This window comes from Ctenocephalides felis, unplaced genomic scaffold (assembly GCF_003426905.1).
Source record: "Ctenocephalides felis isolate EL2017-DRISC unplaced genomic scaffold, ASM342690v1 CF-g0.4_SCAFFOLD_01170, whole genome shotgun sequence".
NCBI classification, from domain to species: domain Eukaryota; kingdom Metazoa; phylum Arthropoda; class Insecta; order Siphonaptera; family Pulicidae; genus Ctenocephalides; species Ctenocephalides felis.
In genome coordinates, this window is record NW_020537324.1 from 2232250 (window position 1) to 2304338 (window position 72089).

At 30.8% G+C, this 72089-nt stretch overlaps 6 protein-coding genes and 1 pseudogene across 6 annotated transcripts in view; 1 reads left to right on the plus strand and 6 right to left on the minus strand.

Annotated features, from left to right (window-relative positions):
- Positions 1-7354: 7354 nt before the first annotated feature.
- LOC113365859 (histone acetyltransferase KAT7) lies at positions 7355-28733 on the minus strand. The gene is made up of 11 exons (XM_026607402.1): positions 28592-28733; positions 27720-28481; positions 27288-27636; positions 26992-27210; positions 26725-26915; positions 26455-26639; positions 26194-26371; positions 25928-26122; positions 19163-19256; positions 8532-8785; positions 7355-7752 (listed from the first exon to the last, which is right to left on the minus strand). Exons 1-11 carry the CDS (start codon positions 28607-28609, stop codon positions 7540-7542), a joined length of 2658 nt encoding a protein of 885 aa, XP_026463187.1. The 5' UTR covers positions 28610-28733; the 3' UTR covers positions 7355-7539.
- A 217-nt stretch (positions 28734-28950) lies between these two features.
- LOC113365933 (transmembrane protein 136-like) lies at positions 28951-29788 on the plus strand. The gene is made up of 2 exons (XM_026607478.1): positions 28951-29260; positions 29559-29788. Exons 1-2 carry the CDS (start codon positions 28951-28953, stop codon positions 29786-29788), a joined length of 540 nt encoding a protein of 179 aa, XP_026463263.1.
- A 792-nt stretch (positions 29789-30580) lies between these two features.
- On the minus strand, positions 30581-31689 carry LOC113366641 (RNA-binding protein 7). Its single transcript, XM_026608277.1, has 2 exons — positions 31532-31689; positions 30581-31463 (listed from the first exon to the last, which is right to left on the minus strand). Exons 1-2 carry the CDS (start codon positions 31616-31618, stop codon positions 30813-30815), a joined length of 738 nt encoding a protein of 245 aa, XP_026464062.1. The 5' UTR covers positions 31619-31689; the 3' UTR covers positions 30581-30812.
- A 437-nt stretch (positions 31690-32126) lies between these two features.
- Positions 32127-35737, minus strand: LOC113365937. Its single transcript, XM_026607481.1, has 10 exons — positions 35515-35737; positions 35175-35352; positions 34727-34899; positions 34160-34375; positions 33938-34042; positions 33656-33853; positions 33210-33553; positions 32765-33142; positions 32387-32703; positions 32127-32307 (listed from the first exon to the last, which is right to left on the minus strand). The coding sequence occupies exons 1-10, from the start codon at positions 35735-35737 to the stop codon at positions 32127-32129; spliced, it is 2313 nt and encodes a 770-aa protein (XP_026463266.1).
- A 26083-nt stretch (positions 35738-61820) lies between these two features.
- On the minus strand, positions 61821-63210 carry LOC113365940 (annotated as a pseudogene).
- A 2488-nt stretch (positions 63211-65698) lies between these two features.
- LOC113365942 (syntaxin-5-like) lies at positions 65699-66991 on the minus strand. The gene is given in 4 exon segments (XM_026607486.1): positions 65699-66102; positions 66169-66379; positions 66462-66583; positions 66586-66991. Coding segments are annotated over 4 exon segments (1131 nt in total). The 5' UTR covers positions 66980-66991.
- A 1888-nt stretch (positions 66992-68879) lies between these two features.
- Positions 68880-72089, minus strand: part of LOC113365943 (flocculation protein FLO11) — an 18107-nt gene continuing 14897 nt past the window's right edge. Inside the window, exons 4-8 of the mRNA XM_026607487.1 lie at positions 71122-72089; positions 70702-71078; positions 70208-70626; positions 69015-69119; positions 68880-68942 (exon numbers count right to left, since the gene is read on the minus strand). The exon at positions 71122-72089 is cut by the window's right edge and continues 84 nt beyond it. Coding sequence (XP_026463272.1) covers positions 68880-68942; positions 69015-69119; positions 70208-70626; positions 70702-71078; positions 71122-72089 — 1932 coding nt within the window. The remainder of the gene's footprint in view (positions 68943-69014; positions 69120-70207; positions 70627-70701; positions 71079-71121) is intronic.

Genomic DNA, 72089 nt, shown 5'->3' on the forward strand with positions numbered 1-72089 from the left:
TAATTAGCAAAACGATGTAGGCAAAATTAAATTATTCACGGCTATCGATTTATCGCATCTGCAATTGTTATTGCAAAATATATCGATACGGGAATTTGTAAACTATATTAATTATGTGCATTTTTGTTTGATCGCCGGGTAATAGACGGAAATTGGAAAATTACTGGTGTTTGTTTGTATAATTTGTAGATAACATGGTACTTATTATTAATTCTTTACATGTTCACTCATTATTTGTTTATTCAATCGAATAGTGAATTTTTTATTTGTTTTGAATTATAGAATTATATTTTGATTTGAATTATATATGGCGATTTGGCATTCATAAATTGTCAGTCATCCAAATAATTTTATTATTTAACTTTAAATATTTTAACTATTTAATTTTTTTATGAAACAATGTTTTTATAAAAATTGTGTGGTGTTTTTTTCCCCTGGCTTGGTATGTTTTGATATATTTAATTGTTATATCTTGTAGACTAAAAGTTTTAGTAACCTTGTAATTTTTTTTCAAACTATATAAAATATTTTTTACAATTTGTTAAACGTGCTGAAAGATGACACACATATAACGTCAAAACGTTCGACACAGTGTCGAAGTTTTTCACACTTAAAAGCTAAAAATATTTAGAAGTGTAAATTTTTTCTTAAATTTTGGAATTCGGCAGTCTATAAGGAGCGTTTGACGTTAAAAAATTAATTTAATATCAATTTATAATATTTCTAGACTATATATATGATGAAATACTAATTATAAGTACAAAATCAAATATATTTCTTGTGAAAACCTATTTGTGCTATAATAGACGTACTAAATTTTTACAAGTATGTTAAGCTTTATAAACAGTCTGTTATAAATAATAATAAAAGATTGAATTATATTCGCACATTACACTTAAAATCATGGAATTTTTATGAAACTAGATTTTTTCATATTTGGTCATTTTACAACGTTGAAAACCAATTTTACAATCAATGAAAAAAAATTGAACAATAACGTTTTAATCATTTTTCAGATATATAAATTTAGATTTTCACGAAAATGTCTATTAAAGCAAAGCGAATGATGACAAAATTTTCATAAAAAATAAAAACATGTGTTTTTTACTCAATGTCAAAATTCCATAAGTGAGTCTAAAACACATCTTTTTTACTTCTGAAATTTTATTTTAGAATATTTGCTCTGCTTTCATAGGCTTTTTATAAATTCTAAAATGTACAAAAATCGATTTGAAGCTAATATTTATTTACTGAAATTCCAAGATCTAATTTAAAATAGCTCTATAAAACATTCTTTGCATTACAAACGTCGACATCGAGCGATAACTAGTGAATCATTTCGCATTTAGCATGATTATTAGGAGATAGATGATTCACACAGATCGTGGTCAAAGATTAGTCACATATAAAATGATGAAGAATGCTTCTAATTTCAGTGTTTGATTTTCGTTTTATCTCGAACGTTTATTTTTAGCGCATCTGATTCACATAATTAAAAGTTGCAAAACGTCGAAGTTCATAAAACGAGCTCGAAAGATTTAATGCCGGATCAAGGCAGAAGTAGTTTTTTCTCGTTTTTGCGACGCTCTATATGGTCGTTGGGATGATTGTCGATATTTTTTGGAACAGATTTGTGGATAAATATGCTAAATAAAATTTAACATTTCATGCTTAGATTTATTACTTGGCAGCTGTTATGAATTGAAAGTTATCACAATCGTTCCGTTATAACAATTGTATATTGTCATTCCCATTGAGCAATATTATACGAGCAATTAAATTTATGTATGTTAATAATCGTAAGTAATGCACAATGTATTTATTAATAAGCAACGTATTAAACAATCTCTTAATTACCACTCCCAAAGCTTTAAAGAGTTATACAAATTTCTTTGCGTTAGTCATATTATTAATATCAGTGCTCGGTGGGCGTCGGATATAAATGATTTTCTTACAAAGTCGTTAACTTTTGTAGCAGAAGCTTAAATTTTTAGTAATATTATGATATTTAAATTTTAAAACTTAACTGTTTGATATTATTTGTGTTTTGTTCTGCACATCAATTTGGATTACAGTCTTCGCACAATGATGAAATCTCAAGCTTTTTCCAATTGGTTTTCTTAAACGATGCCATAGCTATAAAATCATAATAAATGCCAAGTTTTATTTTACTGCAGTCAATAAATCCACAAAATCCTTGTTGAATGTGTGGTCGAAGAACCATGACGAGAATTATTCACACAAACTTGAAATAAGAACAAAAATAAAAAAATTGAACAATGGATTATAAGAAGAAGCATTAGATATATGTTAGAGAACATGTTTATCTGTGTTAGATAAATGGTCTTATTATTAATGAATGAATTGGTACATCTATAATATAATTTCTCCAACTGCTTTTCTGTGTCATGGAATTAGTCATGAAGTATTTTAGGCCAGACTTCGTGGGCGTTTGTTTTGATTTGATGGCTTCCTTTTGTTTGCCTTCATTTGAAGCGAGCAATTTTTATGATATAAAACGCGTTACAGTTTAACAGCATTCATTTTGAACGCCTTATTCTTGTTGTAGAGATCAATGTGCATTTTTAAACCATAGTGCCAAATTTGAAATATAAGTGAAAAAAAAACTAGTGGGGTGTATGGCATCGTGCCTTAAGACAATTGCTGGAACTTCCCGTACCGTAACGAAATGTTCGAGGAATACTGAATGTTTCAAATAGATTATTATTAATATTCTAACATTGTCTAATATTTATAAGAATTATATAAACTGAATTGCAAAGTTGAAATTATTTGTTTAAAGTATATTAGAACTATAGTCAGAATTAAATATAAAATCTGAATTATTTTCGATATACAAAAAAATTTTTTTTTGAAAAAAAAAAAAATTGGAACAAATTTGTTTTTCCAAAATCAATTATTTTGTTAAGACAAGCAGAAAGTTCTTTGAATCATTAAATCAGACGCTTAGTTCTATCAAAAACTGCCATTTTTTACATATTTAGCTCCATATCTTCGAAATGGCTGGGCCTGCCTTTGCCAAAAACTAATAAACACTTCTCCCAATCGTTACTAATTGAATGTTTTTAGATCATTCAAATTGGATACTCCGTTCTATCGAAAAGTCGATTTCTATTTTTTGCACTCTTTGCACGTATCTCCGAAACGGCTGGACCTGCCTTTGCCAAAAACTAATCAGCTCTTCTCCCTAGCAATAGCAATCTAATGTTTTTTGAACCATTCAAATCGGTTGATCCGTGCGCCAGAAAACGTGACTGGAAATTTGTATTCATACATACATACATACACACACACATCCATTTTTTCTGAGGTACGCCAAAATGTTCAGAAACCTTCAAAACGTCGAGAAATGTAAAAATTTTCAATTTCGATTTTCGACCCATTACAATAACTTACCCCTACGGGAAGTTAATTACAACCATTCTTACAATCTTGATAGCAATTATTTCAAAATTTTGCACTACAAGAAGCATAAATTTGAAAGATAGTTATTTTTCTTCCAAAAGCGATCAGAACTTAAAAATCATATAAGCTGGTAAGAAATTTTTTCTTAACTACGTGTTGACTTTCAATATGATGCTGGAGGGGGGGGGGAGAAGGCTTTTAAAAACATATTGCCATCTACATTTTGAAGTAAAAACCGATGTCACAACTACTTGACATCAGGCTGCCCGAGGCTGGTATCGAACCTGGAATTTCTGATTGGCGTCTCAAAGCTATAACCACTAAAGCCACTGAAAAGCTCTAGTTGCAGTCTTTAAATCGATAAAATGATGCATGCTCCTTTGAAGTAAATAGATGATTTTATTCTGTGTCTACATCCACCCGTTTGCCACAACTGATAGTCCAGATTGCAATGATTTTAACAGTGTTGCGCCGGTTGGCAACAATTTTAACAGTATCTACTATCTGGTCTTTTTCGGCGTTTCGTTTGTTGGTCCCCGTTAAACGCGCTTTACCGGGAATCGAGTCCGTTGCGACCGCCTCTCGAGCCTTCCGAGCCTTCCGAGCCTTCCGAGCCTCTCGCCAACGGAGACAAAAAGAGGAGACAAAGAGAATAGCGCGGCGATCGACTCGTACAGTCGTACGGTCGTACGCCGTCCCGTCTCACTGCGGAGGTCGACGCACCCGCGCCAACCTTGAATGTATCTGCTGCTCGTTCGACTTGTCTCTTTTATCTCCCGTACAACTGTACATATGTGATACTGTACTAGTGTTGTTGTTACCGAGATCTAAATATCAATGTTGCGAATGCGAATGCGAATTTTCAATTTTGACCCTCTGGATTCATAATACTATCCCGTAAGTAAGATAGATTCGTATATCGGCCTTTGCTTTCAATGTCAATGACAAAAAATGTTTGACAAGGTTCATGGCATTTTAAAGCATTTTTCAACAATGTAGTACACGATCAGGAAATATTTTTCAAAAAGCGCAACATTGAAGTTGTCGTATGAAAAACTAGTGAATCCTGGCATCGCGCCTTAAGGCAAATTGCTGAAACTTTCCGTATCTTAAGAGGCACAACTAGTGTGAAATTTTGAAAAAAATGATTTTTCATATTTCGGTAGATTACAGCTTTAAAAATAACATATTAAAATTTCAAATCGATATCTCAAATAGATTTTGAGTTACAACCATTTAAAAAGCATGCATATAGTATATAGTACAACGATCATTTTATCTTTAAACGCGTTTTTCTCGAAACAGCATTTTCCGAATTTGCTACAGTGATTACTCAAAAACGAATGATCCGATCACTATCATTTTTTTTTACATGTTTTGTATATAGTTCTCCGTAAAATGAACTATCGATTTTTTGATCGGATCAAAAATCGAAATTTGGCAGTCGAAAAACGACCAAAATTTTGGGTAAAATTCGACTTTTTTTTTGAAAAACGCCGCCATTTTGTCAATTTTTGATTTATTTTTTTTATCGTAGTTCATTTTACAGAAAATATTATCTAGTTTAACGAGATTTTTTTTTTATTTCATCCACGTAGAAGGCCGGAATCACTGCAGCAGTTAAGGGCCTTTTTTTTGTCGCGCCGTTGGAGATCGACGATAACTTAAAAACTATTTAATTTTTTTCTTCAAAAATTTTACTATGTATTCTTAAAACATGTATAAATATATTTCTTAAATTTTGTAATGATTGATGAAGTAGTTTTTTTAATATGAATTCCCAAAAATCACCTTTTTTCTAGGCGGATACACTAGTTGTGCCCCTTAATTTAAAATTATTAGAAGATTTACATTTCTTTAAAACTGAAAAAATTAAATTTTTGAGCAGCTTAATATTTTTTAACCAATTTTTGTGAAATTTTTGAAACTTATTCAAGTCGGTCGAACCATACTGTCAAATTATTGTACTTATTATTAAAATTCCTGTAAAATATTTGTTAATTTGATGTGTATATGTCTAATGATTATTTTTGGCTATTTTTTAAAACTTTATTTCCCAGATCTCCGAAACCTTTCCCAAAATTTAATCAATTATTCATTCCATCAATACAAATGAAATGTTTTTTTGAATCATTCAAATCGGAAGTTCGGTTTTTTCAAAAACTGAATAGCCATTTTTTGCACTTTTCGTCTATTATCATGCCCATATCTTAGAAGTGGCCAGGCCTTTGTCAAAAAATAATTAGCACGTCTCCCCATCAATAAAAATCGAATGTTCTTTCAATCATTCAAATCTGTTGATCCGTGCTCTCGAAATCGTTGATGAAAATTTGTGCCCGCACATAAATTTATATATAAAAAAACATCAATTTCGTTAAGGACCCCATAGTGATTATGCAAGAAAGCGTTCAATGTCCAAAGCTAATTTTGATTGGCACATCAAACGTAAATCCTAAATTCTTCATTCTGCTAATTTGTTGTTATGTTAAGAATATAGTTTTATTCAAAATTGTTGGTACTATCTTTTATAAGAATTATTTGAAGTTGATCTATCTGAGTGCAGCACTTCTAAACGACTATCACTTATAATGACTGTGATGCTCGCGAAACGCTTGCCACTGTTATTATCGACGCTTCTATTCTTCATCTGGCGGTCTAGATACCAGGTCAGCGACGGCGGACAACGACAGTTGCATCGGCCGATTCGCAAAAAATGTTAAAAATAAATAAAATTTAATCAAATCTATAAAAGAAAATCTATTGAATCAAATCTATCCAACTTATACGTCAATGCCACTCATACAGCAAGAGAGAAAGAGTAAGACGTTCATATTCACCATCATGTGAAATGAAAAATTATGTAATAAATATTTACTTTTACGATTTGTCTCAATTAATTGAATTGAGAAGCGGAATTGAATTACTTTTTCAAACGAAGCTCATTCGTCTCGCCCTTGTGACCATCGCTCTTTCGGTTAGGATAATATATGTGTAACATGCATTTAAAGTATATTTTCATGGATCGTTGGTATTTTGTCGACGACTGGTAGATTTTGATTTTAGATTAGAGTATTTCATATTTGTACTCTTTTTATTTTAAAAATTATTTGTTACAAAAACTTATAAATATGTAAAGCAATCTGCAACAACATTGTTAAGTGAAGAAGTTAAAAAAAAGCTCGGTGGTTTATAATTTCTTAAACGTTTGACTTTGCAAAAGTAATTAACCTCTGTTCATTTCACGTGGGGCATCTTTCATTTGTGTCGATGACGTTAATTATTTATAAACAACGCAAATTAATTTTATTTTTTAAACTTTTATGTTAATTCTTTATATATAATAAAACATGATTTAAAATTCATATTTACAATTTATTGAATCATTATTAATATAATAACAACTCGTTTACTTATTATATATCAATCCTTTTAAAATACATTTTAAAAATTATTTATAAATATCCTAAACGACTTTGTATTAGGTTAAAACACTAACTAATATTAATTTAAAATTTTTACAATTCAGCTTAAGTTTAATAATACACGATAAAATAATTTTAGTAAAACTTATTTAGAATTTGTACAATTTACTAGACTATCGATGGTTAAAACATATATAAAACAATTAAAATGTTGCTTTAGACACTAATAAAATGGAATAAATAAATCGCCGAACAATATTAAAACTACATGAGATGATCTATAAAAATTTACCATATTGCACAATTATTGACGCAATTATCAATAAATTCGCGAACCCAATTAAAAATTAATAGTGTATGATTCGTCATATATTTAAACCCAACTTAAAATAATTTAAAATGTTGCTTTAGATACTAATCAAATAAAATGGAATAAATAATTACCAAACGATATTAAAATTACATATGATAGAAGTTTTCTATATTGCACAATCATCCACGCGTTTCTTTATGAAATTTTTCGCAATTAAAAATTAATAGTAAATAATAAATAATATACATAAAACCCATATAAAATAATTTAAAATAATAAAATTACTCACCCAAGGCGCGCTATATTCAAATCTTACCGCCGATAATATACGCCCGCGCCATCCATCGATATTTCACAACCGTTGAGATCGTCGCAGCGCTAGGAATTACCGCCGCCGCCTCCGGAGTTACCGCTTGAACCGCCAGTCGAACCGCCGCCAGAGTTTCCATTGTTACCTGAGTTACCATTATTACCAGAGTTACCAGACGGATTCGCTGGTGGCACGAAAGGTGACCATCGTAGGCAAGATGGATCAATCTCTCGTACAGATCCGCGTCGTTTGACACGTTCTGCATATTCTTCGAGCACATCCTGAAAAAAGGTTACAGACTCATTAATATAAAAAAACTGAATAATAATATGCCATGTATTAACTTATAGCAAGATATCATTGAATAATTATTTCATGTATAAATTCGACCGCTTTAGGAGGACCGTGTTATAAACCGTGCTACAATTTTAAGCCTGTCTAGTATGGAAACCGCGTTCTAATAGTACAACGTTATCGGAGGGTTGACTGTATACACACAAGCTATACAGTAGTTCTATAATTCCAGAAGTCAAATTAAGTCAGTCAGGGGCAAATATGCGATGAATCTCATGTGCGAGAAATTGCTCGACGTCAAGTCAGCGAAATGATGTATATTAACAGGAAGCGCGAAAATTGATGACGTCAGAAAGCAAAATAACTTATGATGTGATCCTGTTGCTACTAAAACAAGTATTCATAACATATTCTAAACATACGTCGACATATGCCGTCAAACGTGTCACAATATTATCTTGTTACGCGTTGAGATATAGATCACGAAATTGTAGGATATTTACTGAGATGGTTCAGGTTCTATTTATTTATTCACTTGTGTCAAATATAAATATTCTACATCTCTCAGATAACTTCTATCAATGAAAAATTAATAAGTGTTTCTTTAATCTTACAAACTCTTCGACACTTTTATAAATAATAATAAATCTTATAATTTAACAACTGTTCATAGAAATTACTTCACAATCCCTGAAGTATAATAAATCCATTCTCATTGTTAGCTATTTTTATACCGAATCAATTTCTGAAAAAAATATATACTTACCAATTTTTTCAGAATTATATGTTTTCCTTTCCAATATTTCATCATTCCTAAAGCTTGTAGGGTACTGACAATATCATAACTATTGATGGCCATCTCTTGAGAAACATCTTTGACCGATAGAGTAGTTCCATCCCTCGAGCACAGATAAGCCAGAAGAACGTCTTTCCAATAAGACCGGTAAGATATCAATCCCAAATCTGATAGAGGCTTTTCAGGAGAACCAATTTTACCTTCCGTACGGGTAAGGAGGTAACCTGGAAGTATGATAAGATATTTGTTAGAGAAATGTATTAAAAGGATAAGCTCGGGATGCTTTCTCATCCTAAAACTAGTATCTACTTTTTTTCACTAATGCATACTTGTTTTTTTAGTTTAAACTAGCAAACCCGACGAACTCCGTTTCGCCACCAGATGGTTTCGTGAGAAAGATGAAGAAATTTTTTGTTTGTTTTATATTGGAAAAGGAAAAATTTGATTTTATTGCACAACAGTAATGAATTTATTTCGATTACAAAAATGAAGTGTTTTTTAGTTGAACTTCTCTAAGTAAATGAAAGTGAATCCGCATATTATCCGTTTCATGGAAGTGATCTTTGGTAAACCACATTTTTTGTTTTTTGGTCTGACGTTAACACAAACAAAGCGGATGGTTTTCCAACTCGTGAATAGGCAACGTATAACTGCCTATGTGAAAAATAATGATTTTCTAAATAATCTATTTGAAATTTATCCCGCAAACACTAAGCGATTGGCCTTGAGACTTGTTATTGCGAACGCAAGGCAAACTGGAAATTGCAATCGTTTGAAGTCAAACGGAAGACCAGTCGGAATCATTGGTATGTCACCAAATCGCCAGCAATTTTTGATTAAATGGTGAAATTCTGTGCGTGTACATTATTATTCTTTGCGGCAAGAATTGCTCGTTGACTTAACCAAGCATAATTCTGATAATTCTCACTAATGTCATTACTCGAATTTTTAAATACGGCGCGTAAAGTTCCAGCAGCTTGCATTAAGGCACGATGCCGTTCACAACTAATTTTCTTAGCTATAAACCTTGCGGAGCCCGAGACCTTTCCAACTAATACAAAATTGTCGAAATCGGTTCGTGCGTTCTCGAGTTATTTCGTCAGGAAGGAAAACCCGACTAATTTTTATATATATAGGGATACAGATGTAAATAAAAGATACGACTAATTGCATTTCAACATAATTAACTGTTTGGTTAATATTGGCTAAAGCGATTATCATTTATATCCAGCAGATCAATTACCCCGGTGTTGATTTGTTAAGCATCGTCTTCTGCTAAGCAGAACGTATAAGATCGGATGGCGAGAGAAAAGTCGCCAGAATAACAAAGTACCGTTCTATTATTCACATCGTCGCCGTTGTACAATTTGCTGGCGGTACGCGACACATTCGAAGAGAGCTCCCAAAGCCGAGAGCGCTGAGCCGTTCACGTGGAGTGCGGGGTCGCACTCGCAACCGTCTGGCTTGCCGCGCTCGCTCGTTCGGCTCGTTCGCTCGCTCTAGACACAAATCAATATAGCGCCGCCGACGCCGACGAGGGATGGATGCACATTTATATCAATTTGATGCGATAAATCAGTGACTTAAAAATTTTGCCAATGAATTGATCACCCTGACGCACAAATTTTACATATACTGCTGCGATTCGTTTTAGTAAATTGAAACGAATGATTGAGATTTGAAATTGTCTGAATGATTACTTATAAGGGATGAAAATTTGTTTGAAAGTATTAAATTATTGTCATCTATTGTAAAAAGATATATAGAATATATTAAATAATTATCAAAAGCTAGAATTTTATACATAGCACGACTAATTGTAAGCCATGCAGTACCTACAGAAGCAAATATTATGTAAAATTGATACGTAATTACAATAATTGATACGTAATACGTAGATTTTATATTAGTTTGTTAGCAATATTAGTTCAATGTACTAGTTGTAAGTAGCATTTTGTCTTAAGGCAAGTCGCATTAACTTCCAGAGCGTACACGTTATCAACAATCTATACGAATAAAATATTCGCTTTCCACTAGAAAATAATCAATACGATTTCCAATTGAAGTCTCTTAAACATACTTATAATCACTGTATTTGTATAAATTAAATAAATTTCTTTGAAACTATTTCGTGCTTTACAAATGTTATTTAAGTATGGACGTCAACTGTAATCAATAGCTACACATACAAAACAAGGAACGTGCATATGATTCGGCATAGATTCTAATTAGAATCGCTCAAACGCGAGACGAAATTCTAAACTTTGATGAATTTTTATAACTCAACCGTTTGGAATCGTTCAAGTTTTACGTAAGCAGATTTATTGCAATTATTAACCCCCCCCTCCCCTTTGTCAGCAAAAGTAAGCAAATTTCTTACCCAAAATAAGCAAATAAATAACCCCGCCTCTCTATAGTGCTTACGTAATACTTGAACAGCCCCTTTATCGTAGGCCTATAATATTTTATTATGTTATTTCAGACTAAGAAATCTATCGTTGTACAAAGTTTCATCAAAATTACCCCAAAAAATGTTTTTAAGAATAAATATGAAGTAACTTCCCGGCCGATGTTTACCAAAAACTAATCAACGTAATTCCCAACCAATATCTGTCGAACAGTTTTTGAATATATAGCAAAAAAAAATTAAATCGATTCAAGATTATGAACTAAAACGTAGACCAAAGATTCTACACTTTTCTGCTAATTACAAAGAAATGGTCTGAAAACTGATAAACGCTAATCCTTTTAACATCGGTTCAGCCGTTTTTGAGAAAAAGTCAATGAAAGGTCAAAAATAGGATCACATACATACATACTTTTCCCAAATTTGTTATCAATGGATTCAGAATGACTTGGAACGTCGAAAAAGCACTATAATTTTTCGCATAAACATAAACTACCCCTTATGGAAAATGTGACCAATTATTTCAAATTAATTGTGAACTGAAACAATGTGTTTGGTATTGATATTTAGATTCTATATCCGATCAAATGCTTTCATAAAAATGTCCTATTTCTACTATATACTCGTATACTGCGATTTTCAAAAATGAAAATTATTAATCTTCTTTTACTCAGCCCCGTTATACGGCATGGCGACCAGACGAGGTACTTATACTGCGGCACCGAGCCATCGAGTCGCTCCGGCTTTGCAGTAGGCAAGCAGCAAGGGCGGGCGAAACGCGGCACACGAAATACGAAACGCGGGGCGGCCTGCGGGAGGTTTCCGACAACGAGAGGAATGAGATTTCGGCTGTTCGCTCTCTTGTAGCTACAATGTTTTGAACCGACGCGGCGTAACGCGCGAAGCCCAAAGCGCGACGCTACGCGTAGACTCAACCGTCGAAAAGTTGCGGTAGGTCGCTACACTTATGCGGAGCATGTTGTACTGTACCACATGCAATTGGGATAGCCAAAATTTAACTGACAAAGAAAAATAATACTCAATCATACTGAAAAGAACTAGTGGTGTATGGCATCGTGCCAAAGTTAAAATTTTATTCAAATATACTAATAAGTATAAGTCTTTACTCGTTACTCTTAACATTTTATTCTATTTAGTTTTAAGAGTGTACATAATTTGTTAACTAGTTTTAAGAAATACTAACACAATGAAGTATGTTTTTTAAGCTATTTTCATACTAACCCAAATAAGTGCATCAATTTAAGCAAATAGACCTAAGTACATATATAAAATTTTCATAATAAATTGTAATAATGCAACAAGGCAGGCGTACAATTAAAAAATATCACATGTGACATACAACTATTTTAATATGTAAACAAATTTAAGATAAATAAAGAGTTTCGTGCCTCAAGGCGAATTGCAAGAATTTTGCAAAAATTATTCATTGTAAATATACATTTGTTAAAAATCATCAGAATATATACATATCAGAATATATACATATCAGATAATTTTTGTACTGAAGGAGCTTGCTTAACAATTTTGCGTTGTCACGTCAATTTTTTTGTTATATTAGTTAATTCCTTATTAAAATTTGTAAAAATAATACACCATCTCTTCTATTACTTTTTAACATTTAATAATTTAAAATTTTTCTAAATGTGCACTGAAAGCTCACATAATAATCAATTCCCGACCGGTTAGCAAGCAATCAATAAAACACGGTCCATACATTTTCTCAGTTTAACAAGCGAGCAATTAAACAAATTATTCTTACATTAGCTGTATTGATTGCAGTTTAAGTGCCCACTTTGATAATATTGCGCTTTAAGTTGCAAAGAAGAGTTGCAAAAAGTATTATTTTTAATGAGAATATATTCTCTCACTTAGAAATTCTGTATGATGTTTTACCAATAAATCTCCGTGGCCGTCTAAGAGCTCATTAAAATAAATCTTCTCACAATCTATTGAATTTATCATTTTATGAATATAAATTATATAAAGGCAGTAATACTTTTAAAGTCATATTTATCATATGCTACAGCATGCTTGTAAAAAACCTTTTCATAAAAAACATAAATCTCGTAGATATAAAAACTTACAACACTATATGATAATAGGTAAGTTTGATATAAATTGCTTTACTTTTGTATTTTATTGCGACAAAGTAATGAGTGTAATAGACGGTTTCTGAAGAAAATCATTTCCAATTATAATGAATGGAAATGTTAATGAACAATGCTGTTTCAAATATTTCTATGATAATTTCCACGAGCTTCGAAACGGATTTTCCAATGTGTCTCGTATGAATTGATCAGTTCGTTTAAAATCATAAACAAAACAAATAAAAAAAGTCAGTCCGTTTGTAAATTCAAAAAGCGCTAGAGCATGTAACTGCCAGACGTAGGGCGGTCGATGCTGGCAGACTGGAGCTACGCGTAGCGGCGTAGCAGGCTCTCATACGCCGGATGAGAGCAAACGAGAAAGATGAGGCTCCCACATATAACCAGGGGTTAATCCAGGGATGGAATGAATTTAATGTCTGGCTGTCGTGCCTTCCAGTGTTTGTTTTATAAATCTCATAAAAAGTCACTTAAGGTAGTTTGGAATACAAAATTGAATACTCGAATGGGACGAAAAAATCCATCCTTCTATATACTTTAGGTAATGAAAAAATGACAAAATAAAGTTAAAATATTAAATTAAATTTAGAATGGCATGAAGATCTGAATTGTAAAAGGACACATAATGCCTATAGTCATGTTTGGAATAGCGATAAGTAGTCAAATTACGAAAAAAATATAGACAACATTCAGACCATAATAGATAAAGCAGTAAAAATACCAGCAATCTACCCTATTTTACACCTACTAAGACAGTTCAATACAAAACAGATAACCTACCATTCCATAAAATTATTAAAATAGAAAAGAACAAATAATACTCAATATATTAATGAATAGAATTAACCTAATAAAATCAAGACATTTAAAGCAATATCCATAAATAATTAAATACATGGGCTTACTAGACAAGATAAAAACTTTCATTAAAAACAAACAAACAAAAACACTACCTCGAGTACTATGAAACTACTCAATCAACTCCTTAAAAAATCAAGATGTCTAAAGATGAATATACCTTTTCAAATAAAACCTTTTTATATTTATACAAAACTTGATATCTCTATTTAAATAGATATTAAAATAGATAAAGCAAGGCCCAATAAATTTTTGCAAGAAAATTAAAATCACCATTCCGAAAAGGAAATTCTTTTCTATTTTAATATTTCAATTTGCTAAACGAACGCGTCTTTCATATAGCTCACATTCAAAAATGAAGACAGAAAATTTTAATTGAATTCCTTCCTCTACTTAAAGTACTTCTACTGAGCAGAACCTAATTAATGATATATTTACGATCCCTTTTAATTAGTTATATTCACAAGTAATAAAGAAGAAACGTGATAAAAGTATTATTTCAAACCTTTAAATGCGCCATCACTAAAAAAATGATAATTGATACGACAAAATCTGAATCTAAAATGAATGAAGTTTATAAGGATGTTGAGGAGAAAATATAAAAAATAATAATAAATAAAGCGTGACATTTATCAACGTGATGAGTTTAATTAATTTTATGTTAACACTTGTAAACTTGATACAAGGCAAATTTATTGTCGAATGCACCTCGTACAAGGAATTTGCGTCAGTCAAACTGTGCATACATCAATTGTCGTTATAATGATATCGATGCAACAGCAAAAATAATCCGCTTACGATTTCTATACCACAATACTCTAAGAAATAATAAATCCATCTAATTCTTTACCTCTTACAATTATGTCACAGTAATAACTTAATCTGTGCTCAACATGTGCGGTTCTTCCGTCGCGCAAATGTAATAAGCAAGTTTTACTAACTTTCCTTAGAAATTCATTTCAAACAATAAGAGCTATTTGGAAATCGTTATGCTGTTGCTTAAGTAGAGACCGTTAATGGCAAATGCTACTTTTATTACTTCTTTCTTGCCCGGCGGGCGAAAAAGACAATCACCGTTTGATTTTGGTTTATGCGCTTATGAATGAACGCGAGTGAGAGACCCCATGTCGACGGGGTTGAACGACCGCTTCGTGTCTGGGGCAAAGGATAAAGGATCCAGGGAAACAATATCTGAATTATAGAAATAAATCACTAAATCGCTCTTGAGCAACATAAATATAATATATCTCATATTAATAAGAAAAAAGTCATGAACACCACAAGTTTATTTTTGGTGACGCCTTGAAAGTTGTCATAGACCATTGGTAGTCCATATTGCATATGGGCAACTTTGGAAATCACATTTCTTCTAGATCAACTAGATTCGTAAATATTATAAGTGGTTTCTTCATCATTTTTATTCAAGAGAAAAAATCTGCAAACTACAGTTAACAATCTTTTTGTTCGATTTTAGAATTCCTAAGAAACTGGTCAATTGAAAAAATGCAGCGATGTGAATGCGTGCACTTCTCGTAATGGTCAATCTGGTTTTACTTGCTGTAATCATCAAGTTATATGTAACCGTTAAAAATGTTAATCGACCATTGAACGTGACTGATCAGTCATTGCTTCAAACGAATAAATCTTTCATTGGTAAAATTGCAATCCATTAAGCACTAAAATATCTAATAAATTATAATAATATCTTAAACGTAATTACTCAAAACAATACTAGTAAGAAAGGTTAACATATTGATGCCAGGTTTGTGTAAATCATTTGGAGAGCTTATTTAAACAGAGTATACGAAGCAAATACAAACATAAATTGAAACTTGAGTTGGATTAGCTCACTCAATGGGGAGAGAGACTACTGGCAAATTTACAATTTTCAGCCCAATTATTTAAACATGACTCTAATACACATACTTATGTATTTAATTAAAATAGCTTATAGAATTTTGCTTCTGATTTCTGTTTATATAGCATCTCTTGTACTGTAGCTGGAGTAAATCCCAATGAATGACATCAATTGAGTAAATTCTCAACGAACGACATAAAAATTTCAATCTATCCATTGAACTTCTGAAATTTTCTTGGAGAGCACAACATTTTCATCTTGTCATTGGTCTATATAGAGATATCAAACTTTCATGGCACATTTTATATATTGCAGGCAATCATCTAATTTGGTTTCGGTGATACCCAGACAGAATAAATCGCAGAACAAACCACACACATCTAAGATAGCAAAAAGTCACAACAAAAACGTGAGGTCAACAAAGGTTATATGCGTAGACTGTCTGTCAGACGGCGCTTATATCGCGAAAACGATTGAAACTTCAATATAAAAACTCGTAGCAAATAAGTCGTAGGCGGGAAAAAAATAAAAAATATATATCTGGAAAATAAACAAAATATTTTACTAAAATGTTAACTGGCCGCATCAGTCAAAGCGAAAGTCCGCATCAACCAGATGATCAGACGACGACAATTTTTTAAAGACATAAACGTATACAACGCATAAAATTTACCTAATCAGTAAGTTCTAATAAGTAAATATGAACTACAACTATGTATTACAACCCTTCATCACCAAAATGCTGTTTTCCTCTGAAAAGCAATGAAAATCCTAAAGATCATTATTATGCAGTGCGGGTTGCCACATATAAATTTCGCTCGGTATCTATAAAGGATCATATTATTTCGCGTTGATAATAACATCAAATAATAGAGGCCCTAGTCATCTTCATTATTTTCGAAATAAATCGCAAAAGAAGGTTCGCCTGACCAAAAGAGAAAGCAAAAAGCCAGCTGTGTGAAAAGGACACATGCGAAAGGAGTAGGATCGATAAAATCGTCTGGACGAGATCTGGGGTGCATTCACATATTTATTTGGCAAACTGCTAAACAGACGTAGAAAATAGATTTTAAATAAAACCCTATACAAAATATTATTTTTAATCAATTTTCATGTACTACTAAGAATAGTTCATCAAATCGTCAACAGTTTCCTTAATATTCAGGTTTCACAAGTACTTCAATTAACTGGATAAAACGATTAAGAAATTTAATCTGACTGGAATGAAAAAATTAATATTTGAGCTTTTAAAAAACTCCTTAAAATTTGATACCGCAAAATGAGTGCTCTTTATAATAATAAGGCGTTAAAATTAGTTGATTTCATCCTCAAATTATATCAACTAAATCCCTGTTACTTGGAATCAAAATAAGAGTGGCAAAAAGACTATAGTTTATTATTCGACATATCTCAGATTGCTGACTGTAAAATCCATATAAAATAATGATGAAACGACGTACATGTGGCCATAAAACCAGGAATGCCTTTGGCTTGTGCAGGGTGAACGCGCATGCGTCATCAGACGTTTTAATTATTGATGGTGCATTCCTGGACTGATTAAAATGACTGACCGATTCGCAACGCTGGATTTTGATCTTTGCTCCATGTTTAATATTTGCCGTAAAAATAAAATTTGATTTATTGGATTTGATACAATAATGCGTTTCAAAACGATGTCGTAAAATGGGTAATATATCAACCCATTTAAAATCTCTGTCATTCGTTTCTTTTGCTTGCCAATCAAAACCAACAAAAACAAAATCAAGAAAGCAAATAATAATGGAATATAAATCTAATAAACGATATTATTAATCGTTAATTTTTATTGGCCATAAATTGTAAATTTGACATAGTGACGTATCGCGTACAAATTGAAAAAAACATGCCAAAAATATAGTTCATAGTTTAGCCCATAGTCATAAATAAGTTCCAACAACGAACGGTGTAGCAGGTGTGCATTGCGTAGGTCCGCACCTTACGTTCATAGTTCGCAAATTACTACGGACGCTACGCTACATTGTGGCAATGACCTCAGTCTGACTACAAGAAGTCAATGAACTCTGCCGTGGGAGAGGGTTATGTCTGCACCATCCCCGGAAAAGCCCGGAAAACCGCGCCCGGATTTCATCCCATACCTCATATCATAGTAACGCGCGCCGAGGATATATCTACGCGTGTGTTCCCGCTGCCGGATCGTTGGCTGCGCTTGGAGATGAAAGAATACCATCGATGATCAGACAATATCGATTTCAGGCCAAAAATCAGCGAGGATGGAACGAATGTAACGAAATCAATAATGGAAAGGAAGAATGGTAGAACTTTGCAGCTCAATAGCCTTGTTGTTTGATATAAAATCAAGGCATTCCAGGATAATTTCATTGAGGATTGGGGAAACAGATAATATGAAGCAATTTTGATACAATGTTAGGAAGCACAGCAAAAAAACATCTTTAATTAATATTTTTGAATTATAGGATTCTCTGAAAAGTTTACTGCAAACTTGCATAAATAAAAACAAACGAAAATGAAACAAGACAATTAGGTACATATAGATTATGTCGCCTAGAATTTTTAGTATTACGTTTTTGGGCCAATTCTAGGATACATGTCTTCAAGAAATCACTCTTATTTTGTTCAAATTTGGTATGGGTGATCTGTTTTATTTGGCACGATTAGATACTAAAGCATTGCGCTTGATATGAAGGCCAATCTATGTTATTTCACCATTTTTACCATCTGCAGGTGAATTTTGACCCGTTGGAGGTTAAAAATTCAAAAATTTAAATAAACCCTTCTAAAAACACAATAACTACAGCTGTTTTTTGTTCGGTCCCTTTATAAAATTACATCAAGTATCAATTTAAAATTCGTTTTACAGTATCTAAACACTTCCAAATAGGTGCTGCTCTAGAGTAAACAGCAATGTAATAATTCGCCTGGATTCAAATCGATGATTGTCTGCAGTTATTTACGCTGCGATTGTTCGTATTTGTATGGCTTGCTATTTGTCAGTGCGTATCCGATTAATGCGAGAAAATCAAATAAAGCCTGAACAAGATTTAAGACCACAGTCATCAATCCATCACAATCACAATAATGAATAATAAACAGACACGAATAATTGAAAAATAATTCTTCATCGAATCGTTATTAAATTTAATTTATTTTTTATGCTTAAAATTCATTATTAGAACTTAAGAAACATAACGAATCGATCAATATTATTTAATGATATTGATTATTGATATAGCATGAAGAAATTATATTTCGCTCGTTTGTTTTTTTTTTAACAACTATGCTGACCAGTGCGATATAAAATAAATATTTCCAAAATTAATTATTGTGTACTTACTGAAATCAATGAGAAGTCGTCCATATCCTTGCCTCTGGTACGGAGGTAAAGTAAGAATACAGGATACGTTATAATTCAGGAAAGAATTCTTTTCCTGCAAAAAAATACAAACATTTATTATTATATAACCGTATGCTTGAAAAAGTTAAAATTAAATTAATGAATTTAATCATGGAAGACGTGCTGTATCCACTAATAAAAATTTGAACAAGAATCGACCAGTGTTAACCTAGAGTTTTGGGGAATGTACACATTCACCGGTGAATGTGCACATTCACCAAGAGTGCACATTTACCGTAACATATACACAAATGGTGTATATATAATATATATAAAGTATGAAATTCAATTTTTCAAAAAACTAAAATTTAACAATGTTAGTTTCAATTACTAATTAAAAAGCAATTAGTTGAGTACAGTGCCAATCAGACCATCCTCGAATATGGATTTATTTATAACAATTATTAAAATAAAATCTATGCTTTCTACAATTTTATTTGTATTTAAAGTATTATTACTGAATATGCTTAAATATTTCATTGTCCAAATATATTATCATAATCGCATCATCTAATACTAATTTATTACCCACAATTAAAAAATCATTTACAACAAGTTTATTATAGTTACACTCTTGCAGGCCATAAATCAAAACTTTAAACTGGTTTCTAAATTTTATGCACACGTTGAGTGGAAGATAAACTAACTATAATAAATTTAATACCAATTGTTGAATGAGTGATGAATAAAATACAGTTACATATTCGTGCTGAAATGTTTTGCACGATATAAAACATGGTGTATTGATATAAAATTGAATAATTGAAGTGTTTTGTAATCCATATAATCATACGGTATTGATATGTAATTGAAACATTGTAATAATGAACGAGAGTTAATTAAATTTTTATTTACACAAAAATTAAATAATTTTATGTGTTATCAAAATGCATCCATTAGACTAATTGCATTAATATGCACAATCAAAACATTCAAGATATATCTCCTCAGATAACAAGTTTATACTTCTATTTTCAAGACCAAATATATATTACATTTACGATATTATTTATTTTCAGTTCGATCATAAAACTGTTTTATTTTTTACAGGAGTTAATTGCGTATCTAATAAATATTTTATTACCCGCCGAAAAAGATTTTAATATATGTAAACAATTATTTGGTACGTTTACACGCCGACGCGACTAAATTGGAAGATTACAGATGACAGAGATCCATGATGTGAAGTCTAGTCTCGAAATTAAACAAAGAGCTGGATTTTTTTTATTTTCATATGAATTACTAGCTACCATTAGGTAGAATTTGAAATGGCTTTGAGAGGAAGCCCAATGGATTGCCTTTTAACTGTGTGCTTTATATCTGAATTTAGAGTTGGCCTAGTTATGATGAAGAGTTAGCAAATAAACACAAATGAATGAAAATTAGTGTTGAAAATCTATTTATAAGAGCAGAAGGTTCAACTACAATTTAAATTTACTTTATATTACGCCTGAGTGCACAATAAATATATAGCACTTTCACAGTTTTTAGTACTATTTTATTTGAGAAACGCTGCGTAACATAACCTCGCCATAACATTGGTCTATTATACGGCAGAATCGGCCCCTAAATTTTGATAATTAAAATACTTCTCGTAGGTCTTGTACTTCAGGATGCAGGATTTCATTAAAAACGTGAACTATTTTTTTCAACAATTAATTACGAAGAAACGGCTCAACTGATCTTTACTGAAACGTTACCTCAACTATCGAACAGCATTTGAATTTTCGAAACCGGTTCAGGAAGTTTTGATAAAACGTTGACCAAAAAATGTATACTCATCTGAAAATTATAAAGAAACGGTTCAGCCTATAGTTGTGCAGAAATAATGCATACAAGTCCTTATCAAGTAATTTTGAAATAGGTAGGATCGTTTTTGAAAAAATGTCTTCGAAAGGCCTCACAAACACATGCTTTTGCCAATTTCGGTATCAAACAAGTCAGAACGCTTCTAAATTTCGAGAAAAGAAATTAGCAAATCAGAGTTGCTTGCGAAAACAACTTGTCCTTCTGCAAGTTAATTATTGTGAATCTACTCATATCTTTAGTAACCAATTAGATGAAACTTTTTATTTTTTTATTTTATTTTTCAATACAGCAATCAGAATACAGTACAATCCTATGAGCTATTTGACTTATATCATTCACTCACACACTTACAAACACACATGTAAATTAATGTGATAAATCGAATTATATCGATAATTGGAGAATTACTCCAATTGGAGTTTTCTACAAATTATGTGGTAGAGCTAAAGGTCTTCAATATTATCTTTGGAAAGTTTTTTTTAAGTCTTCTTAAAATTGGTGTCTCAAGAAGCTGAGTGAATATTAAATTTGAATGATCCAGTTTCTGAAAATGTTGAATTTTTGAATTTTTATTACTGGGATGGTATGTATCAATTATTCCTGCCGTGTTTGCCAGAGTTGATACCCGATGTCGGTGATACGACTAAAGGCGGAGGCGCCAAGGTGACCTCAGAGCCCGACGTAGCGTAACCGCAAATCAGTTACCCATAAATATTAATAAACGAACAAACTCTACATACACACATAGCAATACAGAACTTACAGAACGCGAACAATAAACTCGAGGCACTCGTAAAAACAGAGGAAACTTAGGTAGGTAGAGGTATGTCTTATCAAAGCCCTCAGACATCGTCGACACCATCAATCATGGCTACTGGATGTGTGCCTAACGCATTCGCGCAGTTTGCTACTGAAATACAATTTAATCAACGTCGTTAAATGCCAATTGCAAGTGTAATAAAATTAATATCCCACCACTACATCAATAAGGAAAATAAATTAGAATATTCACAATTCAAATGAAAAGTTGTAATAAAAACCTTAAGAACCTAATTTAGCAAGTCCTAATATCAATATAGAAAATCGAATCTCGGGAATCGAAAATCTTGTAAATCGCCCTTTATAGTAAATACAGGTAAAGATATAGATATTAACAACCGTGGATCAGTAATCAGTTTAAAAAAATCTAAAACCTAAAAATAGTTGTTTTTTATCCGAAGCGATTCATCAGTGTGATTCATCTCTTCAACTCATGTTTTACTTCCAGAGTACATGGCCAATGCATCGACATGTTGAAAAACTGCCATTCATGAGAGGAAATACAGGTGTATCAATGTTTTTTAAGAATACAGGGGACTAAAGTAGTAGTTTGCGACGTCGTAAAAAATAAGTATTAAAATATATATAATTTGACGTAATAAGATTAGTCATTATTCCACAGTTTCTTTTGTCGAGTCATAACAACGTAAGAACTTGAAAAGAGGAATGATATGAAATGAATGAAATATTGTGTAACGTTAAATAGATCTGTTGGAAATTTATCTAATTTAATTTGTTTGTAAATATAATGTAAAAATGAGATAAACAATACCAACAATTTTTTTATTATTCTTATTTTTACTCGCCAAAGATTTGCCTTCATCAAATATACCTAAAACACTCAAAAAAGCTAACCCTCTAGTTTTAGCAAATAATTATTATTACTCTCATATTTAAACATTTACCATAAAAATTACTGAATGCCAGGCAGATTGTAATTATATGGAAATAAAAAAAGAAAAAATCTGATTTTTAACAGCTATTCTTCTTCTATTCTTCCCTATGACCTTTTATGCTCGAATTTTTACCCTTGATTTAGTTGGCAAATAGTTAATCTATTTATATTGAATATTTGTTTTTATTTTAAAAAAATCTAATAGTGAAAATAGTCTTGGGAAGTACTATATAATAAAATAGTCAAAACAACAAATTTCATGGGTCAATATATGACTTTACATTTTATTTTTTCCAACACTTAAATCATTTTTTTAAATTTCTTTTATTATTTTTTTCGTGCTTTTACTACTTATTTGGTGACTAATGAAAATAGACTAAATTTAGATTTGAATTCTGATTACATAATAGCACGTTTAAGAATAATACTATACAGACATATATCTTAATGTGTTATACGAAATAATATTTTTATGTTTTAAATGCACCTGCATTGATGATGGTCATCTTTCCAAAAGTTTATGCGTTCTACATCGATCTTTTATCGTAGTCCAATAACGTGCGCCACGAATTATCCTTAAATCGAGCACAGTAAGTGAACAAGATAAATAAAGTGACTATAGAGAAAAAAAACAAGCGAAAATATAGGAGTGCATCCAAGCACAAGGCTAATCGTGAGGTATGGCGATCTTAATGTATCCGTATGAGTGAATGTCTGCTGCGGTATTTATGGAATTTCCGAAACGGCGTTCTACCGGAAAGAGGCAGAGCCGAGCACCAGACAATGGAGATTGGAGACGACGCGCGTAATTCAAAGATAAACTCCTATCGTTTCCTTCACATTAAAACTATTTTTTATTTCGTGCAATTTCCCAAACATAAAATAGATGCATTTTGAAAGGTCAATCATTGATATTTGAAATTCATAAACAAAAAATCAACTAGCAGGCGCAATCCAAGTTTACTCCTCTGGGATGAAACTCGCTTGGTGATGGAGTTGACAGTCAAAACAAAACCCTTTAAATAATATAGGCATATAAAAGATGATTTGATCATAAAAATTAGGTGTAAGGAAAATTTTGCCTTGTGGCAAGTATGTATTTTGTTATTAAATAATAACGAGAAAGAGATCAGGAAGAGTTTGAAAACGTAGCGACAAAATTCGTAGCCTTTTGGCAACATGACAACAAGATGCTCTAGTAATTGCAGAAGTCTCCAGCAATGTCCAATAAATACATTTAAACATGATGTTCCCTTGTTTATAGTCGAAAACTTTTAAACCAAATATCGACATAAAATAACCAAAGCAATCTATTCTCGCCCCACGAATTGAAATATGAGATGTGATTGATTGAAACATAAATATATTACGTGATCTGATTGCAGAACATATCATAAGTCTTTTATCATTTAAAATATAATCTGAGAAGAATAAGCACATGCACGTCGTGGTGTTTAAAAAGCATTTGTCAGCCCGCAGTCTATAAGCGAAGACAGACAGATCAGGAGTCCTGGAGAGAGGCGGAGCGAGCTCCCGCTTTTCGACTACTATCGCGAGACCAAGAGCCAGACGTCTGGGATCCCTTCCCTTGCACACTACGACGATTCAAAACACAATCAACGAGAAAATACAAGACACCTACTGATGCATCGAGAGAATCGAGAGAATCGAGACCCTTCAGACATATGAACAGCTTTGGAAATGAATTAAAAAACGGTATGGGCATTTTAAAGGATAAGGTTTTTAAAAAATAACTTGAATTTGAAAATTTAGCAAACGTTCGCTCTAATAATATTTTTTTGTATATTATTTATGTTTAGTGTTTAAGCAACATAATAATAATTTCATTCTTGTAAAACATTCATATGATCTTGAGCTGACTTGAACCATCTTATAATGACAAATGAATATTCATTTGTAAGAGAAGACGATTAATTGGCAAATACTAGAAACAACAAATTCCTTGAAGTATTATTATCTTGACTAAAAGTGAAGTATTTAGTCTTCGTTATATTTCTTCGCGTCTTTACTGCTTATTTGATAACTAATGAAGAAAGACAAAAATAGATTCAAGTTTCCCCGTGAATTAGTGGCTAGAGCTATGAGCTTTCAATAAGAAGCTTCAGTTTCAAAACTGCCTCGTAAAGCCTAATATCAAGCAGTGCGACATCCGTTTGTACTTGAAAATATAAATACCCATATGATTCCGAGTAAAAATGCCTTTACTGACATTGCTGCATTCGACAAAAAGCCATCAGTATTAGAGTTATTCTAATAATAAAAAGGGATCGGCCAACCATTGGGTTGCCATCTATAAAGCCATCAAGATGCCATATCAACAAGTTTATAGGACTATTGAGTTCTGATTACATAACTCATATAACAAAAATATTATACTATATAAATATTTTATTAATTCATCGAATTTCAGCAATATTTGCGCGTAAGCCATTTGAAACATTGTATTAATTACAATAACTACTTTGCAAATTTAAGAAACTACTGTAAATAAACTACTCCATCCTATTATATTCGTATTAATTCGTTTCTGTTGGCTGGCTGTTAATATTAGAGCACAGTTGGAATGAGATGAGGGTATGTGTATATATATTTCGAACTCAAAAAGGGGGCGCTCGCGAATTTTCGAATCGAGGGTATGGTGTTACCAGACTGACCCCCTGGCGCACAAAGTAGCATGAGGGTCGTTGACCTGACCTTCCCCAACGCGACTATGTCGTTCTCTTTCTTTCGCTCAAAATAAAACGAAACGGAATGATTTGCTGCGAAAAGGCGTGGGTAGGCCGGGAACAGGGTTGCCAAATAAAATTGTAATAGGTTTAATAATATAATAATAATAAAAAGCAGAGCATCATCATGTCCAAATTTTAAATTTACGAAGGTAAGAACTAATGTCTAAGCTGAGATCATTCAGAAAACCTTCTAATATAACAGAACTTAAAAGTTTGGTTCCACATGATTCAGCTAATATAGTAAACATAGTGAATAATGGATATGAAGATATCCAGAACAACAAAGATTAGCATATTTAAAACTGTTGCTTTATGATACATTTGGATCAGCATTTAGTTGACTATTTCTACTCGAATCAAAATATAAATGATCTTTATATAATATTTCTTTAAATGACAATTTTTCAAGATTTATTAAAAATTATCTCTTACCTTGCTGAAGTAGCCAACCGTATGTGCACCTTCACTATCAGTCAAAGTCATCACATAAAATAGAAACGGTTCCACATCATAATACAATGTTTTATGATCAAGAAAAAATTTGGCAAGTAGACATAGATGCTGACAATATTGCTTGTGCCTTTTTCCATCAACTTGCCAAACACCAAGACGGTTTTTACGATACACCTATGAGAGAAAAAATACATTGTAAATACTGATTTTTTTATTATTTTTTTAATATCAGTATTTTAACTCACTTCTTCACCAGGAGGGTGTCTCCAAACGCACTTAGCTGCATGTCTGGTCATTCCCACACTAGATTTTTGATAGCGCAGACAAAATTCACATAAATATAATTTTGGTAAACGTGCTACATCTTCTGGATATGGACTTTGATACCATACTTCCATGCAATATTTACCCATTGAAACAAACCTTGAAAAATAATGCACAAGCATTTGTTAAGATATTGACAAGAGTATGTTTATAAAAGTAAGATATTAAGTATCATATTATACCTAGTGCCTCTACTGACTGGTAATTCCTTAAGTTCATTTTCAATAGCAACACTGGCTAATGCCTGAGCCTCTTTGAATAATTTCAGATCATAATCACTTGCAACACCTGCCAAGGAAGGTTCACGATCCTTATCAACAACAGCTGACTTAGATTCGCTTGTAGGTTTAAATTTCGATCTGATATCCTTAAAAAAAAATGAAACATATATTGAGCAAATCTGTTCAGTAATAAAAATTAATTCTTATTAAGGATTCAAGAGTTATACATACTTTTATCTTCATTTGATATTGTTTTTGCTCTGGAGTCAGTCCTTTTCTTTCTTTATCAAGGAGAGCTACAGCTTTTACCCTCTCTTCATCATGCTTTTTCCATTCTGGCAATTGTGATTTACATTGTGCCATTGTCGTATTATGATATAAAGGACAAGCTTCTATAGTGAAATGCTTTTCATATGTACCTCCTATCAATAAATTTTAAAATATGAATTCACAATGGATTAATAAATAGAAGAGTACAATTGCAATATATCATCATACCTAAGTGGCCCATACTGTCACAACCCTCAAGAGGACATTTTCGTTCTTCTGGTGGTAAGGACACTCTGCGTTTATTCCCAGCTGCTTGTGCACCCACAATGGCACGTTTATTTTTTCCTGATGCTTTGGCTGGGACACTAGATCTTTTTACTGGACTCTTAGATGCTGATCGTTTTCCAGAATCACACCCATCAGACTCTGTATCTGATGGTGCTTTACCTAATTTAAAAATAACAAGATAAGAGAAAATTTTATGATCTTATATACAAAAGATAATATTTTATGATGATTTTAACCTGTTAGATGTTTGGATTTTCTAGTGCTTGAACTTCTAGTTAATTTTCTAGTTACCGATGCTCTTTTTGAGTCATCTGATTCTGAAGCAGGTACTTTGTTGTTGCTATTACTTTTATTGCTTGTTGTAATTGAACTGCTTGATGTAGTTTTAGATAATTGATTTTTTCTGGCAGGTTTTTTAGTTGGCGGTGGTACTGGTATAGATGCTTCACTAGATTCAGTTGTATCTGATTGAGCGTTATTATTTCTATTATTAGCATCATCATTTGTAGCACTACTACTATCAGAATCAGAAGATGATTCTGATTTTGAAGCCGCGCTACTCACTGAAGACTCTCTACTTTTTGTCTAAATGAATAATTTGTTTACATACATTTTTTAAAATATAATTTTATTATTAAGAAGAGTGTATTAACCAGATTTGTACTTACTTTAGAATTTGTTCGGGTAGAATTTCTTCGGGGTTTTGGAATTGGTGCCTTACTAGTTGTCTTTGTATTTGAACTAGGTTTAGCAGGAGGTTTAGGTTTCGTTGCAGTAGGTTTTGATTTCGTAGCCCCAGCCTTTTCTTTTGTGCGATTACCTGGTGTTGTTTTCGAATTTGTAGACTTAGTTTGTGATTTGTTAGGAGATGCATTATCTTCAGAATCTGAAGAATTATCTGGTGAAAAAATACTTTTTTTCTTATTTTTATCACTACTTGTTGTTACATGGGGTTTATCATTTATTTTTCGTGTTGGATTTTGTTTATTAATAACTTCACCAGATTTAAGGATAGTAGGTTTTGGTTTAGGAGCAGCAGCACCAGATTTTGTCTTTGCAGCCGGTGCTTTTCGTTTCGCAGTAGTTGTAACATTTGTTTTGTTTTGTTTACTGGGAGTATCATCCTCACTGGAATAAATTGATGGCTTGCTTTTAACAGGAGCCTTTTGTGGAGTTTTTTCATTTTTCGTTTGCTTGTTCACAGATTTTTCTGGTTCATTTTTAGTAACATTCGATTTAGTAGAGGCAGAATCTGTACTTCTGCGTGGTGTTGGTTTCTTATTCTGTGTAGAGGTTGTTGGTCGAGAATCCTCTTGGGAGGTAGAAGAATCACTATCGCTGCTACTGGATCCAGAACCCGAACTACTTGAACTACTGGATGAAGTTGAATCAGTGCTTGATGCTGTGCTCGATTCTGTATTACTTGCATCCTAAATGAAAGGATATTAAATTATAATAAAATTGAGATAATGTAATATGTACATATTAATATGAGCGTATAACTCAATCAACATAACCTTTCATAAAAAACTGTACTAACCTTTTTCTTTGGCGTCATTATGACAGTTTTTAGTCTCACCACATATAGTGCTTTAAATACACATACAATTTTCGTTAGAAATAAAATAACTTATTCACAACTTTTAGTCATAATTAACTAGAAAACCTAGTAAACAACTTTGAATCGACAGCCGTCAAATTCATATGTTCGTGTTTTTGTTTGACATCAATTTTACAGTTTCACCAACCTCAAATATTTTCAAGTGGCACCACTGTTACATTCAAATTAACACATTTGTTTTTCCATTCTGCAAAATTAAATATTTTTATATCAGAATTAATAAGTAAAACAAAACAAAAGCATATTTCTAAAGTCAATTTTCTACTACACTATCCATTATGGATTCGACATACGAAAGCTTATCTGAAGAGGATTATTCCAAAAACCTCTCTGATTTTGCATTAAAAACTGGTACTAAAAAAATTGGAGGGCCCTTTTCTGAATCAAATTTTGAAAGTCTTGAATTACAATCTGCAACTGCTTTAATATTCTCATTAATATCATGGTCTACACTTTACTTTATAACAATCGCCTCATTAAATCGTACTCCAGAATTCTGCACAAGGGTTGTAACTTTAATACATGGCCTAATGACTACAGCCATGGGATCTTATGTTTGTAAAATGAAAATGGAAGATAAAATAGAAGGTATGGATTGTAGTAAAACATCAGGTTATCTCAATAACTTATTTTAAATTGCAAAAGTTGCTCCTGATGGATATATGGGCATTTTGTAATACACCTGTTATGAGATGCAAACATGTTTTGCTACCCAGATTTTTTTCATATTGAGATTCAGATCGATTCCTTTATAATTAGCAGTTAAGGCAAAATGCCACTTACACCTAGCTATTATATATATGTGTATATGTATTGTGTACATCATATGATATTTTATTGTTACTGTTACTGATTTTATAACAAACTGTATATGATTTTATTCCAGAATTATCAATCCTGCCCAATTTTGTGCTCGTGAATAGCTGGGGATACTTTGCATTTGATCTAATATGGTGTCTTTGGTATCAAACAGAAACCAAATTAATGATAATTCACCACATTTATTCTGTTTATGCGCTTGCAAGAATGTTATATTTAACACCTTGGGTGCCAACAGCTTGCTGTGGTCTTGGAGCAATGGAGTTTACGAACCCTCTTTTACAAGCACGATGGTGATTTTTTGAATATTCAGTCATTTAAAATAATAAAAATGTAATATACTGAGCTTAGTTAGATATTTAATATTTGTACGTGCTTACAGGTAAAAAATGATTCTTCATTAGTATGAAATTGCATATGTAATAAACATTTTATTTAGAATTTATTGTTAGAGCAGTATTTTAATTACTTTCAAAATTGACAAAAAAAAAAAGAAGTCATTTACAATATTAGCCTTCAAAATAAATACATATAAAACTATCTACAACAATTTAGAGTAAAATTTAATGAATGAATTTATTAAGATGAATAATTTTATTTGATACTAAATAATATTATCTATATTTTTTAATTAAGTGTTTTTATAAAAAAAGATTTAATGGCTATTGATAATTATAAAATGTCTTATAAAATTTATAATAAAATTTAATTCTAATTATATTTATAATTTGTAATTGCTGTACAAGATTTTAAATTACACTATCAAAACTATATTTACAATTTTATAGTTTTGCTTAGTCATACATATTTATAGATATTTTTTTTTAGGTTTATCCGAACCTATGGATTCATGGGAACTAAAGTATACTCTATGGTAGAAGTTATGTTTATGTCAACATTTATTTTAATTCGAGGATTCGGGGGAACTATTTATGTGTTATATATGTTGTATTCAGAACAAATGATATTAGAAGTAAAAATTGTGATAATAGTCATTTATATTTTGAGCTGCATGTTCATGTTGAATATGTATAAGTATGTCAAAGCACACTATGTTGTTGCAATCAACGCCATCGAGCATAGAAGGCCTTCAGAACTAGGATGCGCAGACTCTAAGGGAATTGTATTACCCAACAGCAGTTGATAAGTAAACTTAAATATTAAGGATTATTTAAAAATTTGTACATAGATAATTTTCTTAATAAAATTTGTACTTCACTGATTATGTTTATACTTTACTGTGTAAATTGATTTTACCATAAAACATTTAAATATTATGTTAAATTGTATTTAATTCTTTTATTGCCTTTGTTAAATATCTTTAGTGTCTTCTATTGCGTCCTTCATTACTTCTACGATGATTTGACCTGTGACGTTGTCTATTATTTGATCTATAAGAATCTCGACCATTAGAATTATTTTGTTCAAATTGTTGCACTGGTGTACCATAATAAGAGTTTTGAACTGAATTTAGCAATGGTGATGGTAACATTTGACTCATAGCGAACATTTGTTGTCCCAAATTCATAAAAGCAGCATAATTTAAACCAGGCACAGGAGAGACCTGATTAATAACAGATTTTACTTTATCGTCATCAAAACTATTATATGAAGGTGAGAATTGATCGTATGTCCTTTTATTGCTTCCTGAAGTGGGTAACATGCTTTTATCTATATATCCGCTATGATTATAAGGATTTGCTAAGGGGCTATTAAATGTTGAATTATTAGTTCCCCTATATAAGTCAACTCCCCTTATAAAATCATCCCGACTTGTAGCGAATGGGTCATCACATTTATAAGCCAATGGCTTACGAGGTTTCATATTTAATTTTTGTCCATACAAACATGTACCATCAAGAACATTTAAGGCATAATCAACCGAACAAGAATGACTAAAGGTAATAAAACCGTAATTCCCACCCCTGCCATTTCGACTAGGAGGTATACGAACGCGCTCCAAAGGTCCTACCTACGTTAAATTCATTAATTTTAAATATTATCAGTGAGTAAAACATTTACATCATTTAAAATATATACCTGTAGAAATAATTCGTAAAGTATAGCTTCAGTAACCTTTTCATTTAAATTTCCGCACCAAATAGTACGTTCGTCGTTATCACCCATGTTAAAATATTAGTATTAAAATTTATACTTCGTATTAAACTTAAATTTATCGCGACTTATTTGTAGATTTTCTGTCTTTAATAAAATATTATTAAAATTTTCTAATATAAGTTATCAAACAAACATGGAGGATGCGTATTTCAATAAAGTGTCAAAGACAACCATAGATAAAAACATCACTTGGATTGGAAACAAAAGATTAGTTTGTCAAATTCACATAGATGGCAGGCACATCTACAAAAAACAATTGCAAAATTTATTAAAAATTAGCATTAAACTTAAAATATACATTATAAATAATAAAATATGCTATACATTACTAAATAAAAATCAGTAAGTATAAAATTGATACAAGAAATATTACCATATTGATCAACTATTTATTAAATGATGTAATATAGATAACATAACATTTTTTAGTCATTTAAAGTAGCTTAGTATAAATATACATTACAATTTTTATATATACAAAACATTTTATTCTAAGTAACAAAATTTATAATTTAAATCAGTGAATACTTCTGAGAGTTTTTTCTATATTACGCATAGTTCTTGTAGGTAAGACTTCTACAATTGTTTTCGAGAAATTTTCATGTTTGGTTAATTCTTGAAACAGTTGTTTTGCATAATTTCGGGTCTCCAGGCTGCCCTCTTGCAAAAACTTTGCTCCGGTGATTAGGACTCGATCCCTGTTAAAAATAATTACTTTAATATATGATACCAGTCTCAAGCAATGGTAGTAATGAAATATGTATTTATTATCTTTACCTATGTTCCTTGTTCAGCGAAAATATCTTGTCTTTCCCAACTCGCTGTACCAATCTTGCTAAAAGACGGGCGCAAGTTCCCCTGACCAAAGCACTGGCATGAGAAGCGCTTTTACCAGTGGCTACAAAAACAACTCGATGAGGCGCCAGCCGATCACACATGACGTCTAAGGCAGCATCAGCATCTGCTCTTAAAAAACGGTTTGTATCCGCTGTTCGATGCAGAAGAGGTTGAGTTATATCATCAAGTTCTGCATCTAAGCCACGACGAGGTACTGTAAATAGTTCACCAGCTGCTTGGCATGCAGCTCTGGAAACCTAAAATTATAACATAATAATAATATTATCTACTTAGTAATCATATTTATGATAAACCTACCTGTGATCTCAAGTTCAAAATATGCTTGGCCATAAGTGCTGCTAAAGTATGCAAAGAGTTTTCTACAACATCGTTATGGTATCGCAGTAGTCTAATCAATCCTTTAAATGCTGATACATTTTTCTCCCAGTCATTACATTCTAAATCTTTTATGGTTTTAGAGAGTCCTTCTTTCACATTATCAAATGGCGTTATCAAATTATTAGTAGAATTTCTATTAGCTGAAGTGCTGTAAATCGAATTTAGTTTACTGCTAGTACGCGGAATACGTCGTTGAGGTGGCTTAATTTCCTGGTCACGTTTACCACGTGTAAGATACATAGGTTTTCTCAGCATTGATGGTACACCTTCACGTGGTGTGTCATCGGTTATTGATGACTGAAACACGAAAAAAGACAGATAATAATAGATTTCGGTGTTTACATAAAGTGTATCTTCAACTTACTGCATTTGCTAAATCAGACGTCGTTACTTCAAACTCATTCTCATCCATAAATCGTTTTGGATGTGCTTTCACAATAAAAGGAACATCTTGATCCCTGGAATTATATGAATTAGTATCCTTTCTATCCGGCGATCCCTGGTATGAAACGAGACGACTTGTAAAATCTTTTGAGGAATCATGTACTGGTGTCAAAACTTGCGACATCGTACTACGCTGAGGTGTTCCTGCTCTGGACGGAATAGAACTCTTAGGAGTGTTTGGTAAAGATTTGTTAGTTTTTTTCGGAGTCGGCGGTAGAGAAATATTTTGTTTTGGTGAAGGAGTTCTGGTTGGGGTTTTAACATCTAAAAGTAAATAAAAATTATTTCAAAATCAATTAACATGCCTTACCAAGAGATATTCATCGAATTCGTTTTATTTGTATAAAATTGATACTAGGCATTTACCATCTTGTCTGCTTTTAGACCTGGACGATGGTGTTTGATAACCATTTGTTTCAATTCGAGCAACATAATCATTATTTTGTCGAACTACTGGTATTAGACGAGGTATTCTCCTCTCTGGTGTTTGATATGGAGACTCTTTTATTGCTATCGGACTATCAGGGCGCGAATTATTGGGAGACGAGTTTTCGGATGATGCACCTGCAAAAAAATATTAAAAAGAATGAAAATCATGTGTTAAATAATTAAATTTTATAATAAAAATCTATGTAACTTAGATTTTACCATTTTTCCCACAGTAGACCGCGGAGACTGCTGCCATCGCTGATAAAACAGGAGAATCTTGTAACTTTTGTGGTGATTTATTGACACTCGATGAGTCCCCATGATCTACAAATAATTAGATACGATATACAATGTAGACAAAAATAAACATAAATATAAATAAATTAATTGTGATTGGCTACAGTCATTAGATATAACGGTATATAACAATTAGTTACATACCTTTTGAGATACTATCAGCAAAATTTGAAATATTCGTTAGCGTTTCTTCATCTCTGGTTTGCAGAAAACTTTTAGTTGTTTGGGTGGAAGCTGGTCGTAGAATTTGGGTCGAAGAATCGTTTTGGGTTTCATGACTTATCGCTCCTTGATGGTCCAATAATTCTCTCTGATTGCTTGGTGCTGAACTAACACTACGTGACACAAATCTGGAGCCATCTGAAGAAGAAAAAATACTTAATCAATTTAATATTTTAAATAACTCGAAGTATTAAATTAAAATAATATACTGGTTATTTTATTGATAGTCAAATATAAATATATTGATAAAAAAATATAAACTATGTACATGACCACAAGAAACTGATAAAGATCAGGTTAAACGCCAGTAGCACCTCTTAGTGTGATTTATTATGTTTCTACCGTTAGTGCAAAGTGTTATACTGATAAACTTTATCAGAAAACCCGCGCATTTGTTGCATATTTAAACAACATATTAATATTCAATAAATAAAACAAATAGAGTCCTGTAACTTCCGTTTGTCTAGAAAATAATGATATTCTGCAAACCTATTTCACCAAATAATTTAGATGGCGTTTCCCTTCCATATGTAACTCTATCCAAGAGAGCCTGCTTTTGTTGAAGTTGTAGCAGCAATTCTTGTTGACGCTGTTGGATGTTCAGATGTTCTTGAAGAACATCTTCTGAAGATACCGTTGGTGATGGCAAGGCGGCTGGTTTTCTGTCGAAAAAATTACAAAAATATATACCTAATAAAACATTGGATTTAAATAAAAAATATATAGGTATCACCAATTTAGAAAAGTGGAATATATATAAAGAAAAGGTTTTTAGCCAATGCTTATTCTTTACCCAAAACGCCGTAGTAATTATAGTAATTGAAATATCGTTTTGATAAAATAATAATCTAGTTTCTATACAAATTTCTCTATAACTATGAGAATGTCTCTTACGACATAAACGTGCTATTTGAATAATTGATATACATCGACCCACATTTGTGTTATGACGGTTTCTTCAATAGATTCTTCGTTCAGCAACGGTGAACAGTGGACAACATTTTTCCTATTTTTTTGTCCAAAAAGACACATCCAGCAACAATTTTCATCTTCTTCTACTTCATTGCCTAATACTTGTTTTTTGTCATCAAGATCCGACCAGGCCTTTTGAGGTTCTGGATAATTTTGTATAAAACCATTCGTATCGATCACAGTTGAAGATTTATCAAAAAATTTGGCAGATTTACATTTTGCCCAATTGAAATCATTTTTAATCCAAGCATGTTTGGTAATCAAATCACATTTTTTTGAACCTTCAATAACATTTTTATTATCACTATTTAATAAATTTTGAGTTTTCACAAAGTTTGTTTCAGTTTCGATTTCATTATCCATATCTTCTATTTTCAATTTAGTAGTTCCATTTTCTGGTGGAAGTTCAAACAGATCAGGATGCGTTCCATCCTGGTGCAGAGCCCGTTTCAGGTCGGCAACTTTATCAGGATTATTATTCTGGTCACCTTGTCCGTAGAGAGACAAACCACATAATTGAAACACCATTGCATATTATAATTATATTAAATAAAGTTTGAAATATTAATATAGTCTAAAAAATAGTTACAAACTTTATTTTGGTGTTTATGTTAGAATATTTGTTCTTATCATAATGTGTATAATCCTAATTCTTCTAGCACTTTATTTAATTAATTTTTTTTTTAATTTAATTTCATTATTTAAAGCAATTATTAAATAATTTTTGACTATAATTGTTTTTACACTATTACATATTTAATAATAACAAATAAAAAAAATTTACTTCACAATATTCATGAATTTTAATTTAATATTAGTTATTGGTGCATATGCATTCAAAATTATTTATTTTATTTTTAATTTAAAAAATGTTATAATTATGATTTAATTATAATATTGTAAAATTTTGTTATTTTTGTTTATGCACTAAAAATTATATAGTTTATTCTTAATTTAAAAAATATTATAATTAAAGTATATTATTGACGTAGTCTGTTGCTATTAGTTATGCATTTAAAATTATATATTTTATTTATAATTATTTTTTTAATAATTAATGTAAAAACTTCATTAATAATTATTGTAAAAGATTTCAATATTAGTTATGCATTCAAAATTTTTTATTTTATTTAATATTAATTTATAAAACAGTAACTGTTGTAAAAATTCACTATAAATTTTAATAGCCAAACACCACGATCAAGTCCTGTTTTTACCAAAAAAATATGCTTTAATCACAGATTATTTACCAATATTATTAATTAATTATTTACATAATTTTTCTAATTTTTTATCATTATTATTTTAGAGATTTTCAATAATTAACGAAAAACACGTGTGTTGTGTCTGGTGTCTGATTGCTCACTAACGTTTGTATGCAGAGTGGTGTTTCTGTCAGGTATTTTCGCGCGATAAAAGCCTTCTTTGTATTTGGATTCATGTATTAAAATAAAAGTTGGAGTTGGTCACCTTTTAGTAACCAGGAGACAAAATTGTAAATCAGTGATCGGAAATAAAATTATAAACCTTCCAATACATGGAAACAGAAGTTTGGAGAGAAAAATACATGAAAAAAAGGTTAAGGGAATCATTTGTTCGGGGTGACTCTCACACCATGAGCCTGCCTTCGGGCTGACTACCATTCATTATTACCATCCAATTGTTATGGAAGAGTTGTCCAATACTTTTATACTTCTCCATGGTGATTGTTCAAGCTTATTATTGCAGTTATAATTTATGATAATATCCATAAATATATGCATATCTTTATAAAATAAAAATTTGTTTAAAATTAGAGATTACAAAACGTCGGGATAAAATGTAATTCATATTCCCACATATATACAACGTTAAATCTTGCATCGATTTTGAAGGGTTTTTACCCTTCGAACAATATCATTTGGGAATCAAGCCGATTAGGTTTTGGCAAAGATAAAAAACATTTATTTGACGATTTTAATAATATTTGGTAGGATGATAGAGTCCATAATCTTACCAAATATTTTTCAAATGGAATATGAACTACATTGAATCGTGTACCAATAAAAGTTGGCATTACCAATTTTTATTATTTTTCCAGCTGTCTGTCTACATGAGTCGATATACGAGTGGGTTAAAATATTTTCTATGTGTTTGTACTAAACTTCGGCTCCATATATTGAACTTTGGTTCATTGTGAGACGCCGTAACGCAAATGCGGGTTGTTAACATCATTATGCACGACATGTGTAACATTAGCGCCGTTACCATGTTCACCTTTATGGAGATAATTACATAGGTAATAATAAATGAAAATTGTAAAACTATTATAGAAATAATATTCATAATTATATCATTTAGATATAAGTAAAATATCAACGCGAAATTGTTTAAGTAATCTTGAAACATTCATGAAGATTTGAGAACTCAGAAACATGTCACGAGTGATTATTTCAATGTACCCTTGTCGTATTACCTATATATTTCCATACGAATTCATATCCCCCACCTTCAAAATACTATGTGAATTATTCACCAACCATAAATATTATGTGTTAATTTTTACCTCAAAAGGGTTATAATACTATAAAAGTCATGAAACCACCTATAATTTTACTACTTATCATAAATTAATAACCCAGGGGTGCGCCAATGCGCCAAAGGGGAGAAAACGCGTGAAGTCAGGTCACTCGTCTAAAAAGAAAAACATAGCAACCTGGTGACGTCATGCAAAAACCCCATCGATTACTTTTCATTTAATAGTTGACCAGAAGCCAATGCAAAATTGATTCAGAAAATTCGATCTGAAGAGCTTACAATGCAGATACCACGATGGCATGCAAGAATTATTATAAGGGTGGAAAATGATAGATATATTTCATGCATAGAATTCCATTAACTTATTTTTAGAATTTGGTAATCGTCACGTGTAGAAAATTTGTTATTGACATAACTGTAAATTAGAGTTACAACGGTACATGGATACTGCAAGTAAAAATGTCATAAATAGAAATAAAAATGCAGTTTTTTATATAAATGATACATATTAAATGTCGCGCTATATCTGGATAAAATAATTAGAATAATAAACACCTTGAGAAATTTTTCATTTAATTTAAATATTTTATAAAAGGCCAGACAATCGCGGTGGAGCGATCTTGTACTTTTGTTTGCATTAAATTATTAATAATAGCGTTACGTCTTTCAATTTAAATCACATTTTTGGCTTCTAAACCAAGTTTGAATATATATGTATATAATCTATAACCACAATTATTTTCACATTTGTTTTCCAATATCTTTTCCTTTCAGACAAACTCTAATTCAGGTTAATTGCGTAATTTGTCTTTATCTTACTTTAATGATAGAATCTCTTATTAAATTATAAATACGTAGCCGAAAATATTACTGACCTAATGCCTTCCACCTTATAAACGTTATATTTTATTGTCCACGGTTTTCTGAATTATGTAGGTTAACGTAACAGCTTCTAGCAGGTGGCATGTCAGCAAAATAGTTTCTAATGTATTCAATCTTTAACGTAGATCTAAATGTTCTCAGAAATATAAACTCATAAATAATGCGAAAACCGACTGCGGTTTATTGAGTGCCCTTTAACGCAAGCAGCTTCAGGTGTAAAACCCACACGGCGCCTATGCAGAAATAAGACATTAGAATTTCTGGCTAAAAATAAATGAAAAGGTAATAAATAGGTAAATTATTATTATTCACTTTTAGATATAAATATCGGGTATAAATTAAGGGCAATGAAGATATGTGAACGATTGTATAAAAAAATAATTAGTGCTCTTTAACGGGCTTGTTTTGGGCGTTAAACTCACACAACTAAAATATTTTTACCAATTACAATAATTCGATTAGTATCAAACAAATATGTTAAGGTCAGAAGTTATTTTATATATGTTTTCACGTATAAGAACACCCCTAAAACTACTTACTAAACTTAATATACCAAATCATTTATTATATTGTTAATTCTAAGGCTTGAAGGTCTAACTTTTGTATTAAATCTTCAATGCCAAAAATCAACAAACAAAGGTTTCAATTTCCCGCTCCTTCGCATTTGATGTTATCGTACAAAGAAAAATGACTGGACAAGTCTACAAGGTCATACACGTTCTAAGAAAATACTCTTTTCTTCGAAAACTGTCTAGTAATTGCCGATTAATAAATTTAGGATACATAATAGAAGTTGTCCTATAAGAAGTAGTGCCTAGATAAAACAGATACAAAAATCAGCACAGATCAATATTTTAGCATTGCAAAAATCTCAGAACAAGTTTTTAACAGTAATCAAGTTTTGTGAACTTCTCATGAATAATGTAGCTTTTTTAGAGAGCAACCCTTTGAGTGGATCTATAAATGATTGAAATATTTTTTTTGAATTTTTCTAATACTGATGTTATTTTAACTTATTATAGCAATTCTATTAATCCTTAGCAAGGGCTATTTCATGTGCTTTAAAATAATATGTGCCATTATTAGATTTTTAGCTGTATTGTACCTATTATCATTACCCTACATAATAGTAAAATGGATACATCAAAATAAATAATATCAAAGTCTATTGCTTTGTCATTTCATGTTCTAGAAAAAAAATCATGTGCATATTGACCGATAAGAAATCATTTGTCCCCGTTTCGATATTGGTTGATTTTAATCGGAAAACGCATGTCGACATACGATGCACGAGGAAATAAAATTTCTATATGCTAATCTAGTGGTCATTGCACTATTTTACTTTATTATTTATATGGAGTTGGATGGATGTATATGTGAAAAGGGTTGAATGATTTAGATTGCAAACGCGAGCCTGATATTATATATTTAAAGCCATAAAAGTTCATTGAAATCTGGGAAAAAAGATTCCAGCAAATCTTAGGTCATTCGACCAGAAGACTCAAAAAAATGGCCAGAAGACCTCAAGTTAAATCAGGTTTATCAAAATCAACTATATAGTTGTATATATAATTTTTAAGTTTTATTTCCAAGTGATCACAGCTTTCACAAGTACTGCTTCAATTAGTTAAATTCACATTGAAAATAGTAAAAATAGCCCTTAAAAGCATTGCTACAATTAGGTATTATGTATCAATATTAAAATAATAATATATCAAATATATTTAAGCATTCAAAGGGCAACCATTGAGTCGCCTTCTGAAGAAACAACATTCATGCAGAGTATCATCATAACACTTCATATAATTGTTAAGTTTTGGTTGTTTTTTAAAAACCAGAATAAACTAGGTGTAAGGAACATTTTGCCTTGAGTTAAGTTGCATAAATTTATGTGCAATGTATTCGACTTAAATAAGTTTTCAATATAATAAAATTTCAGTGTTGCTGAAGAACCTCATAATGATCAAAATTCTTTAAACTACAAGTTCATTAATGTCAGTATAATTATTTATTTATAAACAAGACCCAAAACTGTGTAATTTTACGATTATGTAATTTTATTACCAATGTATTTGTATTAGTCGATCAATTTTATCAGCTAACGACCATTCGAGCAGTTTTATTCACAATCGTTTTAAAATACCCGCAGCAAAAAAGTAAAATTGTTTGCTGTCGAAGAAAGTCATTAAGCCGTCAAATACTTCTTTAAATAATTTAAACTATGTTAGCAGCTCAAATGTCGAAAAAACTAGGCCAGAACATGACATTAGTCAAATTATTATTTAGCGTGAATATGGAAACTAATATAGGTGGGTGGCAAACAAATGTAGAGGTAAGGGAGGATATAATCAAAAATTCATTAGCAAATAATAAATGTTTTTTGTAAGTAATTTAAAAATGTATAGATATGTAAAAAATTTAATATGATAACCTCATAATTGATTAGTTTTTAGTGAAAGCAAATATATTATTTTTGAGTAAACAGTTAAAAATTCAGATAAATAAATAAATCTCAATTACTATTGATTAAGTCGATTGTTTACATGGGGTTTTTCACCCAACTTGCATTAAAGCAAAATGACACTTACACCTAGTATAATAAAATCTAGTGATAATTTATAAATATTATTATTGTATGTTTCTATTACGTTTGAAATCTAAAAATATACCATGTACGGAATGGAATTTTTCAAACCTGGCCATGGAAATTATGTTTTCCTACTACCAATAATGATGACTAAAGGCATGCAAACATTTTCAAGTAAAGTGCATCAGCCTCGATCGTCATTAATAATAATTTGTGTAATTACATTCGGATATGTAGAGCAACATGCTCATCGAATAATCAGTTGCATATATCAATGCATTAAAAGTACACGTAATTATAAGTTTCATGTTCCATATCACGTTATCATAGTTTTATAATTTCACCATGTATATTTTTATATTTTACACAATCTATTTCATTATCAAATAATAGACAGAAAAAAATAAACAGAAATATTGTTTCAAATATAAGCCAAAAAACTTCTGAGCTTTATAAGTTGAATGATTGTTAAAATTAAGTATTGTAAAATTTAGTTGAAAATTATATTTCAGCTATACAGATTAAAATGACTCATAAAAAAAATCGAACAAAAAAATTCTATTTCATCGGCAAAACTAACCTATCCCCCGAATATTTTCAAAGAATTTTCCTTACAACGAATAGGATTTTAATTACACTACTTCCTTACGTCTACATTATGGTAGACTAAAATAATTAATGAACAAAATCAAGATCTTGATTCAAATACAGTTATTACGTAACTAGAAAGCCCTTGAACTTATCATTCTGAAATATGAAATCGATTCTGATGTTTCGGACATATGAAAGAATTGAAATACATGTTTCATTTTTGATGGTGCAATGTCTACGAAAGTCAGACATGAAAAGGAATTTTATTTGAAATATAGTCGTTGGATTTATAATTGATAAAATATTTTATAAAATATGAAACTACAATATCACCAGATAGTCAGAGGGTGATGTGCAGCTTCATATTTAATTGGACTTCAAATTTCATAATTTAAGTTCAACTTAACTAAGTCTGTTACTCGGAAAGATTAATTTTTCATTTTGCATCTTTAGATGCAGGGATTATGAAATTAAAACAAAATATCATCAACAAATGTATTTTAGCAGGCATAAGAATCGTCTCAACAAGGCTGATCAGAAATCTGGAGACTATAAAATTTCAAACAATTCTTGTTTAAAGTATATTAATATATAATTTCACTTACCTTATATGATTTCTATCAAATCCGTATGCAGTATGACCAGAAGATGGTGAAAAACCTAAAGTGCTCCCGGAGAAACTGCCGTTGTAAAATAGTCTATTTTCATTGGACTTCAAATTTCATAATTTAAGTTCAACTTAACTAAGTCTGTTACTCGGAAAGATTAATTTTTCATTTTGCATCTTTAGATGCAGGGATTATGAAATTAAAAACAAAATATCATCAACAAATGTATTTTGTAAGAATTGCAAATAGTCTATGGAAGTAAATTTGGACAGGCATAAGAATCGTCTCAACAAAGCTGATCAGAAATCTTGAGACTACACAACTTCAAATAATCCTTGTTTAAAGTATATTAATATAATCGCACTTACCTTATATGATTTCTATCAAATCCGTATGCAGTATGACCAGAAGATGGTGAAAAACCTAAAGTGCTCCCGGAGAAACTGCCGTTGTAAAATAGTCTATTTTCATCCGCTGGACTTCGGTTCCACACCGGAGTACCTTCAAAAATAAATAAAATTTATTAAGTTATTAATATATCATAATATTTTAAATAATCATTATTAAATCAATTAATCTAATTAATTTTCTTTTTGTATATTTTTTCCTCCCACCTGGAGAATTATTTTTCCTGCCCCCATTCTTCTGGTTGTGTGAGTTTGTGATCAAAGGTATGCGTGATAGAAGAGCCAAAGTTTTGCAGTTGGTCTACATTGTGCATGTGTGCTTGCAGTTTGAGAAGCACTGGACGATTTTTTCTGAAACGCGCGCGAAACAAACAGAACTGCCATCTGTTTGGGGGTACTCTAAGCAAACATCGATAAGGGTTACTACGTAGTGCTACGCTTGCACCATACGCGGTGCTACGGTAAAGCTACGATAAATACTTGAATAATAGTGGTAATAAAATTATGCAAAATGTTTTGTAAATCCATATGCAGTCATTATGTAATTATTAACTATATATCTCTGTTATATAATCTAATACTAAAGCATTACAAATGTTTTCTTTCAATGCAATATATTGCTATCAAGCAGCAAGAGAAAATCTATTTAAATACATTTTGATGCCTATATAGTAAATTTAACATATGAAGAATAACTATTTTTACCATACATAAATATTATTTAATGCAATAACTAACTCTATTCAAATATACTAATATTTTATACTATTTATTAAAGCAGTATAACTACTGCTGTATACTACAGTATAACTACTACTAAAATATGTAGTTTCAAATGTATATAGTACTATTTTTCTTTAAACGTTAATATTTTATTTATGTTTAATGCATTAAATTTAAAATATATTTATCTCTATATATTTTGGAACTAGGTGTGGTATTTTGCCCTAAGGTAAGTGTGTGAACTGCATATGCAAACGGTTTTACTTGAAATTTGTGAAGCATATATTATTTAATAAAATATTAATAAAGCAATAATGATATATTAAGAAGAATGCTTGTGATAGTAACGACTTGCAAAAATTAATTCTATATTTGTTTTCTTTCAAATAAATATTAAACTTACCAGAGTCTATATTCTTTCCATTCTTTTTACCATTATGTAAAAATTTAGTCTTGCTTCGAATTGGTATCGCGGTTTCTCTCTCAGTCATTTCTTCATGATTCTGCATTACAAAAAAGTTGTTACTTATCGGAAAATATGAAATAATAGTTACTGATGTGTTAGAAATTAATTTTGGTTTGAAAAACAACATTTAACAGATAATTGTGGCTGGAGGATATGGTCTATGGATGTTAAGTGGATGGTTGCTACATGTTGATTGATTTGTATTTGTGTGTTTGTGATGTTATGTGATTTTATCTGTCAAACAAAACATACTATTTTAATGTCATTTTTGACAATTGCAAAATAATTAAAAAAAAATTAATATCTCTCAATAGACCGAATTCATATAATAAAATATTTTTAATATCTCTCACTAGACCGAATTCATATATACCAATGACTCGTGAATTCAACAAAGGCTGCAAACTATCTTATACTTCTTCTATAAAACTTCAAATCTGTAGAAAATATAATAAAATAATTTATAAATACTGCAAAAGTTCCATCCTAAATTTTTTTTAGTCTCCTTCCCCCAATAAAGATTTTTGTTATCAAGTAGATAAATTAATAGCAAAATTAGAATCATTAGATATAATTGAACTCCATGCCAAGAAGTACCAACGTGCCACATAATTATGAAAAAATATTAAAAAATTAATAATTTCTTCATTTTCTGAATTCCTACCACATTTTCCACCGTCGCGCTACGTTTAACAGGAACCAGGGTCCAGGTGATGTTGTCATCAGCCAATGGTCTCACTCCAACACCAATTGCTACGAGATCCTGGTTAGGAACCCTGCTATGATAAAATAGATACAATTGCTGAATATGTTGAATAGATACAATTTTAATATATCATTATAATATTTACTTTCTGTAACTCCAAGGTGGTGCTGGAGGTTTATTTGCTTGAGCTTGATACAAAGCTGGAGAGATGTTGATAATTTAGGTCTGAAAAATGTGAAAAAAAAATCGTTAGTAAAATTTTTAATTCATATTATAAAAAATAAACATATGCTGTGTTCATCATATTATAATATCATATGAATATGTGTACATAAGTTATTACATTTTATCAAAGTGTAATTTAATAACTAACAATCATACACGCGAAGGAGGGATTGTAAAATATCATTAAATGCATTGGAGGGAAATGTTTTATTTTATTTTTTTCACAGATAACAACTTTGTCTGACCTTGTGTGTGAATGACTCAACCTTTTCATTTGTTGTTGTATATATCATTTCAACAAGAATTATTTCGAAGGCCAAATGCGGGCACCCACACGCTACCTAATGAGACTTTAGAGAAAGATTAACGCCATCGGTAAGGGTTGCATATAGAAAAAAAACAGAAACTAATAAATAATAGAGAAAAAGAAATTACCTAATAATGAACTATATGAATGTAAAAGATTATACCGAAAATTTTGTTTTGTTAACAAAAACCAAGTTTGTTGTTAACAGAGGTTGTCCTGTCTCCTTGTGATGAGATTATGATCAGACATTTCCAAAAGTGACATGTTGGAGTAATGTCCCAATAGACTTTTTCATTTAAAATCTTATTTATATTTGAAGTGAAACAGATATCAGTACTACTTGATAGCAGGTGCTACATAGAGCATAGAGCATAGAGACTTACTACTGGTAATAAAAATTTAACCCGATAAATTACATATATCCTCTGAAAAACAGAGATTTTATTTAATAAAAAAATAGAACAATAAAGAAGCATTATAATAAAATTGAAATAAAAAAGTTGGGTTTACGATGGATTTACGTTTCAACCCTTCCTTTACCATCGTTTGCGATTCCCATACATCAACTGTAGTGATTCATTCTTTCGTGAAATTTATCGATTTGGTGTAAGTGGAAAATATTTACAAATAAAATACCATAAAAATAGGTTCTTAACCTCGTGTGTCAATTGGACTACGCATTGATATTTAGACTTTCATGTATACGTTGCGTGATCATTATTATGCAGTAACTTTCAATTATAAATATACATGTGCATGTGATCCATCATCACACCTTCAGCAATAAGTGAAATTGGAAATTATAGGTAAACAATGTAGTAAAATATGTGTAATTAGCAGACAAAAACGCATAAATAAATAGGTGAAATGTGTCGCCTATGTCTGGAAGATAATTAGATGCTAAATGTAGATGCACTTTGTAGTTGGTTTGAGTCTGGGAGATGATATCAAATGAAATGCATTTTTTGTTCTACGTGTTGATAGATTTTTTTAGTTACGAGTTACAAAAATAACATGATATAATTACATTTATATACCACATATATAAGTTCTAAATATATTAAGATATATCAGAGATACAAATAAAAGTCAACAAGATTTAAAATAATAGCAGGAATCGTGTATCTTATTTTTAGAATTATTCGATTTTTCATTATTTCTCATCACGATATAAGTACTTGGTTACTTTTCTCACCTTAGAGGAGGCTCAGTGCAGTATCTATCCTGGACAGTGCCTGCACTGGCTGGACCTGCTCCGGCCAAAAGCCAGTCTACGTCGGCGCCACTGGCTGTCGTAGCTCGTGCAGGTCCTAAGCGCAGGGCGTAGGCTATGCTCCATCAGCCCCCCAATTCGAGGTAATTGTTTGCGAGATAATCTGCAAAAAATGCTTTATTATAATTATTCACTACATGCAGCTGATTAATCAATTAATCTATTTAGTATAATGTCTTAATAAGAATGTACTTATAAATTCAGTAGAAATTAAATCTTTTACCAACCTGGTCTTAACGGCTTCGAATAAAACATCAGCATCCCTATGCCCTCGAATACTTTCCCTCACAGCCCTAAGTACTGTTTGCGATCCTGCTGCATGGCTGAGTGCCGCCAAAGTGTCCAGAGCAGCCTGTCGAACTCGTCTTCGATCTTCATTGGCAGCAAGAATCGCCACACGACGAGCCACTGCACCAGGCGAAGCCAATTCACGTGCAGGAACGTCAGCAACGAGTATAACACTGTCTGGAGACGCCTCTCCCGAGTCTGGGGGAAATGATAGTAATACAAAATTATAATTAAACTAATCTAGTTCCACTCGTAATAAACCAAAGACTTATAGTCTTATATAATTTAAGTGCTATACCCAGCAATATAAAGTAAAACATCTTCTAAACTATTCCTGACGTAAGTCTCCCTATGACGTTAACGGTTCCCACATTTAATTAGCATAACATGTTAATAGTACTATGATTAAATTTCTCGATACATAGTGTAAAAATCGATATTTCTAAACTAGTTTGCAAAGGAAAATTGTACACTTTGAAACTGCAAGAGTATATATACATTATTTTATACAAAATATGAAAAGTTACCTTGGCACTTCGAACAGCAGTAAAATCTTCTCCTAAAAGAGCATCTATAACTTCTGCTACTGATAAACGACGCATGAGTAACGCCGCCGTAGCAGATGCACCACTTGCACCACCACGCTTATAAATAAATAATTTATTTAGTATTTCTAATATTTTAAGTTTTATTTCCTTTTCCTACTGCACAATCCGCTAGCAATTTGTGGCAATCTGTCTCTCAAGACATCTTTTGGCAGTTGTCCCAAAAGTTGTCGAAGCAATTGCCGTTGGCTGTCAGTTGTCGAAGCAATTGCCGTTGGCTGTGTACCTAAAATAAACTTGCAAATCTTTATGGCACGCATTAATTATTTTAGTACTTTGTGTAATTTGAATACTTTGCTGTTTATACTTTTAAATAAGCGCTGGATACGACAGAAAAATTAATGGAGATATTAGAGTTTTATTAATGATGAATTTAATAATCTTATGCTAAGTTTGAAGATAAGGCAAAATTTGTACAATATATAAATTAGAGTAGTCGACATTCTGAAAATAATCTAATTAAAATAATTATTAATGTATATGAAGAAGTTCTTGGAGAGCAAGTGAAAAAAGTAGATTGTAAAGATTATAAATCGTTCAACAGTCGACAAGATTCCCATTATTATTTTTTATGCATTCTAGTGCCTTATTGAAAAATTGTGCCGTAGAAGGCTCGTAGCCCGTAGCGCCTACGTAGCAAGTAGAAGTTGTTGCGGTGTTCATTAGCATAAGTCGCGTGATAGGTACTGTATCGAGGTCAGCCAGGATCCGAGTCTGAATACAAAACGTACAATGTGGGTTTGGAGTTACATAGGAACTTTAATATCGCAGAAGGAGCCCCCCGACCCCTGATAGGAGCACCCCTTTTCAACTTTCGCGCTTCTGAAATAATCATTACATTCCACTTTTTATGTTCAGAATTGCTATAGTGACTTCAGCAGGTCAAGAAGCCGCCGGTTTAATTCATTCACGGTGTAATGCTCGATTTGATTAGATAATTGAATTGAAAAATAAGATTTATTTGTTGAAGTAAGTAAGTAAGTATGAAGCAATCAAGACCTTAGTAAAACTTTAAACATAATTTATTTAAGATATTAAATTAAAATAATAAAAATTTATCATTTGATATAATAAAAAACTAAATTTCAAGCTACTCCCAATTAATCAAATATTTAGTATGCAATACGCATAGAACAAGAAATACAACGAGTACAAAAGCAACAATATTTGTATTAGATAGTTTTTGATATATTTATACATTAATCCTATAAAAGCTTCGTAATATAAATTTTAATTAAATTTTTGCATACATTTCTGGTGTACCTGTAATTACTTTTTTTTTTTCATTTATAAGCATGGTGCTATAAAATATTCATATGTATTAAATCTAGAATTGGAGATATAAATATTCGATATTTGTATTACCAAATTTTGCTATATTCATAACTTATAAAAATAAGAATTCGCAAAATGTATACACCAAATAAATAATGCCTCTACTTTGAAATGTATGCAAATTTATCTTCTTACATGAGTCGACGTATTTGGGCTTTTGATTAATGAATAATGTTCCAGTAAGTACCTACCCAACATTGAGAACAATTATTTCGCAATATTGTTGGCTAATAGGCTAAAAAAATGACTTGCGTGCAATACGTATTAATTTCAAAGGAACAATTTAAAGACTTAATGCAATTACATACAATTATATTAACAAGATGTAAATTTTTTCGTAATTCATTCGTGGATAAAATGAAAAAAATTCTGATAAGCTGAGTGAATTTCTGCTTGGGTAATAATTGCTTTTGCCTACATATATCAATGTACACAACTAATTTAAAATTTAAACTAGTCGATGCATTTCCTAAACCGGAACAACGAACGTTACAAAGATTTTAAATAAATTATGAACGTCCATAGTCGATCAATTCTTTAATTCTTTTGTAATTGGTATTGAAGACTGAATTTCTTAGATAAACTTCATTACTGAATTGAAATGGTAAATAAAATTAGTAAATCTCATAACTAATGTCACAAAAATAAATGATAAGAAGAATTATAAATATTAATTAAGAATTTGTGCTTGAAACATAACTATAATCTGTTTATGATTATTTACATGGAGCAAATATGGCAAAAATAGCAATAAATTTATAATTTAATAGAGCAAATATGGGAAAAAGTAGCGCTATAATCTTTATAGCTATTTTTCCCATATTTGCTCCATTTAAGCTATAGTGTTCCATCTAAAATGAAAGTTAATTAATTTTCGGAATCAGAATCAATTTTATGCCCTCGTTAGTTGTTCATAGAAAATTACAAAGCCCATGATCGTTATTGAAACTTTTGATGTGTTATGTTTGAATTTCTGAGTCGAGGGAAGTTCTATGTCAGTCTTCAATGTAAATTGACTGGTTTCTAGTTCACAAAGGGTCCTTGAAATTTATGAATGGATACAAGTATAAGTACTTCTATACTGAGTATATAGAATCAGAAAATCGTTTATAGACAACAGAATTGTAGCAAGAATGCTTGGTAAGAACAATTTTAGTAATCGAAGGAATTAGAAGATTGAACATGTTCGAAAATTATAATTTAATCACAACGTGTATTATACACGCTGCCATGTATATTTTTCTAAATCTTAATTGTAGAACGATTTGTTAGTACGTTATTTGAATTCATAAAATTCAAAATTCACAAAATCAAATACAAATATATTGTTAGTATTCAGAACGCATAATAAAATTAAATTTATCAATGAATATATAAATAAAAATATATTTGAATATATTTTTTATGAATATATAAAATATATATGATAAAATTGTTCTTGGGCATCCATCCAGTAATTAAAAACAGTTTTATTGAAAGAAAATGTTTTTATTCAGAAAACGTTTCGGGCCTTGATTTGACCCATCTTCAGTGCATAAAAAAAACACAAAAACATAAGAAATTGCACGAAAAAAATGAAACAACAAATTGATAAAACGTCGAGTTATGATAAATTTTAAATAATTGTAAAATTAAAATAAATAATATATTTTATCATAAAAAAGCTTATTCCAAACGAACATGTTGTCAGCTTGGAGTATGTGTTACATGTCAACACATACTCATTACCTCTTACTCATTAACATGTAACACATATCCAAGCTGACAACATGTTCGTTTGGATATATATATTATATATATATATATATATATATATATATATATATATATTATATATGAATTCTAATTTTTATTTAAAACAACATAATGGATAATTTGATCTACCATTTGTCTTTTTAATAAATTAATAAATTTAAACATTTACGGATGCAGAATATAAAATCGTGGAGTGTGGTGCCCTGAATACTTTTATTAAATCTAATAACATAAAATCATAAGTATTCTATAATAATTGTACGTAATGAATAATGTACTTGTTTACAAAGTCAACAAAAAAAATTAAAAAAAAAAACATTTACATCAGTTTTCTACTTTCAGTGCCAATGCTTCTCGAAGGACCAAAGTCTAAATTAGCCTCCGGAAACTTCAAAAGCTCGAGGCCTAAGAAAGCGATCGCTCATCACTTTCCTCGATTGGCGGCCAATTTTCGCATAAGCCGTAAACCGCGAAAACTTGCGGTTTATTGCACGCACACCCGTGTAAACAGAACGGCAGCCGCCGGTGGGTATATGGCGCACTCTACATGTGAATATTGATTAGCATATGCCTTATAATATCTAGGTCAAAAGTTAACAATACTTCAGGGAAAACGTTCAGGAAAAAAGGAATTGCTGGAGCTGCCGCGGCTGATGCGGTTGTGGCAGCATTTTGATTGCAAAAGTTTATAAATAGAATTAGAGTCGATGATTTGTTCAGATAAACTTATGTGGAAAGTATAGAGGAAAAGAACGAATTCAACAGGATAAGATTGCAATAAGAAACAATATATAGATTGAAGAAATTTTTTGTAAAAATGAATAAAAATATGGAGCTAGTTACTTAATAATTTATTTATTTGTAGTTTTAGTAGTGTGATTAAACCGCCAGAATTTTACAAATATTTTCAATAAGTCTATAACATATGGTCATTGGTCAGAACCTATCACACTTGCAGAGGTGCAAGTTCAAATTTCGTGCTACATAATCAAACAGTAGAGATTTTCCTTTTAACATGAAAATATAGATCAAAATATGTGTTACTACTCCAAATTAAAAAAGAAATCATTAGTATTAGGTTAAAATAGAAAAATTAGTCGAAAATAAATACTCCAACTAATATAAATATTTAGTACTAGGATTACTAAAACATTATAGAAATAATATTAAAATTAAATTTCTACGGTTAATATATGGATTTTTCCATTAAGCTATTATTTTCTAAAAGTCAAATGGTAGATCAAAATTCCCTGTATTGTTGTTGCAAGTACAGATTCTTATTATTATTATCTAATAATATATGAATGAACTAATTGCTACTCTTGAATCTATATATCATTTAATAATCCAACTAAGAGTTTGCATGTTTTTACTAATTTTATTTGTGGAAGAGTCTGACGAAGGTCAAGGTTTCTATCATTAAATAATTAACGAAGGAGAAGTATACCTTTCAAACTGTCGGAACTCTTCAATACCCTCGTTATATATTATTTATTTATATATAAAAAGATATAGCATTAAAAAACACAAAGTTCACGTACATTTCAAAAACAGGCATTTCACTTATAATCAAATTATTAAAATAATTTCAATATTAATCTTCTATAAATAAATGGACTTAAATGTTCAAGTCTCAGTTGAAAAAATAGTTTCAGAAAAAATAGGTAATATGGTATTTTTATTACATGTAAATAATAAATATATATATATATATATAATATATATATATATATATATATATATATATTTCGATTATCAAGAAACCAAACCGCACACTTAAATATAAATCACAGCTATCATTTCAAATAATAAGGTAAACCGTTGAAGAAATATCAAGGTAATAAATTCTACGATAAGCATATGACTTTATTACTAAGGTTACTGATCGTTTGGATATTCTAGTAAATCATTATTATTTGCTGATGATATTTAGTGGCGATAAAATTGATTGATAATGATCAAATATCACTATTCGTATGAAAGGACTAGATAAGATGTAATATAAATTGCTTTTGTAATTTTAAAAAAATAGATCATACTATTCTTTAATGATGAAATTCAATTATTATATAAAAATTAATCTATTTTGAAAGAGATTTATATTATTAAATTTTGCAAAGATTTGTATATGTTAGAAAAATGCATCAGTAAGCAGTATTGTATATATAAAAAACATTCATATGTGAAATTATTTATATTTTCGACAGACATTAGTTGAGAGTCATACTGGTTAGTGTTTGATCAGTCTAGCGTTTTCTTCGTAATTATTTGTTGAATAAAGTAACAATTTTGATGAAAATTTGCATGATAAGAGAGATCTTGGTCTAAATATCTTAGAATAGACCTACGAAAAGTAGTTTAATTACAAAAATTCGTTAAAGTTTAGAATAATGAGCTGCATTCTTATTTAGTTCCGCATTGGGTATTTATCACTCACGTTAACGCCCACAATTAAATAAAATACATTTTTAGACAACGATATATAATAAAATGTGTAAAATAAATTAAATAAGTAAATTTATAGTTATAAGTTTGTTTGAGAGATAGAAATCACATTAATTAGGTACCAGTGCAAGTGAAAAGTTTATTTTCAAAATAAATAGTTTATAACTAACTTCTATCTAAATAGCTGAATCTCATCTCTTCTTTCGACTATTTCCTATGGAGAAGTTCATGCAACTTTGCTTAAAGAAAAATGCATTTTGAACTTAGTTTGTTTCCTTAACTGATCTCCATCCTCAATTCCTAACCATTACACGCTCCAGTTTCTCTTAAAATGCCAATGTCAAGCATCTCCCGGCAACAGCCGTTTTCACGAATCCGCGAAAATGTTTTGACGCGACCTCAATTGCGAGAAAATTGTGACGGAAAACAGTGAAGGAACGCTTTTCTTTCTTCATTTCGATTCTTTTTAATATGAGTCACGAAAATGTATAAAAATCGCAGTCAATCGTCGGCGCGTGTCGGCTTATCGCCACTCGAAATCTTTCGCCCTCCTCCGCCTGGCGATGCAGCGGGTGGAAGGAATGCCGGTACGATATCAGACGGTTATGGTTATGGTCAGGGGTAGGGTAAATAGTTAAATACAGTAAATAGTTCCGTAACAGTTATGTTTGTTTAATGTTCAAGATATAGTTATTTTACATGATACTGTAATTTTGTAAATATAATTTTTCTAATGAGAGCACGCGGTTTGGGTGTTTCTAGGTCAATTTTTTTATGGCGCCTACGGTCACAGCACACCATTTTATGGGACATATAAATTAATATATATACACTGTATATTATGCAGGGTGTCCAGGAACCCAATGTCAAGCCGAAACGGGGTGCATATAAATTAATATATATACACTGTATATTATGCAGGGTGTCCAGGAACCCAATGTCAAGCCGAAACGGGGTGACAAGATTGATTGAAACCATCAAGAATTTTTTAAAAAAAAATATTACATGTAAAATGTTTGGAAATTATGGAAATTTAAGAAAAACATTGTAAGAATTGTAACCATTATGCAGTCATTGTGGTTAAGTTTTATTATATTTATTCATTTAAACTTAGGAATCAAAACCTTTAATAATATTTCTAAAACCCCAGTCAAAAATAATTACACAATCACCCCTAGAATTAACTATTAGTTAAACAAATAAATTTAAAATTTTAAAATTTCTTAGAATTTTAAAAAAATGCTCTGAAAAAGATCAGCCTGACATAAATTCATTGAGTTTTTAGAGCTATCAGAAGGTAAATATGAAGAACTGTTTGTAGTTTATAGACAACTAGTAGAATGTAAAGAGATAAAACCAGATTCTGCAAATCGTTTAAAGTCATTTTTTAAATGATCGTATGCTTAGTATTAGAAGTGAGCTTAAAGCAAAAAAATGCGTTTAAGTTTAAAATGGTTTTAAATTATTTAAAGTTATTGGAATTATCAATATCGTTATTATTTATTTAATTAATTAATTCTCTTCTAGATATATCAAAAACGTTACAATAACAGGAGTATAAATAATTTATTATTAAATAATATAAATATATATATATGTATATATATATATATATATATATATATATATATTTCATCCGTATAAAAACTCATTTATCCCTTTTTTCATCTATCCAGGTTTTTCCCAACCCCTGTATAAAGTTATGAAAATTTCTGTACTATTCTAATTGTAAGCTAAACGTAATAACATGTAATATGTAACATAAATGTATGTTAAAATGAGTTCGGACTAGAAAAGAAACTGTGCACCTACTATAGAAATATTTCTCATTATGCAAATTAAAACTGACCTATGGGGTAACAGACTTGACGTCGATATAATAATTTACATGCTTCAAATAAAAATGGTAATTTAGAGATTTAGGTAAAAATATAACAAATTGATTAATTTATATGAAATGGTATATCTTCAACTCCTATAATGAGGAACCATTTTGTCAATCAAGTGGAAATTGATCTGGAATATTTATATTTTTTTATATATAATATACAATTAAACGTGTTGGAATACGTACATTTTATATATATATATATATATATATATATATGTATATATATATATAATTAAAAAAAATCTACTCACCCTATTATTAAGATCTGCTATAACCATTGGATCAACTAAACCGAGATCTTCCCAATCACAATCTGATTTGTAACGATCACTTCCAGAACTTGATCCTGTTCCTGTATCAGGTTCATCTGTAGGAGCAACGTGGACAAATAACTCTTCTTCGACATCATCTGTAAATTAAAAAAAATATTGATATTAATATAAAAAAATCTTATTAAAGTTCCATTGACCGATGGAAAGATATTAAAAAAATCAATGGGAATCTTATTATTATAATATTAACATAATAAGTTTTACTTCAGATATCTATATAATTCTATTACTATTTACCGTTATCGAAGATGTCCTGATCATTTTCCTCGTCGTCCTGATTACCACCATGTGTTCCATTATGTTTAATATGATCCTTTCTAGGGGATGTTACAGGACTTCTTTGCAGGTTGTGCAAAACTTCGACTTCATGATGACCTGACATTGGAATATTTATTGGAGGTGGTCTGCGATCTTCTTCAGGTTTCCTTCGAGCAGTGTCCGTGTATCTTCCTGTATATCTTGTAGGAAGAGGAATATGACTTCTGAAAATTATGATTGAAAATAATATGAGTTATTATTAAGGTAAACATCCTTGTGGTTATGCTTCGTAGAAATATATCATTTTTTTTAACACACCGTGAATGAGCTGAATTCCTCACTGGGTTTATCTTCCCTTCCCGCACTGGTCACATTATTTCTTCCCTTAATTTCGTTATCAGAAACCGTTTCCACAACTTGTACATCATCATCTGCATTTTGCTTTCGATTATGGTAACTATCATCCTGATCCGAGCTTTGCAGGGCGTCACTGTCTGGTGTCCGCATTTTGACGACTTCTCCGCCAAAACGGACTCGTCTTGGTGTACGACGAGAAGGTTCCGTATCATCAGGTGGAGAACCAGGAGGTATCACAGTCGATTTGTAATAAGTTCTATCAGGTTGGCGATCCACAGAACCGTCTTCGTCGCTGTCCGTGAACACTCTCATAACACCTTTACTGCCTGCTAATTTTAAAAGTTATTTATAGTTACAATTTGGAGTAAATTATTCAAAATTACGCACCATTCACAACTTGAACAGTACTTGAAATAAATGTGCCAATTGTAATCAATAAATTCTAAGAAACGAAAACAATATATGTTTTTTGGTAATGAAAAGAATTTAACTGCCGTTATTAGTACGTCAAAAATAAATTCATAATAATTTCTTTGTAAATTAAATATTTAAAGACAGAAATATTAAACTGTTATTAAATTTATAAATAAAAAAGCCTTACTGTCAGAATCTTCGCGCTCAGAATCTTCATCCACCGATGGTTTGCTATCTACTTTTGCTTCAATATCATTATTATTACCATTTTGTTCAACTTTCAACAATTTTTCCTCACTTTTATCCAAATCACCACATACTTCCGAATTTTCATTTTTCACAGCCTCGTCATCTTGTTCATGTATCGTCATAGTGACTGAAGTATCATCATCCAGCATTATTTCTGTTTCCATAATAACCCTTCCAATTGGTAAACCAGTTTCTGGATCAATTTGAATATTTTCTTCTTCTTCAATTTTCATTGGTTCTGTTAGATTACCCTGCATATTATTTTCAACTTCGATCATTTCTTCGTCAATTTTCACCGGTGTGACTGATCTGGAAATGCTCTCTTCTGAGCTGAATGCTCAATTATAGGAGTCTCCGACCGTATATTGTTATTGATATTGGTCTGTTTAGGAGAATGATGGTACGAAGAATGTTTGTCGACTAATGCAGACGGTATATTTATCATACTAGAGTTGTTATTGTTATTCATATTATTAGATGCTATTCCATATACCTAATAAATGAATGACAACATATAAACATGCATATCTCAAAAATTCTTCCAATTAATAATATACGCATACCTGACATAATAAATCGAAATCTCTTCTACTATCACTTCTGCATGATGAGAGATGTCTCTGGAATTTCCTGTCGCCTAATTCATCTCGTAATTTTGCCAAAACTCGTAAAGCAATCTCTTGTTGACCAGCAGCTCCTAATTTAGCATCTAAGGCGGATATGGCTTGTTTCACAACCGCTTCGTCCACTGATGGATTTTCGGAATTTAAATGAGGATGAACTAGGGCTGGTAATGCCAGCATCAGGCCCAAGGAGGAATCGTCCAATTCTAAGTTGTTTTTACCTGAAAAAATATAAAAATATCGATAGGTATTAAAATAATAAGGCTAATTGTAGAATTTGGAACACATAATCTTTGGCAAATATTTTGAGTATTAATATTTCGTGCAAACCTTCAATGCTACTATTATCATCCTCGCTATTTGTGGACATTCCAGACATCAGACTATCATTATGATTATACTTCAATTTCCTGGCAAACTTAAAGTCTCTTTTGGCATCTGAATCAAGAATTCTACGAAAAGCACCAGCAGGATCTGGACTGTGATGTAGATGAGCTGATAACGCATCCAGTGCACCTCTGCATAAAAATTACAGGTACATTAGATAGTTTGAAAATGAATTATATTATTGATCGTAATTATTATTTTTTGATTTACCTTCGAACAGCAGGAGCCGCGTGGCCGAGATTTGCAACCAGGTAGGGAACGATTCGTGAAACGTTTTTATCAGAATCTGCACCGAGGGCTGGAATCAAGTCGACAACTACCCGCAATGCATGTTGACGAACCTGGAAATATAGATATTAAACAATTAATGAAAATAATAAATAATAACAAAAATTTATTGGTTAAATTTAAGGTGACTATACGTATCGGATTGGTGGAGACAGCCCCGATTTTCTAGCTGGGTTCAAATTTTTGTCTAGGATTCACGAATTTTAGTAAAATAGAAGTTGAAATTGAGTTTATTGCTATTATTTGTTAGTAAAATTACAACAGCCCATCAAATGACATGTACGACTATTATCAGGAATTATAACATTCAAAATAAATTTAATAACTAAACTATTCAAACAACAAAATAACATTATAATATTTAGAAATATTTAATTGTGTTAATTTCTATTTATATTGACAACATGGACGAAAAAGTAATAATACTTGTTGAATTTTGTGAAATGATTCGGAATATTAAATTGATATATTTAATGTAAGTGCCTTTCGATTCTATTAACAATCTATTAATATAACCTATTTTTTATACATATAATATTATTTTCTTACCTGCCATTCCGGGTCGCGCAGCCTCTCAATCAGCTCCGAAAATATCTCCCAAGGGTCCAAATTCGGTGGCAGTTTACCGAATCTAACAACGTGCTCCCAAAGTGGCGTCAATTGCAGCACGCTGGTGGTGGCTGCAGCCCTGGCCGAGCCCAATGCCGAGGGCGTCCTGGTCACTGCCCTGTTCCGCTGGGACGACATTTCGCTATCCGTCTCTTCACCCGGGTTTTCGGCCGAAAACGCGCCGGAAAAACATTATCGGAGGTGCCGCTGAATCGGGGACAGTGCCCTACAACCCCAGCTGGTAATAGTCAATTTGAATAGAGGGAATTGAATCAACAACATATTTTAACTCTTTTTAAAGCAAACCTATCGGACAAATTTAATTTAATTGTATTTAAGGGAAATAATTTAGAAAGCCATAATTTTTTTTGCCACCACATTGACGTCACCACTTTTATTTTCACTCACATGTTGATCTATCATATAGTTTATTGCAATTTTACAAAAAAAATACAAACAGTTAGGTTCTGAAAAGTATTGGTTTGTGTTATTTTTAAATGCGCTTATTGAACATAAAATATCCTGTAATATTGGTGAAATTTGTGTATTTTTAAATGCGCTTATTGAACATAAAATATCCTGTAATATTGGTGAAATCGTTTTTAAATATATTTAATGTTAATATTTAATAATAATTATTAATGTTATTGTAATTATTTTCTTATAGTTATTCTATTATAGTTTTTACTTATTGTATTTTTGTTGTAATTTTATAAAAAGGTATGATAAAATAATAAGTATTATAAATTATTATAGGCATACTATAGGTATTGAAAAATGTCGTTTGGTATTATACTTAAGTTTAATAGTTTAATATAAATTTAATAATTAAAAGTATGAGAAATTGTATATTTAATAATATTAAATAATTTAGTAATATTAAATTATTTAGAAAACTAATTATTTGTACCTATACTTTAAAAATTTTATTTTTTATATTTATTTATAATTTTTTATTGTAATTTTACATAAATTATAAAATTGTAGATTTGATATATTTTACTGAAAAATATTGTTGAGTATGGTATTTAAATTGTATTAAATTAAAATATAAAATCACCTTGTTAGTATGTATTTAATGGAAATAATATAGAAAACTTATTATATTTTACCAGCACCTAAATTTAATGAATTTCATTAATATAAATTATATAATTTTATATTAATTAATTATAAATATATTTAAATTTATATATAATATGTATTTATTTTACATAAAATCACGTTTTAAATTGAAAGTATTGAAAAAGAATTTTTTTGTATATATTTAATATTAGGCATATATTTTTTTACCGGTGCCTAAACTTTACCATATTTATTTTCACACACATGTTGATTTATTATACATATTAAAATTTTACATTTAAGAATTATGAAACTTTAGATATGATAAATTTAAATAAAAATATTAGTGGGTATTATATTTAAATTTAAATTAAACATGAAATCACCTTCTTCATCACAATTAAAATAACAATTTAATTATTTTATGAAAATTTTACTAATTTATAATATTTTTAATGAAATCAAAATTGTTCACACAAACAATTTACTCTGTGATTAAAATATCCTGCACTGATTTTTTAAAACTAAAACTCGATCCTACAAATTTGCATATAGACTTCACAAACACTTTCGATTCAAACACACTAAAACTTAAGAACTTTAACTCACTTTCACGAAAAGCTCTGTCGTAAACGATTTCCACGTATTGTACGTTATCGAAAATTATAAAATCATGTTTTTGATTGGATTGTTAAGTTTTTTTACCCCAAAACTTGAAAATGTGTTACCGTACATCGCACTTGTTAGCGGCAACCGAATCGCACGCCGAATGAAGTCAGCAGTCGGAAGAATCGACCACCTTATTTCTAGGCATGAACCTGGCGTTGTAAAATCTCGAACTTATTGCGCAAACTCAGAAACAACGTGTTTATGTTCAAATAACCTTAGTTACTAGACACATTTTTAAATATAACAAATACAGTAAAATCTCGTCAAAACAATTTCAGAGAGACCGGACCAAAAAATCACAATATTGTAAGGCCAAGCATAAGAAGATGAAGTTTGTTATCATCAAAAAAAATTTAATTTTTTTTTGCGCGACATCAGTTCGGCCGCTTCTTTATAATTATCAGATAGTATAATCATTTTCGTCAACGTTTTTCCAAAATCTTGAACCGATTTGAAAAGATATGTTTCAAAGTACAGGAACCGGCGCGGAGTGGCGTATTATGCGGAAAATTATACCAAGAATAATCGTCTTAACGGGATTCTGCCACAACATATATGTACGGTAACACCATTTTCAATTTTTTGTTAAAATAACACTTACAATTAAATCAAAAACATGATTTTATAATTCTTTGATATTTAGCAAAACATCTTATTATCTTCCAAAGGAGACGTTTTATGCTTTACCAAAAAATCGACTTTCTAATTTTATGTTTTCTCGACGTTCCGAGTCATTCTCAATCGTTTGAGACCAAAGTTGGAAAAATGTTGATTTGTTTTGCGGGACGATCGGTCGAGCCGTTTCTTTAGAATTATCTGATATATATATTATATATATATATATTATATATATATATCAGATAATCTCTCTCTATATATATATATATATAGAGTACAAATATTTTCATCAACGTTTTCTCAAAAAATCCTGAACCGATTTCGAAAATTCAAAAACTGTTTTTTAAGATACCAGTTCGAAATCGTATTGACTAGTTTTTAGCAAAGATCGGCCGGGCCGTTTCTTCATAATAAATTGTTAAAAATTTTCTGACAATTTTGATGAAACCTGGAATAATCTTTAATAAAATATTAAAGGTCTACAAAAGTCGTATGCAATTATAAAAATTCATTAAAATTTACAATTATATTCCAATAATAAAAGTTTTGTAAATTTGTTTTGTAAATTTACCTTATTTTCTTCATTTTATCTATTAGTAGTTTCTGACTAGTATATAGTAGCCAAAACAGTTTGAAATATTTTAAAATTTGAAATACTTCATATCAGAAATCATTAACAATGTGCTGCAAAAATGAAAGAAACTGATTTAGCATATATTAAATATATTTATATTAGTGAAATACAAATGCATAATATTTATTTATATAAATATGAATATATTCTATTTGAATAATAATATTCTATTATAGAAAACATATTCATAATAAAATGCATATATATTCATGCCTGTAAAGCCGATTATATAAGTTATTCATTTTGTAAGTAACAATACATATGAATAAACAATTTTTTGCACAAAAAATTGTCTAGTCTACATTTTATTAACATAATTTTATTATGTGCATCACATTATCAAACTTATTTAAAGTTTCGTTATTATTTATAATATTCAATATTTTCATGGTTATTTCTATATAATATCAAGTATAAAAGGATAATTTTATGTTAATGAGTAAAATGAAAGTAGAATTCATTATATATGTGATGTATATAATACAAAATAATTTTTTTCAAACACATTCTTCATCATCACATAACAATTTCTTCTGATTCTTTATCAATATCAGAACTGGTTTTAAGTTTACCACAGGATTCTGCGAATACAAGAATACTGCAAAAGAAACTGTAGCAATTGAAATGATTGTATTTAAATATATTGGAATTCCAAACAATATATAAGAAATTATTGCTGTAAACACTAACTCTAAAGCACTTGCAAAAGTTTTCAGAATAGAATTCAGATAGTTCAAGAAGAAACTTGTTACAATTCCAATTGCAGCATTGTTGATTATAATAATCACTTTAAACGACAATACATTGAAAAAAGTTGATGGATTAAGTACATTAGAAAAGTCACCCGAAAGTAATAGTACGACTACATTGCACATTATAGAATCTAAATACATATATACATTTTGTATAAATATATTAACGTTACAGCCTTTTCCTTTGAGATATATACTCATATAAACACCAGCGAAACGGAACAAAACGTCTGCACTAGAATTAATATGGCACTTACACTAAAATCAAAACCGCTGGTGTTTTTTCCATGAAAAGTTTGAGTATCTTTATCACTGTCAAATGATATTTGTTTTATTAAACAACCCACTGTTAAAAGTGCGAGTGATAACCATTGCCAGCGGGACAAATATTTTTTAAAAATCACCTAAAATAACAAAAGTCACATTAAATATTGACAGGATACAGTAAAAATCAATTACCTTATTACCTGAAACGATATTCCAGTTATAACTACTCTTAGTTGTAGTAAAAGATAATAAGTTGTTGGATCAAATGTGGAAAGATTTAGAAAGGCAAGATTATATAAAAACAATATAATAAGCAGCAGGCACCAAATACAGTTTTAATACTGATACATCTTTTCTATACCCGTGCATAACTCTTGTATAGTATGGCTATAAAATGATTATCAATCATAAAAATACAGATATAAAACTTAGTAATGGTTTTATACATACTCTTTGCAATAAAGTCCACACGAAACGAATAATTTAACTGCTTCTGTGATTAATACTACTAAAATGGTGTTGTATTTATAATGATTATCTTCTCCTTGTGAATAAGTTACAAGTACTCCTTTAAAAAGTCTCAGATATAACTAAAAAGTTAAATAAAAGATTCTTATGAAATCAAAATTCAAATCTTACCCTGACTGATAAATAATAATATATATGATATAAATATTATTATTGATAGTTTAGAAGGAAACAAATCCTTGAATTGTATACGTGTATACAAATTCATTTCGGGAATGTTCTGAAATGCTTATGTCTCGTTATCTAGGAGCATGTTTGATAATATTTTTGAATTTAGGTTATGAGCACATAAGTTATGAGATTACGGATTTCTGAACATGTTTAAAAAATCACTTTTACTAATCACGCATGTTAAAAATTGTATTGTTATCGAACAAATATTCAAAAAATTCAGTAAATCATCACTTCTTTGTAAAACTGTCACAACGACTAAAGAACAAAGATATACAATCCGCACTCTTATTATTCTTCCAGTTCAGAATCTTGTTAGATGATAATTTATCAAATTTATTTTAAGAGATAACAGGACTATAGTGTCAAATTATTATATGATGCAATATCACGCCATATTTGTTTTTGTTGATACGGAACAAACCCGGACAATGTGCTAATTTGACAAGCAATAAAACACCTAGAATGATTCGCAATTCTACCACCCAAATTTTTTGAATTGATTCGAAGTTCACAGTGAACTAAATATAGTGGGAATATAGAAAACAAGTATTTTTACAAACATTGTAGAAGTTCACAGTGAACTAAATATAGTGGGAATCATAGATAAACAAGTATTTTTACAAACATTGTAGTAATTTTACACCCATTGTAGTATTGTTTACAAACATTGTAGTAATTATACACCCATTGTAGTATTTTTACAAACATTGTAGTAATTATATACCCATTGTAGTATTGTTTACAAACATTGTAGTAATTTTACACCCATTGTAGTATTTTTACAAACATTGTATTAATTTTACACCCATTGTAGTATTGTTTACAAAAATTTGTAGTAATTTTACGCCCATTGTAGTATTTTTACAAACATTGTAGTAATTTTACACCCATTGTAGTATTTTTACAAATGTTGTAGTATTTTTACGTCCATTGTAGTATAGTTTACAAACATTGTAGTAATTTTTACACCCATTGTAGTATTTTTACAAATGTTGTAGTATTTTTACGCCCATTGTAGTATTTTTACACCCATTGTAGTATGTTTACAAACATTGTAGTAATTTTACACCCATTGTAGTATTTTTACAAAAATTGTAGTAATTTTACACCCATTGTAGTATTTTTACAAATGTTGTAGTATTTTACGCCCATGTAGTATTGTTTACAAACATTGTAGTAATTTTACACCCATTGTAGTATTGTTACAAACATTGTAGTAATTTTACACCCATTGTAGTATTTTTACAAATGTTGTGGTATTTTTACGCCCATTGTAGTATTGTTCACAAACCATTGTAGTAATTTACACCCATTGTAGTATTTTTACACCCATTGTAGTATTTTACAAACATTGTAGTAATTTTACACCCATTGTAGTATTTTTACAAATGTTGTAGTATTTTACGCCCATTGTAGTATTGTTTACAAACATTGTAGTAATTTTACACCATTGTAGTATTTTAAAAAACATTATAGTAATTGTTACACTCATTGTAGTATTTTTACACCCATTGTAGTATTGTTTACAAACATTGTAGTAATTTTACACCCATTGTAGTATTTTTACAAATGTGTAGTTGTAGTATTTTTACGCCCATTGTAGTATTGTTTACAAACATTGTAGTAATTTTACATCCATTGTAGTATTGTTTACAAACATTGTAGTAATTTTACACCCATTATAGTATTTTTACAAATGTTGTAGTATTTTTACGCCCATTAATAGTATTGTTTTACAAACATTGTAGTAATTTTACACCCATTGTAGTATTTTTACAAACATGTAGTAATTTTACACCTATTGTAGTATTTTTACAAACATTGTAGTAATTTTACACCCATTGTAGTATTTTTACAAACATTGTAGTAATTTACAATGTTGTGGGAATCATATGGGAATCTTATTGGACTTTCCAAGTGAACAAACCGACTAGGTGAAAGTGGTATTTTGCCTTAAGGCAAAAAATTAACAAAGCTGGTCAGGCTGAACGCCAAATGATATCTTCAGAACGGTTTTTGAAATTCAAAATCCAATCAGCATTTTGTCGAAAAAACGTTGACGAAAAATTTTGCACTGTTTTAGATTTTTCAAAAGAAACGGCTAGAACTAAGTCTAAAGCTACTTTGATACGTAGCAGCTGTTTTTGAGAAAAGGAAAGCGTCGACGAAAGATCATTTTTTGCTCCAACTTCTTCCAATTTTCAATTCAGAGACTTCAATCACCAAAAAAAACTTGATGCTGCAACCCTTGCTATATTACATATATTTAATTCAATCATTATTATAATTAAATAATGTATGGAATAAAAAGCAAAGGATTGCAATTATATTAGATTGAATTTATTTATATATCCATTATGTAACAAATTTCATTCGTCAAATAAAATTAGCATAAAAAAAAATGTATTACAATTTTCAAATGTATGTGAATATAACACTTTAATACACATGCACATTATACAACATATATATATATAATATATGAGTGAGTTCTTGAGATACATCAACAAAGAACTTTCTTTGTTTTGATGTATGCCCTCAATAACACTCATATATTTCACATCAAAATTAACTACTAAATATATATATATATATATATATATATATATATATATATGTATATATATATATTATATATATGTTTCATTTACTATTTATCTTTCTATCATGCCATGAATACTACAAAAAATATAAAAGAATATCAGTACACCAAATATTTTTATCATCAACCACCTGTTATTTGTGACGCTTTTAAAATATTTTAGTATCTCAGTGTGAGCTGCTTCTATATTGAGTTCAGCATCTTGGACATTGTGATCAATTCTCTCAACCATTTCTTCTTGCTCTTTCACCATGTGAGCCAATTGCTGGAATATCCCTCCGAGCTCTACAATTGTGCTTTCTATATTTTGCATTGTTTCTGCTCGATTTTGCAGATAATTATCTGTTTCATCTTGCATCAGCATTTGTTGTGTCTGAGAATTAACTGGCAGCAAAGGTTGTGATGAACTGCCCTCCAGATCTATATTTACTTGCTCATTTGCTAAGAGTAAACTACCTATAATTTTTATTATAAAAGTCAACTATTTCTTGTAAATGTTTATTTTTTAGGACAAATAATTACCTTGATGCGCTCTGTTGACATTTGGTGGAATAGCTGTATTAACACTTCTTTGACTGAACTGTTCCCTTCGGTTTTTCTGTTGTTTCAAATTTTCTGTTCGCACTTCAAGTATTTGTTTAAAGTTGTTACTCATTGTAGCCAATTTTGACTGTAGCGCCAACACTACACTTGAAGAATGTGAATTTAAATGTTTTCCAGATGAATTGTTTCTCTAGAAGGAATTATCATTATTATTAACTTGTAATATTAAATATTATTATTAATTGTCTATTCTTCATTTGTTATTAACAAACCTGTGATTTTGAAACATCTTGTAATTTAGCAATTTGTTGATTTAAGGAGCTTAAATCACCTTTAATTATATATGTTAATTCTTGAATTTCTGACCCACGATCATCAAATAAAGATTTTCTTTAGCTAACATGGTCATCTTTTCCAATTTAGCATATGTGCTTGCAATATTTCTCCCAACATGTCTAGCTAAGGCCATAAATTCTGAATAACTCTGGATAACTTTAGCTTTTCGAGCATCCCTGAATCCTACAGCCCTCGATATATTTCTATTTTGCAAAGACTGAATTGCTTTAACAAACTCGTTGGTTCGATCTCTGGAAGTCATGATTACTTCTGTTTCTGGATTAGTAAGTTTCACAGCTGAATTAGAATTATCGTAGGAACTGCTCTCATTAGCAATAAAAGAGTTTGAGAAGCTGTGGAATCCTTGACTTAAATTCTGTCCATTGTGATTATTCTCAATCAATATTGAAGACTGCTGAGGCTCAAAGCCCGCAAATCGACGTCTTGCTGGCATTGCATTATTCAAATTTACTGATAAAAAGCGAAATATGGATTAGTGAAAACGCAATGTGAATTGTGAACTCTGTATTTATCTCTATGAACAATTAATGCACCAAAATACAATAAGCAGCATTATCTGTAATCACTATCAGCAATGTCCAAAAAATATTTAAAATTAGAAAAATATTACTTAGTAAGATTTAATGCTAAAATATCGAATGACGTGTAATAAAGCAAAGAATGTGACAGCAAGCAATGAAAGAACAGAACTGTCACTAACGCAAACTGTCAAACCAACTTGGAACATGCTGAAGTTAGATCAGAAACGTTTTTGAATTTGATAAAGAACGAATAACGATCGGGAATAAAGCGGGAAAATCAAAATTGTTGATTCCGGCATGGTGCAAAGGTGAAGATACTTTATTATTATTAACTATACGCACATTTTCTTCACATTATATATATAAATATTGAGTACTGAGTGAATCTTTGTTATGCATTTAAAACAAATCCAAATTGCACAAATAATTGTTTTTTTCTGTCTTTCAAACTTATTTTTCAATTTTTCAATCAATATTTTTAATTGTTAAACATCCTCTTAGCCTTGGTTTTATTTCCATAAAAATAAATCCACAAAAATTTAGTCAAAAAGTCCATGGACAGGTATCTTTGAAAATTTCATAAAAATAAATCCCTGCATTTTTTATTCCACATATGATATTAAATCATTAAAATTGGTTTTGAATAATTTATTTTAAAAAAAATTAAATAAAAATAATGTTCGAGTTTCAGAAATTTTATATTTAAAGATATTTCATAATCACATTCACACATTCTTTATATAATCTTATGTGAGCCTATATGTAATACATTACAGAAAGTATAAATTTACAATTATATTAATGCAAGAATTAGTTACGATCATTTTCAATATAAAATTTAAAATTAACATTTTTCAACTATTGATTTTTTTTTTAATGGAAGAATATCAATTTTGAGCTGCCACGAGTTATAAATTGACATTAAGTTCTCAAAGACCCAGTTAATAATTACATTTTTAACATGGACTTATAAACTATCACTTCATTATTTCGATCTAATTGAATTTGATTTCAAGAAATTGGAAGCTTCTGTATTGAAACATCATTTCAAATTAAACTATTAATAAAAAAAATCACAGTTACCTATGCAACATGTGAACTGATGTGAAAAATTATGCATTGATTAACAACATATGCATTTATTATAATATATACTTCTATAAACAGATGAGTATGTGATACATGGAACATATATATGTAAGTAATTTTTATATAAATGTTCGCATATATTTTCTTCACGCATAATATTTGTTATCAACAAATACATATGCTGCATATATTCAAACAAACAATTACATATGTGTTCAGCACATATGTTCATGTTTAAGTATAATAGAGTAATGTACATAAATATTAGTAGCTCTAATATTTCTAATATACTTATTCTAAGTATTTATATAAATTGAGGATTATTATACAAAATTCTATTGATATCAAAAAGATGTGACTTATTTCTACATTTAAATAAACTATTGTATTTTCAAAACTGGCTTCACCACTCACTCCCACTCGTGAATGCTGATAATTGGACAGATAATAGGCCATATATATAAAAATTTATCTAAAATTCAATTTATTGTTGGTGTTTCTAAAATTAAACAGAATTTGTAATTTACTTTTCAATTGATATTAAAATCTATTACAAATGTTAATGTACTTGCAAATTATCAATCTAAATTTAATTGCATTAAAATGAGCTATTGTTAAAATTTAAATCAGAGGTTAATAAAATCAGTCTCAGTTTATTTTTGAGCCTAGAAATAATTTTAGATTTGGTACGAAGAAGTCATATCACTTATTATAATTCTAAATTTAATTTTCAGCAATGGCCACTGTTGATTCTGTTGGTACAGGTATATCGACTGGAGGAACATCCTAAATAATAAACAATAAATATAAATATTGTTTAGCAAACATTTTATACATGCTTCAATATTTGGTACTTACATCTAGCATCATGTCTGCAATTTTTTCTGTAATATCTTTTGTGATGCTCATATCACTTAACGTACTTTCAGTAGCCGAAACCTCTGCCATGTCACTTGATTTTTCCTAAATCAAATAAAATTGTTAATAATCTATTTTATAAACATTTAATTTGTTATTAATTTATATTGATAACATATTGAAAAGATGTGAATCAAATGATAAATATTTCAGAATATTTCTTCTATATGCAAACATGCTAAATGAGTTAAATAATGTTAGTCACAACTTTAATCATATAAAATATGATTATAATATGAAATAAAAAGTAATTAGATATTCCATAATATTTTGAACTTATAAAAATAGCAGCTAAGTTATGTAACTTATAATTATCTACCTACAAAATGCAACTTGTGCATAGCATGTTGTATGTCATCAACATAATACAAAATTATTTGTAAATGCTCTGACACGTGTACTTATATATCTACACATGTTTATTATGGTATTACACATTAGATATACCGAGAAAAATATATTATATGCAATCATACAATTTATATTAATTAATGAGCATTAATGAATCAAGTGATGTTTAGGTTTAAAACATGGGTCACAGGAAGATAAGGAGGGAATAAAATGTTTCAAATATCCCATCAAAACTATTTATCTGAAAATAAAATGACAAAACAAACAAACACAAATCAAAATCCAAACTAGGAGAAGAATTGAAAAGGAATGGTAAACTTCAAAATAGAAATGTTTAAATCCATTTGTTTAATAACATTTCTATGGGCTAAAACATATATGTTTATCCTCCAGTATTGTAGTGGGATGTTTGGTTGTTAGTATAAAATTTTTAGTGTAACTTCAGACAAATGCAGTTAGAAACTAATTCAGGCAGCATAACATCTTTAAATATTTTAATCATAATCAAAAACTAAATTATTGAGCAATCAAAAATCTATATGCGGTATCTCAAAATTAATTTCTTCTATTGAACAATTAACTTTATAGCATTGGTCTGTATTGAATTAGTTTACTGGTGAAAGTATAAAATATAGAACATTTGAAGGCTAAGAAGTTCTAAAAACTCTTTGTACAGTATATAAACAGCAAAACAGTAAACAGTTAATAAACAACAGCGCAACAAACAGCTTAAAACTATCACCCCATTTATTAATCTAATCTGATTCGATGCAATCCTTCACCTGTTGGGCTGGCTGTTTCTCAGAGACTCCGTTGCTCATTTCATGTGGAGATGGAGGACACATAATGTTGCCATTTTGCCCTTCAGTTGCCACTGTAGGCGGTGGCGGCAAGGGAGCGAGATCATCAAAAGATCCCACCGTTACCTCTTTTGGTTTATCATCTCGATTTGAAATCTCAGGTGATTGAGGTGGTGAAGGCAACTGATCCTCTGTGATTGTGTTAGCTGCTACAGATTCTGAAACTGAAGTGTCCTGAGCTGATAGGGGAGAAGGAGGCGGTGATGGTAAATTTTCTCCTGATTCAGTTTTAGTTGTTATCGAATCAGTATTTAATTGAGCTTCATATCCAGATGCTGGTGATGGAGGAGGTGAAGGTAAATCGTCATCAATTTGTTTGCTGGAGTCTTTTTCTTCTACAACTTTATCAGATAAAACAGATTGAGGTATAGAAGATAAATTATGAATAGACAATGGTGCATTTTCTGATTTAGTACCTTTTTCAGTTGAATCAATTTTCGGCGCCTGCACCATTGTATCACATTCATTAACTGTGGCTGATACTTCTTGTTTAGCTTCTGGAATTTCTGTTTGAGGAATAATCGGGGCAACTTGAGTTTTTATCACATTGGCATCAGAGAGAACAGGCACTTCATTTTGAGCCAAGTCAGGCACTTCGGATGGAACAATAACAGAAGTAGCTACCGGAAGTTCACATGTAGAAGCAGCTGCCGGCTGTTCGGGAAGAGGTGCGGGGGCTGCAGGCTGTTCGGGAATAGGTGCGGGGGCTGCAGGCTGTTCAGGAATAGGTGCGGGGGCTGCAGGCTGTTCGGGAATAGGTGCGGGGGATGCAGGCTGTTCGGGAATGGGTGCGGGGGCTGCTGGCTGTTCTGGGAAGAGTTGCGGGGGCTGCTGGCTGTTCGGGAAGAGGTGCGGGGGCTGCAGGTTTTTCGGGAAGAGGTGCGGGGGCTGCGGGCTGTTCGGGAAGAGGTGCGGGGGCTGCGGGCTGTTCGGGAAGAGGTGCGGGGGCTGCGGGCTGTTCGGGAAGAGGTGCGGGGGCTGCGGGCTGTTCGGGAAGAGGTGCGGGGGCTGCGGGCTGTTCGGGAAGAGGTGCGGGGGCTGCGGGCTGTTCAGAAAGAGGTGCGGGGGCTGCGGGCTGTTCGGATGCAACCGGTTGGACCGCAATTTGTTCATCTTTAGCTATCATAGGTGAATCAGAAGGTGCAAGAATTGGAGTTTCAGGTTGAATTACAACTTGAATAGCAGAATGAGCAGTTTCAGGTTCTGGTAATTTATCTTTTATATCACTTTCTCCTACTTTATCGGCAACTGAGGGTGCAGTTTCTTTTGAAATAGAAGTTTCTTGTTGCTGAATTACAGCTGAAGTTGCAACATCATCAGATGCCAACATAGCCTCTGCGAAAGCTGTTACTTGGGAAGGGGGTGAGGAAATTGGTAATGGGGGTGGTGATGTATGATCACAAACCTCTTTCTGTTCCTCAACTGGTGGAGGAGGTAGAGATTCCGGTTCCTGTTTGGCTTCAACATTTTCTGGAACTGGAACTTCAGCAACTACATATGTTTTTGCCGGCTCTTCAACTTTATTTTCAGCTGCTGATGTAACATGTTCAACTGGCTCCGCAGCTGGGGCTGCTTCTAATGTCTGAACAGGTTCTGCTGGTACTGGATCTTTAACTTCTTTACTCTCACAAGTTGCAGGTTTTTCACAAGCTGCCTCACATGCAATAGGTGCAACTGGTTTTTCACATTTATCTTCAACTGGTGTTTTCACGGCTTCATTTGTCTTTTCTGCTGTAGACTCTGTTACTTTGGGTGCTGGAGCCTCTTCAGATTTGATTACTTCACTCTGAGGTGCAGAAGTCTC

What these genes read in the sequence shown, in the direction of transcription:
- LOC113366641 (XM_026608277.1), bottom strand. Translation starts at nt 31,618, where the DNA reads ATGGGTGATAACGACGAACGTACTATTTGGTGCGGAAATTTAAATGAA. An exon ending in TTTACGAATTATTTCTACAG is followed by an intron (nt 31,464 to 31,531) that starts GTATATATTTTA and finishes AATTTAACGTAG; the next exon opens with GTAGGACCTTTGGAGCGCGT.
- LOC113365933 (XM_026607478.1), top strand. Translation starts at nt 28,951, where the DNA reads ATGGATTCGACATACGAAAGCTTATCTGAAGAGGATTATTCCAAAAAC. An exon ending in AATGGAAGATAAAATAGAAG is followed by an intron (nt 29,261 to 29,558) that starts GTATGGATTGTA and finishes ATTTTATTCCAG; the next exon opens with AATTATCAATCCTGCCCAAT.
- LOC113365859 (XM_026607402.1), bottom strand. An exon ending in CGGTTGGCTACTTCAGCAAG is followed by an intron (nt 19,257 to 25,927) that starts GTAAGAGATAAT and finishes ATTTTTTTGCAG; the next exon opens with GAAAAGAATTCTTTCCTGAA. An exon ending in ACGACTTCTCATTGATTTCA is followed by an intron (nt 8,786 to 19,162) that starts GTAAGTACACAA and finishes TCATACTTCCAG; the next exon opens with GTTACCTCCTTACCCGTACG.
- LOC113365937 (XM_026607481.1), bottom strand. Translation starts at nt 35,737, where the DNA reads ATGGTGTTTCAATTATGTGGTTTGTCTCTCTACGGACAAGGTGACCAG. An exon ending in TAAATTATTTGGTGAAATAG is followed by an intron (nt 34,376 to 34,726) that starts GTTTGCAGAATA and finishes TTTCTTCTTCAG; the next exon opens with ATGGCTCCAGATTTGTGTCA. An exon ending in CGTCTGATTTAGCAAATGCA is followed by an intron (nt 33,143 to 33,209) that starts GTAAGTTGAAGA and finishes TTCGTGTTTCAG; the next exon opens with TCATCAATAACCGATGACAC.